Source organism: Corvus moneduloides, chromosome 3 (assembly GCF_009650955.1).
Source record: "Corvus moneduloides isolate bCorMon1 chromosome 3, bCorMon1.pri, whole genome shotgun sequence".
NCBI lineage: Eukaryota > Metazoa > Chordata > Aves > Passeriformes > Corvidae > Corvus > Corvus moneduloides.
In genome coordinates, this window is record NC_045478.1 from 42319628 (window position 1) to 42379067 (window position 59440).

General features: G+C 39.7%; 1 protein-coding gene and 1 long non-coding RNA gene across 9 annotated transcripts; one reads left to right on the top strand and one right to left on the bottom strand.

Moving 5' to 3' along the window:
- Positions 1–12272: 12272 nt before the first annotated feature.
- Positions 12273–41843, bottom strand: GPR63 (G protein-coupled receptor 63). 5 transcript variants are annotated; one of them, XM_032105104.1, is made up of 5 exons: positions 41469–41843; positions 25313–25398; positions 24125–24247; positions 20757–20834; positions 12273–17727 (listed from the first exon to the last, which is right to left on the bottom strand). In XM_032105104.1, exon 5 carries the CDS (start codon positions 17583–17585, stop codon positions 16326–16328), a length of 1260 nt encoding a protein of 419 aa, XP_031960995.1. In that variant the 5' UTR covers positions 17586–17727; positions 20757–20834; positions 24125–24247; positions 25313–25398; positions 41469–41843; the 3' UTR covers positions 12273–16325. The 5 variants fall into 5 exon arrangements, with proteins under 5 accessions (XP_031960995.1, XP_031960992.1, XP_031960994.1 ...); XM_032105101.1 differs by lacking the exon at positions 24125–24247; XM_032105103.1 differs by lacking the exons at positions 24125–24247; positions 41469–41843 and adding an exon at positions 40781–41008.
- Positions 41844–42853: 1010 nt separating this feature from the next.
- Positions 42854–55390, top strand: LOC116442279. Of its 4 annotated transcripts, none has more exons than XR_004239472.1 (6): positions 42854–43022; positions 43588–43649; positions 45490–45641; positions 47252–47466; positions 47694–47863; positions 47981–55390. It is a non-coding gene; the product is annotated as an uncharacterized LOC116442279 (long non-coding RNA). The 4 variants fall into 4 exon arrangements; XR_004239474.1 differs by having other exon boundaries at positions 47987–55390; XR_004239473.1 differs by having other exon boundaries at positions 43588–43723; positions 47694–55390.
- Positions 55391–59440: the final 4050 nt, after the last annotated feature.

Sequence of the window (59440 nt, forward strand, 5' to 3'; positions counted from 1 at the left end):
TTTAACTGCTGAGCAATCTGCTTTAAGGTATCATATTTTAGAAAAACATCATATAATGCCACAGTCTATTGAATATGTAGAAAAAGACCTCCAAACAACATTCTTTCTCTAATATCAGGTTCTCTAATTAGAAAATAAGGTATCTGTTGGATATTATAGGAAGTTTTGCATGTTTTTCTTCAAACATCCAGTTTCACCCTGCCTGGAGCAAAGCTACAGAGGGTTAAGGTTACAACAATCTTCAAATCAATCAACCCTGTGTCTCAGCTTCATAAGCATATGAAGACTCTGCACTCTCCTGCTCAGTGGACACCACAAGTGAAATAAATTTGATAGACCTTAAAGTATGGCTAAAGAATCTGTCATCATTCTCACTCTCCAGCAAAAGCCTGTGATAAGTATGTTTCTTAATAGAAAAATATTAAAGGGTGGAAACAGAATGAGTTGATCCTGTTGCCCATATCAAGGTCTGGGAAAAACCCTATGAAAATTCCATTTTAGGATTTTTCTCGTAAGAGTAGTTGGAATTTACAATCAATTTCTGAGAACGCTAGTGGTTGCTGAAAGTCCCCCTAATCTTGGTCTTTGATGCCTCTAATCTAAATTATTCATATGGGTTCAAATCTATAATCCTAATTAAAGTTTTGTTTCATTACTGCAACTTTCAAGCTCTCTCAAAGGCAATGGCATTTCTAAATGTTAAAAAATAAAATTATTGTGTTTGTAGAAAATAAGTGGAACTCAAGTTCACTGGTGTACTTTCTACTTGGCTACAGAAGCTATATATGAAATGAATATTAAAAATAAATTGATGTTAAGTTTGGAAGGACCACCTGTTACTTGATAGCTTCAGAAATCTACTTTGAAACCACGGAACATATCCAATCCAATTCATTAAAATTTTATTAAACTCTCTTCAGCCTAAGCATTAGAAGCACATTCACCATTTCCTGATGAAACTATGACCAATGAAAATGTATGCCATGACACAGTGTAACAAGTGAGCTTAAAATGGCAATGTCTGGAATTTAGAAACTTTCCTCACTGCGTTCTTGCAGTGGGGGTATGAATTCAGCTGTGTGACTTTGTTGGCTTTAGTGGGAGTCATGCAGCAATATCTGCCAAATGGGTTTGCCTACATATTCCCATGGCTGATGTTCACTAATAGGATTGTGCCCACAGAAATATCGATTATCCTATTCTATTATGATTCTCCCATAGAGCAGTGTAACCATAATATAACCTATATTTCTGTCCATTTTCACCTTTACCTTTGCTCAGACAGTAAAGCTACATTGACACATCAGAAACTGCCTCCTCATACACAAGTAGCTTTCCAAAAATTGATTTTTTTCAGCTCCCACAGTTTTCAAATAAATGTACCAGTTCTTGCAAGGGCTAAAACCAGTTAGCCCTTTAGCATCTCTAGCAAGGAAGAAGTTCCTGCCTGGTTACTGACCCCCATTTTGACCTCTAAACAACAGATGAAGAACTATTCACTGCCCTGGACAGACCTTCCAGAAAACCCTTCTGATGAGTCTGCAAACGTGTCGATGTCAGCTTGTTAAAGATTAGAAAGAGTTCTTGGAAGCCCATCTTGCTTACCCCACATGCTCACTGGGAATAACACTATCTGCTGTGACATTGGACAGGCTTTCTTCTTCCTATTTAAGACAGCACTAGGTTAAAACAACCTGGCCTGTGCACCACAATCCCAGAGTACATTACAGTAACTATTACAGTACTCTTGTGCCACAGTACATCACAAGCTGTGTTGTGTCTATATTTAGGTCCCACATTGTGAGGACAATTCTCTGTAGGTGGAATTGAAAGACTGATTTGCTGAAGGTATGAAAAGTATCATCAGAGAGGGTGGATGAAAGACAAAAATGCTGCTGGACACAGCTTGGAGCTAAGAGAGAAATGTTTAGACAAGTTTTCCTCTGTGCCATATCTTATATTAATAATTTAAAAAAATATTTAAAATAACATCATATACCTGTACCGTAACAGGGAGTGGTATAAAACAGTTCAACTAAATGTCACTAACAATACAAGTATTAGATACAGAATGTGATGGTAGCAACATCTCTGTGTAATTATTATTATGCTGGAATATTTGCCATAACAAAATATTTGACTTATTTTTTTAGCAAGTGAAAGTCAAAATCTTAAGGTGATGATGCAAAGACACAGTGAGTTAGCTACAGGTAAAATTTATGTATTGAGTTATGTAAGAAACTGAAATGTGATGAGACCTGAAAAAAGGGTGAGGGTGAGTGCCTGCAGGGCTTGTCATAAGCATCACACTGAAGAGTCTGAGAACTCTCACCTAAAAACTTGAAGGGTCATTTGCAAGCTTTAAGTAACATCTTACAGGAGAAAAACAAGGTGCTCATTATTTCTGCTGCTGACACAGAAGCAAGAGAAAACCAAGATGAGACAACACTGGCCAGTCAAAATTTGAACTAAAGCGATCTACTGCCTCTCTATACCTCTGACTAGAGGGGACCCTTGTACATATTCAAAAGACAGAGGGAATGCCATATCAGGTACCCCATTTGCCTGCTCACATAGGACTTGATTCAGTAAAACTACTAAATAAGTACCATGGGATAATCACGGTGTAATTCTGTGCTTCTCTCTTTTTGAAACAAACACAACCATGGTAATAAATAAGTCACAGATGAAAAGAGAAGCAAACTCTCAACTGCATCCTTCCACACTTTAGAGATGCAAAAGTTAACCCCCACATCTTAAGCTTACCCTCCTCAAGAGGCACTGGAAGCAGGTGGGCATTTCTGAATAATGACTCATCCCCCTAAAATAAGTTTCTTGGATAGAAAGGCTGATTCACCACCTGGAGATACCTAGAGAGCACATGGGAGTCGTTTAGACTAGGTGCCTAATTTTTTAGTGCTGAAAGTTAGGTAAAATTAATCCTTAATACAATAACTGATATTTCCCAGAACCCAGAAATTAAAAAAAAAAATACAAAAGAAGATCCATGAATTTGCCTCACTCTGCTAGACTTACATTGCCTTTCAAAGCTAATAAATAGTCACAGCTTATTCTTGAAAGAATTCAAAGCAAATGCCATTAAAAGACATGGACCGAGTAGGTAAATGCAGTAAAAAAGTAACATTTCACTGTTTCTTTTATTTCTCACATTGCTATTATAGAAAGGAGACACAAAGTGATGTTCAGGAAACCATAATGAGTCCCATTATCACCTTTCAAATACAAACCTGTTAAAGCAATGTGCATTTCACTGTAAGACATAAAAAACCAGCACAAAATCCTGCTGATCCAAGACACTGGCACCAAGAACTTTAAGAAACATCCAGCCTGTCTCCTTTAAAACCCACCCACCTATATTGACTGAAATAAAAAAAAAAGTCCAAGTTCAATTCACTGCCTTGTCAAAGGAATGCTTCAAAGAGGTAGAACTGGATATATACCCCCTGCAGGTTTAACAATGGTGGATGTTTCCCAGCTCCTAACCCCTACTGGAGCTAGAGTGCCTTTTTTAAATAAAATATCTCAGCATACAATATATAGAAACTGGAAGTAATAGGCCCTTATTCTCAAAATGAAGCATCCTCTGTTTTAGTTTCACACTAGAGTATTTCACAGAATGTATGTCTTCAATTATTTCTTCAGCTGGAAGAGGTTTCATTTCACGTGCAACTCTTTTCTTGGGACAGGAGTGAACTGGCACCGAGAGACTGCCACAGTCCTTGTGCTATACTAGTCCTGGTGGCAAGGACAGATCAGAGACGTAAAAAGTCATGCATTTGTTATTTTTAATATTCCCTTGAAAGAGAATAATCCCAATTTCTGGCAAACATATTTAAACTAATTCTTCAGATGCAGGGCAATATCAGGGAACAGCAGGGATCTCTGGGCAACAGCACATTCTGACAGGCATATCTAGAAAAAAGTTTATTTTTCCGGAAATTTAAGCACATTAGTGCCTAAGCCATATTTGCACTTCCTCTGCATCTGCCATGAATGGCTGCATTACTAGCATTGAATGACAGGGTCAGAATAGCAACAAAAATACAGATTTTACTATGCACATGCACACACTTGTTTTGAGTCAAGTAAACCAAAGTTTTCTATTGAGCTCTGAGCTCGGCAGGGTATTTTACTGTTTGAGGCACAGCTCATATGGAAGACTACGATTAAATATCCCTGACTGGAAGTAAGTTAAGTTAAAATACCACTGTCTGGATAAATTTATTGGGAAAAAAAGTCAAATTTTGATTCCTTGAGAATTGTTTGCTAAGAAATTTTTATGAAGTCTGGATAAGAAAAGCAATATATATAAATACATTACAAATACCAGGGTTTGTTGCTCTACAAGAGCCATTATACTTCCATGTCAGAAATATTTACTCAGGTTTATATTTTCAGCATGCTTGCTTTTAGCTCCTCTGTCTAGGGCAGCCCTCAATCAGAAGATTGGCTCTAGTGGCTCAAAGCATAGTGCCTGTACCATATAATGTGATAGTGATTGATATGATATGATGATTAAGACTCTTTATCTTCCACCCCAAAATAACTTGAGTTTGCAAACCAGGTCATTTGAAAACGGTACCATGTTCCTTGGGCAAGACATACATTTTCCATCACCAAGCTTTGTCATTTTCCACTCCAACAGGGAAGAAGGCCAGTACAAAGGACTATAGTAATCTCATTATTTTTACATATTCAAAATGCAGTAAGAAAAGTGTAGAAGTAGAGCCTTCTCTTTTCCACTGTGGTTCTATCTATCTTTGAAGACCAATCCCAACTTATAGGATTCATTTTTTGGAGCTTAGTGTGGGTAAGTGTGTAAACATAAATGACAGTGATGACATTGATGGCAACAATGCGTAAGTACACAAACACACATGATCACAGATCACAGAATAGTCTGATTTGAAAGGGATCCACAAGGATCATCAAGTCTAACTCTTAAGCGAATGGCTCATACAGGGATTGAGCCCACAACCACGGTTTTGTTAGCACCATGCTCTAAGTACACTCATCCAAAAAAGGATTTTGCTCTGGAGAGTGTCATACCTTTTATACTGGTGTCTGCCTAAGTTCAGAAAAGTAGGACCTACTGCAGAAACTTAACCTGAAATTGTCCACATCAAATTATTCTTGAGAATAATTACTCCAGCAGCTGCAGAACTAAGGAATTCTGATTTGCCAGTTTACAGATTATGTATATTTATGCACCTTCCCCCACATTAACTACATATTTCTCTTTGTTCTTTGTTCATATTTATCTTTGTTCCTTATAGTTTGGGATGTAACAAAATGTACTGAAGCCAGTACAAACAATAACTGCTCTATGTCAATCTAACACCAATTTTAACGTAGTGCTAGTATCAGATTTTAAAAAACCAGTAATTTTCTCAAGGTTCTTATAAAATGTAAGTATCATTCAGGATATACAATTGACCTGTGGCAACATGGCAAAATCTTTACTTCTGTAAGACTGAAAGCTATACTTACTGTAATTAATTTATCAGACTTCCTGCAACTTATTTATTCCAAAGCCTTGGTTAAATGATTTACAGCCTACAACATAAAATGAAGATGCAATTAAATAAGAGGACCTATTTCTAATAGCACGTTCATTTTTAAAAGCCATCCAGTCACTTGATACACAGAACGCAGAGACAGTGGTGATCTTTAAACTTTGAGCTGCAAAGTTTCTACACAAATCTGGGTGGGAGAGATATTATGGGTTCAGATTCCCAGGCATTTTGTCCCTGGTTATTTTTATTTTATATACTCTCACAGAGAAGTCATGGGGAAACAGATTGCCGTTCTTAAATCTCAATCCCTTTAAATTGGGTAAGGTTTAACTTTCAGAATCAGACATCCAGAAAAAAATCCATCATGCAGAAGTTATGTATTTACAAGATATAGAATGCTCTGGAAAAGGTGTGAGACTTTTCAGGTCTGAAAGGCGAATAGACCTGAAGTTGAACATAACCCTTATCTGCAGCTTCAGGTCAGTCCAATCCTATTTTCAATTTATTTATTGGGTATTGAGACAGTGCTTCATGGTGGCATCAACATTCTCATGTGCTAAGGCATCTCCCAGAACAGCCACCCAAACATGAGCTGCAGAGTATTCCTGGGACAATACTAGACTGTGTTGAGATACTCATTAAGCCCAAAATCAGTTATTGCTACAAGGTGTGATGGCTGCAGGGGCTTTCTGTAGAAGGAGAGAGACCTGAATTTAAATCCTTGTGTAATGAACACACGTCTTTTATTAAAGTCCTACGTTCTTGAGGAAAAAGAGTGGGCATGAGATAACTGTATCACCTCTGTAGGCAGGAGTTGCATTAAATGCCTGGACACTGGCAGGGCTTTGGTGTGACTTAAGCACCTCCATCACAGCCAGATAAGGACACAGCCACTCCTAGACATGTCCGAAGAACCTACTTCACATAGCTTGGAAGTGTAGACACCTGCTGACCCGCAATACCTCCAGGGACAAGGAAGCATCTAACTAGAGATTATGTTTACTTCATTTCTCTAAAATTAGTGTCTCTTGTGCCTCGCTGGTCACTTTGTAAAACTTTGAATAACAACAAATCTTTCTTTTATGATGTCAGAAGATATATTTAGAAAGAAACTGTGAATGTAATTATCAGAGCAGTTAGAAAATATTTGGATTCCTACGCTAACAACTGTTTTTTGTATATTCTGTTCTTACCTTTGGGACTTTGACATTCAAGAGATGTTTTTAACTCAAATATTTAGAATATTTTACTTATTTCCAGATTGTACATATCCTACACGTACCATGATTAGTGAGTTAAGTTGTATGATATTGATGTTTTTATTACAGTAGAATTTATGAATTCTTGAATAAATATTGAAATTGAGCTCACACAAATTCTATGCTAGAAAACTGCACCACTTCCAGAGTCACCCAAACTGAACACAAAAAAGAAAAGAACAAGACCAAGGAGCTTACTCAAACATTTAACAGGTTATTGGAAGTAATTGAGGGGTATGGGTGTTTTCCCCCCTTTATCATTTGTACCTTGTATTTAGCAAAGCCAGAGGATAAAGGCAAATTAAGAGGATAGAATGAAATCTCTATCCTCAAAAAGCTGAATATCCAGGTGTGCTTTTTTACTTAAGCAAGGTGCAAATACATATTCCTACTCTGACACAAAGCTGCACAGATGACACCATCTTTTGTGACTCAAGAAAGCACTCCTGTATTTAATTTCCCTCAGCTCTCACAACTGGAATAACCATTCTTCTTTTAATATTGCTAAAGTATATTACAGGTTATAGTTTTTTCAGAAGAATTACATATGCTGAAATATATTTGGGACTTTGTTTTTTTTCCCTTGGTCATGCTCTGATGTACCTCCTCTACATTTGAGTAGAGGCTGAACCTTTCTTGACACTCACCAATAGATGGTGATATGGTTTGTGCTGATCTTTTGCTCCAGCAGGAACCTTCCCATTGGTCAAAAAACAGCTTTCAAGGAAGGAGATTCCAAAACAGGCCCTGGACATGGTACTATTTGTGGCCTCTCTGTCTGGGGATAATATTTCATCATTTTTTGCACTGTGTTTTGCTTTACTCTTTATACATACTACAGTTTCAGCCCCCCAGGAGACATTCTGCAGAATCTGTTGCTTAGTAATAGTAACCTTCATGGAAATTAGCTTGAACTTCAAAAGAACAAAACATCTTTCATTAGTCACAGGTTTTCAGTTAATGAATTCCTCTGAGAAAGTTGACTAGAATAGCAAACTTTCCAGAATCAAGTGCCACCAAGGTTGACCTAGGATGAATTGCCCTCTTGAAAGTGCCATTTCTTTGTCCTTTTTAAATTATGTTTGATATTGTTTCTGTCAATAGTCAGGCTTACCTTGTACAACAGCACTAATAAAATTAAGGTTTGTGCAAGTGCAATCAAGATCTCATACAGAATACAGCCAGAAAAACTTAGTACAGTCATGTAGTCTGGGCTCTTGTGTAACATAAATCACATGAATTAATTATTGTGCTAACAAAAGCACCACTTAAAAAAAATTATCTCGATATAAAATACTTTTTTTTTTCCTAAAGATCTGCTTTAGTTAAGAAAAACTCCTACTGTGTCATAAAGATGACGCATTAAGGACCATAAGGGCACCAGAATTGCTGCAGACTCCTCATGAGAGGGTCAGAGGTAGGGACCTACATCTGCTGCCCTGTGAGTGAAGGAAGTCAGCCACCTCTGCGGCCTGCCTCAAGTCATCCAGGTGACAGAAAAGCATCTGCTCAGTAGAAATGCTTGGCAGGACTGACAGCTTGCTGCTGAAGTCCTGGTTTCCATCCCCCACAGCACCTACCTGAAATCCTACATTTCCAGTTGATGTGGAGGAAGGCAGGGATCTAACGATAAAGGACTCATCTCCTTTAAAACACGGCCACATGGAAAAGGACTTATCTCTCAGCAGGATGGTTCAGCACAGGCTGCTAAAGAGGCAAAGCAAGGTCTGAGTGCCTCTCCCACCACTTACCTGGGAGGCACAGCACAGTGCAACAGGCAACAAAACCTTTGTGGGGACAGAATGAGGGGAGCAGGAATGAATGAGATGCTGGTGCCTGGAGACCAGGACACGTAAAGCTTTAGGTCCCACCAACATTTCCAGGATTGCTCCTGCATTTCACATCAGGTAATCCCTGAACAAAAACTGAAATCAAATGGGCAGTTAGGGTTCTCTTCAAGGATTCTGACCTGCCCAAATTAGTAGGCTGAAAAGTCAGGTCCCCTCAGGAGAGTCCCTTAGCTTCCTTCTTACTTAAATTTAGTCTTACAAATCTTGCATTGCTCTCTCTATCTAGTCTAACAAAATAGATACGAGAGCAGCTCAACCTATGCAGTGATGTCTTCTGGATCTCTAAATTTGACATAATGAAATGGAGTAATTACTAAAACTTGAAAAACATCATGCTAGAAGGCTAGGTAATTTTAGAAGTAACTTCATAAAGTCTTGTCTACATTGAAACATGAGAAATCAAAGACCAAGTAATTAAAGGTACAAGGGCAATGTGTTCTAGTTTAACAGTCCTAACTCTCATTGTAGGTGTTCTCACATAGAAGCAAAATGCTCTAATTCCTTCAGACAAACTGGACCAAACTGAGCCCAATTTAACTTTGCAGGAGAAAATCCTAGTTAGAAGAAAATCATGATTAGAAGTGCGGGGATTTTGCATCTCATCTACAAAGAAGCACTAGAGGAAGTGAATCAAGTTCTACAATGCCCCGTCTTTTTTCCAGTGGAGCTATCACCAGAAATAAAAAAAAGTTGTTTAGGGCTTTTTCATGCTGCTTCTCTCACTCCTTTTGGAAGGTAAGCTTCCAAAGGAGCTCCTAAAAACTTGAAAGCATCTACTTGTCTCCACTGACTGCAAAGGAGCCTCATGTGATTAGTGGAGCTGTCTATGCTATAGATAGCTGAAGTATCAGAAATGTATCTCATCATATACATCTGCTTCTGCATATGCCCAGAAGCGCTGCAGCACTGATGGCAGTAAGCCATGCCCATCCCAAACTAGAATTTACAAAACAGGCTTTACATTATCTATGCCACAGAGAAGATCCAGTCATAGGCATTTTAAGAGCACAACCAACAGCTTAGGCGGCAAGAAAAAAACCCATAAATGAAACAGAAAATCTTGGCAGACCATTCCCTTAACCTAATAATTCAGTAGTGAAAATACTAGGAAGGAGATGTGGTTTCAGTTGTTCTCATGATCCCAGGGGATTTTAAACACTCTCTCCTCACCTCTTTAACTGGTGAATTATTACGTAATCTGAGTTAGGAACAGAAAGGGCACCCTCCCTCCCCTCTGTAAAAGCTGTTTCACTTTTAAAGACTAATTAAATATTCAGCAGAAGGAAGACACACGTGGGCTGGGGTAGTTACTGCACTGATGGAGAAAGCCTGGCTTCCACTGCTGCTCTCCCAACAGCCAAATTGTGAAACTCTACATCATCTGGTACCAAACAGTGCCTGGAGCACATCCTCCCACTTTCTTCCCACACTCACCCTTTGTATCCAGCCCAAGGAGCGTTAAGTGTGAAAGAGTTCACAGGAGGGGCTGGTGGTATTGCTCATCTCCTGTAGATCAGACCAAAGAACACAGGCTGAAAAATAACAGCTTCAATTCTCCTTCAGGAAGGGAAAGAAATCCAAGTCCAGAGAACCACATTCAGAATTACTATTCTCACAGGTAAAGTGTCAATAAAGAAGCAAGAGATGATGGAAGAGATGTCATTTCATCTCTCTTCCTTTGAAAGGAATTACTTTTACAGAAAAAGGCAGCACTGACACCTGAAAGAACAGCAGGGCTCAAACTATAGCACTGAGATTTTCATGGAGGCTTCAGTGGCTCCCTCTTGCTATCCTGGGTGTTCAGGCAATACCATCAGCCACCAAAAGCTCCCCTCTGACACAGAGCCCAAGCCCAGTAAATCAAAGGAAGATATTGTTAAATTTATTACAGCTGTGATTACATCCCCTTGGGAGATCAGATTAACTGACTCTTGGAGGAACTATCATTTATTTCACTAGACCTTCTCTTTCAACAGACAGGGCAGTGTTAGTGGAATTTCTACTCATGATGGTGAAGAGGATTGATTTTATTTCAGGTCAATCACAGAGGTTTGGATTGCAGTAACCAGTTTAAGGCAGAGCACTGATTAAACGAGGAGTATGTCTCCTTATTGCTATGTTCTGTGCCTGCACATTGGCAAAGCTGGTCGTGTAGACAGGATAATAATATAAACCAGGAACAAGTTCTACTTCGGTATTTATGAACACTGTGCCACTTATCAGCAGTACTGTTAATGATTTGGTATCAAGCTGCATCCACTGTCACACAGTTAGGCAGAACAACACAACCCAGAAGTCTGTGCATAAAGACCCATACATCAATTTTAAAAACAAACATTTGTCTCTGTAATGGGCACTTAAGAAGTCCCATTACAACTCACATTTTCCTCCACCACAGAGTGCAGTCACTGACTTATGGCTGTTTTACCTGGTACATCTAAGCAGAGTTTTCCATGAATGCCATTTTGTTTTGAGAGCAAGCTGTAGGAAATTTTATTATACTGGAAGCTCACTGGAAGATCCTGTGGCCAGAACACTCACAGAGACACACAAGTCAGCTCAGGGATTCTTATTCAGTCATGAATTGGCTGTAGATGGATAAAGCTCAGTTGCTGAAAGATGAGGTAGAATAAAAGTTGTAACACTACTGGGGATAAAAGAAGGATCCTGCACTAGCACTCGAGGAAAACAGAGGTGTTCCTGTAACACCTCTCCTATGATGCCACTAATGTTAAAACCAGAGGTGGTAAAACTTCCTCAGCCTGCCATTAATGGTCCAATCTGAACTCAAGACGGGAAAGAGAGGCACAGGGTGAGAGGCTTGCTGCCTCCACAGCTTGTCCAGGCACCTCCACCTCCTCCTTCCACCATTGTACCTGCTGCACGACATCGGTGCAGAAGGAGCTGCCTCGGGGAGGTGGAGGGGGACCAGGAGAGGATGAGGAAAAAGTGGCTGATGCAGAGGTATGGACTCTTCACAATGAGGTACTTCAGCAGCTGAGCATGGCCACTTCCAAGCAACCAGAAATACCCATCCCCTCTCAGGCACTCTTTAGGGACATGTCTTTATCACTTAGAGAAATGACTCCAGCAGCATTTCAGCTAAATCATCATCAAGCTGAAAGTTTTCCCCAAAACAGCCAAGATGCTGACCTTTTTTCACTCTACTAATATGGGGAATAATCCATCATACACAAACATGCAGCACTTGAATCATAAAGGTCACTGTCTTGTGTGGATATGAATCATGCCCTGCACTACCACTGTCTGCTTTATGTATTGCACAGTAAGATGATCTTAATTACTCAGTGCAAGCTAAAAGGTATTACACCCAGTTCAGGTAGTATTTTAGGAAAGTTACTTTCTTATTAGGCTCTCTCTCTGCTTGCTGGATACTATTTCAATTGTTTTAGATATCTTGACATACCCCAGAGTCTCAGAAAAGAGCATTCTGCAAAGGCTTTTTACAAAAAAACCATTTTGGCTTAAACAAAACCACCTAAATCAGGCAATCCTGGTTATTTAATAGACAGATAAAAGAAATGTTTGAAACTATGGAGGTGGACATTAAATACAAGAAATGAGTGTGCATACAAATGAGAGTCAATTCTAAAGACTTTTGCTACATTTCTGGAGAATGTTTATGTTTATTTTCTTTTTTTGTTGCTTCTCAGGTATTTTTATGGGTGTAATATGTACAGAAAAGACAATGCTATTTTACTAAACAGCTGGTCTTAAAACAATAATTCAAGGCTTCTCCACATCAGAAAATGACTAGTCCTCAAAAAAATTAAACAAAAAAAACCAACCAAAAAAAAAAATCAAACCGGTTCATACTGGCAAAGTAGTGGCTCCTGGAAAACTGGACTTAAGATATTCCTCACCATTCCAACCACAACAAACTTGTGCTCTGAATTTTTAGTCTCCACACAAAAATAAATTATAATCTCTTTCAAGGAGGGCATTGTTCAATGATTTAAGAATTAAATTGTTTCAGAAAGATCACTGGAATCTTACAGTTATTTATGCATATGCCCCCCCAAAAAATGAAAGCGTTAAGCATACAAGTGAAAAAAATAGTGACAGAAAGCAGTAAGAGGCAAAACAATTTTCTTTTCTATATACAGAAATATTTTTACATAAGTAACAAGAAATGTCAAAAATACACAATTTTGAGTACAAAAGAATCATTTCAGCAATAGATTTGTACAATTGAGAACTGTGTAAGCAGCATGCTTTGACTGAACAAATTAAACTGCAACATATTTCAAAATACATTCATTTAAATCCTCCATACTAAAGACGTCTGAAAATGGAACATGAGGGAATACAGATTAGTAATGACTATCATTTCTGGAGAGGAAGAAAATTATAATTCCCCAGTAAATTCAAGGAGGATCAGTCTGAGTTTTTAAAATCCTTGGTCTTGGTCAAGACCATTAAATTGCCTCAGGAGACCCAATTCTGCCAATATGTATATGTTTTAACATTACAAATCTCAGCAAGGTTGTGCAGGATTCTTGGCAGGATCACAGACAGCAAGACTGAGCAGTTTAGAGGTCTTCAACTTGGTCCTAAGACTTCAGCTGTAATTATCAAGGCACTGCTCTCAAGACAGTACATAGACACAATAGCTCAAATGATTCTGTAAACACATATTTACCCTGGGGATACTTCTACACCACTTTGTTTCTTTTTTTGAAAACCCTTTTGTTCACTATATGCTTTGATCACCTCAAAAAACCTGGTAAGTGTGAATACTGTATCACTATGGAAATCACCCCTGAATTTGGGCCATACAGATGGGTTTCTTTTCTCCAAGGATCAGCAGATGCAGCTTTGACCAGAAACCTTGTTACAGTCAGTGCAAACAAACAATTATCAAGACAAAGTCACTGTCTTTGATGTTTGCAATTTATACTTCACAGCCAGTACGTATCAGAGATCAAGAAAACCCCACAAAATGTTTTTCCTTCATCCTTCAGGAAAGCAATTTCACTAACTTTGCTCTATTACTCATCTTCTCTCCTTCTTGAATTACTGTGTTTTACAACATTCAAATCTCTTGCATCGTAGAGCTGGAAGACAGCAAAAATACCTGTTCCTGCCATTCAGACAATGTACACTCTCACTCTGTTACATTAACTCTAAACACAATTTTGCTGCTTTCAGAGATAAACAGGTATGACAGCTTTCAAACAGAAAATCCATACTAACCACATAATGAACTTGTGCTATCAATGTAAATGTAATTGAAAAATAAAACCCTTACTGCAAAGACACACTAAAATACTCTGTTTTATAGTGAAACTCCTTTAGATCAGAAAAATCTACACTGTCGTCAGTAAAACTGACAAGGAAGGGCATGGACATTGATAATGGCACCACTGCCAGGTTCCTTTACATGTAACCCACAGTCTCAGCTGGCAGCATTTTTTTAAAAAAATGAAATTAGTAAATGCAAAATTGTTCCTTTTATACTCCTAAAATTTAAATAATGACAACAGTTTTACCAATAGCTGTCAATGAGAAGAACACGATAACTTCAATTAGTTCTTTATTGAAGACCTTTAAAAAAAATCTGGGGTGTGAATGCTTTGTTGCCCTCAGGAAGCAAGTAGTCCCTAGACACCCACCTAGAACAAGGAATTTCCTTCATACACACATGTACTGTGTGGATAGACAGATAAAATTGCTATTTTTTTGCTCCTCTGGTACAAGAACAATGAAGAGGTCCCCATGCTTTGGGGCACTGAAAGACAGATGGAAGCAAGAGAAGCCCAAACCCTAGCTCTGGTTGTTGCTTGTTGTAAATCAATCCCTCTGCTCTTGGTCATTGCCCCAAAAAGCTGATTCTGCAGGCACTCTTCCCAGCCTCAGAGCAAGTGGGGATCTGGCCCCAAAGCCTAAACCTAAGTCTTGATTTTATTTGTCTCACAATAAATATTTATTTAGCTGATTTAACAAAAAAAAAGTATCTGAGTTTGGTTTGCTATCATCAAGGAAAATCTTTGTCTTTCTGTGTTCCAGGAGGATACCAACACAGCCTGACATTAATCAGCAAGGTAGTTTGGCATTTTAGGGAGAAGCTGATGCCTAATAGATGAGAACACAGAGTAAACCTTTGAGGCAGCAGCCATTACAGAGACAAAGGGGTAATGAAAAAAATCAATGTGAAGTATTATCAGAGGGAAATGGGGAACTTAACTTACATCCCCAGCAAACTCTGATGGCTGCTGTAAGGGGTAATGGCTGAAAGAAAGTGGATTTAGAAAAGATATAGGATGAAATTCTTCCATGTGAGGGTGGTGAGGCACTGGAACAGGTTGCCCGAAGAAGTTGCGGATGTTCCATCCCTGAAAGTGTTCAAGGCCAGGTTGGATGGGGCTCTGAGCAACCTGGTCTAGTGGAAGGTGTCCCTGCCCATGGTAGGAGGGTTGGAGCAGGATAATATTCATGGTTCCTTCCAAAGCAAGCCATTTTATGATTCTGTGACTGTTTATGGTTTTGATCCAATACTTAAATTGTAAAACAAGCAAGTTCAGGATTCTTTTTTTCCCTGTAATTACTACGTAGACTAAATCCTAACCTCAACTATGGTTCATTTGCTATCTGTTTGCTGGTTTACCCTACCATTTCTAATCCTATCTCAAAAAATGCCTGACAGCATGATTTCAGCAGTGTAGAGCACATCTAGCCTTATAAGAGCTCCAAGCAGAAACAACATTATACCAACACAATATAAATTGTAGGCCCAAAAAACACTATTTCAGATAGGTTTTCAGGCATAGCATCAGGTTTGGATAACTTGTAACAGCCTCAAGTAACAACTACTGTAACAATTTTAACATGAACACTATTCTTCTAAATCATGTGTTAGCCTAAATCTCAGGTCATGATATTTTTCTCTTTCATTCCTCTGCTTTCTCCTTCTAACTCTCCTGATAACTGAGCAGGTAATTTTGATCAATTGTTAGAAAAACAGAAAATCTATGACTGTACATGTAGCTATACCAACATAAATTGCCCTCCTAGAGCTTACATGGGTCTTTCATTGAAATTCACCAATATAACAAATAATAATAACAGCAATAATAATATGCCTTCGATACAGAACAAAATATTCAAATGAACAAACTATATAGTAAATTTTATAAAGTGCACAAAAATATTAATGGAAATATTAAAAAAAGTTTTTTAATGTTACCATGAAAACTTCTGAAATATCATTAAATTAGATAGAAATAATCTAATGAGATTTTTTGGCTCTAATATATTGGCAGACAGCAGCAACATTTTTCAAAAAAATTACACCAACTAAATACACCGTATCTTAGCAGCATAAAAAAAGTCCCTACAATTAGATAAAATTGCAGGGCTAGTAAGCATAAACCTGACAAAATGTTCCAAATGTAGTTTTCATTAAAAGAATGGATTTCCATGGAATCCTAGAGGTAACATTTGTTATTTCGTTTACATTGTATTCTGGTAGTAAACCCAACTATAGCCAATCACCTTCCTTCCCTCTGTCTTCCCAAAATTGGACAGAGTACTGAAAATTTAATCAAGTTATAAGATATGGCCACACTGAAAAAGCCATATGAAACAAAACAAAATTCAACCTAAAGCCAAAAAAACAAATAACCCAAGCAAACAATCACTGTCAAGCAACTGCAGTTTCAAACCACCGACCGATGCTCCCCACACACGTAGATGGCACTGGGCCGGATGCGCCGCCTTGTATGGCCAGGGAGCTGTGGCAAGAACTTGAAGAATTTGGGCATCAAGTCTAAGCATGCATCATGAAACTTCTTAATCCTCCAGTAGTAAATCAGCGGGTTCAGTGCAGACTTGAGGTAGCAGAGCCAGAGGAGCCAAGTGCTTATCTCAAAAAAGTTGTGCTTGTAGTAGAAGTGGCTGTTGAACGTGGCAATAAGGCTGTAAGTGGTGAATGGTGCCCAACAGACTATGAAGACAAGGAACAAAATCAAGATGGTTGTGAAGGCACGAGTTTTAAAGCTCATATCAATATTCATCTGAAAAGGTCTCTGTAAGCTCATGAGACCAAGTTTGCTGGCCTGGCTGAGACATATGCTATCAGGGTGGCTATGGATACGCACTGCGTTGTGGCGGACGGTGTTGAGTATGCCCATGAAAGAATACAGCATTACCAGGAATGGAATAAAAAAAGAAATCAGCAAGATAACTATCACGTAGGCTCGGTAACCTGGGCTTGTAGAGTAGCCAAAAACACACTGAGGTGCTCTCGAGGGTATCTGCAGATTAGGATTCCCTACTGATAATGGAAAAGCAACAACAAAGGATGCTGCCCAGGAAATCGCAATAAGAATCTTTGCACGGTAGGGATTCAGTTTATCTTGCCTCTGAACTATGATAAGAAATCGGTCAATACTAATAATAAGAAGAATGGCTACCCCCTCTATGACAAAAAGCCAGAAGAACATGGCAGAAACTCTGCAAAATATATCCCCAAAAATCCACTGAGTGGTAATGATCGTTATCAGAGCAAATGGCATGTTTAGCACTGCCAGCAGCAGGTCTGCAAAAGCCAGGCTTGCTAAGAGGATATTAATTGCAGATCGCATAGCTGCCTTCTGGTAGACCATCAGGCAGACAACAAAGTTTCCAAGGAAAGAAACCAATAGGATAAATATCATAGCAGCAGAAAGAATGATCTGGAGTGGCAAACTCAAGCTCCTGAAAACTTCTTGCGATGGCAGGATAGCTGTAGTGTTTACCAGGAAAGTACTTCTCTCAGTGGTGAGCACGGCACCTGAATTATATCTCAATGGCTGTGTTGTGCCACTGCGAAGCAAGAACTGGGGAGTGGTAAAATTCGTATAGGCATTTTCATAAACAATGAAAGTAGCATTTGAGGTCCCAGGGTGGGCCAGCGTCAACATTGCTGAGAAAACCATTGCTTCAGGAAAAATGAAAGCAGAACCAAAAGTCTTCAAGGCATTTCATCTTGTTCAGGCAGTATTTTTAACTGGTCATTTAACAATCAAAATTCGAGGTTTGAAAGCATCAAAGTTCTTAAGTTCATGTCAGTATTTCCATCTGAAAAAGAAGAAAGAAATGTAAATCAACAAAGTAAAACTCTCTGAAACCAATGGGAACCTAATGATTGCTCAGCTTTCCTTAACAACAATAGTAGCCTTAATATATGTTGAAACTTCAGGTTGACACAATTTACACAGGAGTCTCTTAATATTGGCCTTTTTCTCATAGATTCTGCTCCCATAGTCCTGCCAATACTGTACAATACTCTCAGCTCACCAGGCTTTTTTTCTACCATAACCAAAACTGGCAACTTTTGTGTTTGAAAACAAACTTTACTGATTAAGAGTGAATAAATCAAATAAGGATTTTTATTTAAATCTTGTAATTTTTGAACTAACTTTGTTATTTTGTTTTGAAATTGCTTACAGGTGGAAACTTTAATAACATTTCTAAATAGCTTAAATAGTATCAGTATATTGCATATCTGCTTGTTTGGTAAGCACTGAAAAGCCTATTTATCCAAGTTATTGTACATAATACAGAATTCTTGGTTCCATGTCAGCCATCCACATCAGATGTCTCAGGAAAAACATGCAAAACATCCTAACCTGTTATTATGAAATAACTTGTCCACAGGATAAAAGCACTTCTCAATTTGTTTCATTTAGGGACTGACTCATATTAAGGTACAGGAAACCATCACTTCTTTGGTCACTACAACTCTTCCCTTGGCAGTAAGTTTTCCTGCTTTCACTGGTCTAAGCATGTTTTTGTTAATTAATCTTGGTATTCCACATAATTTAACCATGTGCACCCTCTTTTTCCTTGTAAATCTAATCCTTAGACATCCTGCTGAACTCCCTCCCTTGTCATTATAGAGTCATAGAATGGGTTGGGCTGGAAGGCTGGGCAGGGACACCTCCCACTAGACCAGGTTGCTCAGAGCCCCATCCAACCTGGCCTTGAACACTTCCAGGGACAGGTCATCCACAACATCCCCAGGCAACCTGTATTGTGCCTCACCAGTCTCACAGTAAAGAATTTCTTCCTAATATCTAGTGTAAATCTCTCATCCTTCAGCTTAAGACCATTGCCCTGTCCTTGTAAAAAGTCCCTCTCCAGCCCTCCTGCAGGCCCCCTTTAGGTACTGACACAATGCGAGATTTTCTTTTATCGCTTACAAGCACCGTCTTGTTGTACTATTACTACTAGTATTGTACTGTTACATATACTTATATGTACATATTCTTAACAAAAAAAAATGCAAAAGAGTTGAGAGATCTCTCCCCTTTTCAGTGCTAGCTCCTGCCCTCTATCTTGGACTACTAAATTAAGCACTTTCAGAGCACACTGGCATCTGATCAAGCTGGAAACCAGAAGGATTCTATGCCCTTTTCAAAAAACGATCACTACAGCCAGAAACATAAAATGGGCTTCACCTCATTCATTCTGGATGACAGCAATAGTCCCTCTGGCTGTTCTCATGTTTATCATCAGAAGAGGGATAAAGGCATTTCAGAGGGCAATCTCTCTCCATGTCTGCACCTGATGACAAGCTATTGCCACTAACACAAGCAGCTTATGCTTGGTAGCACAAACACTGCCCACAGTATTTATACAGGTTCTGTTTAGTATCAATGTCAAGGAAAAATAAAGGGAGGAAGGAATGTTTTCTATGAATTTACACAAGGACCACATGCTTTGTGTAGGATCAAAAGTTTACCTTTTGCTGGATAATACTCCACCAACAAAGAAATGAACTGTAAGACAACAAAGTCTGATCTATGCCCACAGTTTGGACTTCTAGCAATCTGAAAGCAAGACTGCTCAGGCTGCTGTCAAGAATTCAAGTAACATCAGCACTGTGACCTGCTCCTTTCATTCCCTGACTATCCGTAAGCTCTATCACAAGATGATTTCCAGAGCCAGATTACCATCACCATTTTTAAGACAAATAATTAACCTCTCTGTGTCCTTTAATTTTCAATGGTATCATGAACAGGTATTATTATAAACATTCTAATTTAATTGACTCTTGTGATGGGCTGATGCTGGCTGGACACCAGGTGCTCACAAGACCTGCTCTTTCACCCCCCTCCTCAACTAGCCAGGGGAGAAGAAATATTACAAAGGGCTTGTGTGTTGAAATAAAAACAGGGAGAAATCACTCACCTGTTACCATCACAGGCAAAACCTCAACTTGAGGAAATTAGATTAAATTATTACCAATTAAATCAGAGTAGGGTAACGAGAAAATAAAGCAAAATCTTAAAAACACCTTCACCCCACCCCTCCCTTCTTCCTGAGTTTAACATTCTGACTAATTTTCTCTATCTCCTCCCCACCAGCAATGCAGAGAGACAGGGAACAGGGGTTGCAGTCAGTTCATCACATTTTGTCTCTGCTGCTCCTTCCTCGTCAGGTGGAAGACTCCTCAAACTCTTCCCCTCCTCCAGAGTAGGTTCCTCCCATGGGAGACAGTCCTTCATGAACTTCTCCAATATGAGTCCTTCCCATAGGCCACAGTTTTTCTTGAATACTCAAGCATGGGTCCCTTCCACTGACATCGCTCCTATTGGTCACAGAGGAAGCTTCTGGCAGCTTCTCATAGAAGCCACCCCTGCAGTCCCCCTGCTACCAAAACCTTGTCACACAAACCCAATAAAGAGTCATAAAAATTCCACTTTCTAGAGGTCTTACTGCTCAAATGAGAGTTACAATTTTCTATATTATCCTATTATAGTTCAAAGATTGTAAAACTCAGCAAAAGTATATAAAGCTATGTACGTGGACATTTTGCAAAAATGACCAATTCCATTAACTTTATTACAGTTTTTTCTTTCCCTCCATTGTTTCTCTTTAATTTTATTTTTACACTAACTCCTTTAGATAAAACCTCAATGTTAACTACAGGTTAAAGCATATATAATAGCCAAAGCTATTCTTTCTCTGATCTATATAAACTTTTCCTTTACTTGTCTTCTTTAACTGTTTTTAGAACAAAATATATAGCCAACAGGAAAAAGGTTAACAGAACTTTCCAGAATAAATAAGAAATAGTTTAGCAATGAACAAGAAAATCTCACCCAAAGTTCCACTGAGGTTTATGACTCCACCAGTTGAGAACACTATGAAGGAAAGGAAGCGGTAGCATTCTGCGGGGACTGCAAAAGAACATAAATTCAACAAATAATTCTAGATTTAAAATCTTGGAGCAAGAAAATTAGATCCCCAGGGCAGTATCTTTTAGAGCTAGGTAAGCAATACATCAGCAAAAGTAACTTCTGCGTTTCTGATCGGCTTTGAATAGATCTTTCCACCAAGGCTCTAAAAGAAACTAATCTGCCATTAGATAAATGTAAAACCCTCCTACAGACAATAATCAGTTTCAAATAGGAAACAAAAAAAAGGAATGGTTAGTTTTGCAGAGAAAAAAGGTCACCAGAATGATCCTACAAAGAAAATCTTTACTGGGGTTCTAGCTCTTTAATCTATAGAGGAGAAGAGGGAAATGCAAAACCATGACATTTGCTGATGATGAACATGAACTCTTTTTCAGGTCAATTTAATAAAAACAAAGGTCAACTATAAAAAAGTACAGAGGGATCTCTCGAGAGTTAGTGGCAAGCTAAAAGTCTGCCCTATAAAATTCTGTGCTAGAGATAAAGCTATGCCTGTACTGAAAAAAGCTTTCTTCACACTAACAGATGCTAAACCAATAATTACCATCCAGAAGAAAAGCAGATCTTCAAATTTTCAGTCTGCTCTATGAAAACATCAGCCAAGTGTTCAGAATTGTTAGCAAAGGAACTGAGAAGAAACCTTAGATACACTACCTGCTACAATACACATCTATGGTGCCTCCTCAGTGCTGTGTTCAGTTCTGCACCACCTGATCTCTATTCAAAAGAGACTGAAAAAAGGTATCATAGAGGTCTACCGAGTTTATAGTGGCACAGGTTAAGTGAATGATTGCTGTCTCTTATAACATAAGAATAGGAAAAGTTGAAAAGTCACAAAACACCTCTGGAGGCCATCTTCTCCAACCTCTCTGCTCAAGCAGGGCCACCTAGTAGAAGGCCACAGTACAGAAAAATTGTCTCCTGATGCTCAGGGGGAATTTCCTGTTTCAGTTTCTGCCCACTGCCTCTGTCACCTGGCACCACTGAAAAGATCCTGGCTCTGTCCTGTTTGCACCCTCCCTTCAGGTACTTATATACATTGATAAGATCCCCCTGAGCCTTCTCTGCTCCACGTTGAACAGTCCCACCTCTCTCAGCCTTTTCTCATGGAAGGGATGCTCTAGCCTCTTCATCTTTGTAACCCTTCACTCTACTCCCTTCAGTATGTCCATGTCTCTCTTGAACTGAGGAGCCCACATCTGGAAATTATTATTTCACATGTAATTATGAAAACACTTGCCACAGAATGTTTTGGATGCCATAGAGCTTCTGTGAATTCAGACAGCAATTTAGGACATATTTCATATCATTATACAGATGTCCCTGTCAGAAAGAGGTGAATCACCCATCTCTCTCTGCTGACTGCAAAGGATACCTGGCCATCTGATTTGAATACAGACATCTGAGCACATTCATGCAGTTACTTGACTAGCTTTAAATATACATAACAGAATTTGCTCGCTCAGGTTAAGTTTACATCCTTTATGCCACACAACCTCACACTCTGAAGTATGAAGTTCAGCAGAGGCTTAGATGATAATATGTATAATAAAAGCTTTAAAAAGGAAAAAAATCAAACAAACACCAGACAAACAACTGCTAATGTTCCATAGTCAACAATCAAAGTTTCAGAAAATACTGCTTTATCCTAAATTCTCCTTCTAAACAGAAGAAACCAGACAAGGGGAGAAGGAGCAAAAGTGTTCTGCACCCTTAATTTGGTTGAAAAGACTGTGCTACTCCACTCTTCTCAAGTATATAGTAAAGGACAAAGGACTCACAAGTGTCTATTCCTAACAAACCCAGAAGAAGTGCCTAAGCAAAATAATCTCACATATGTTCTCTCACCATCCCAACTCTCTATGCAAATAGCTACATCCTCTTTTGTGCTTTCTCCCCTCTGTGTGATGTTCGAATGTTCCTCTGTGCAGCATTAAGAGAAGAGGAGGAGAATGACCTCATCCAAGCTGCTGCCTGGACCTAGCCAAGTGTTTAAAGTGGAAAGAGAGAGATGGCCATCAGCCATATCTTTTCAAGAAGGACAACAGTGTGAGCAGCTGTTGCAAAGAAGACACCTAACCTAGTAAGAGAACTGCAGGCTTTGGATTGCATGCAGAAATTAATTCTTGAGTGTTGTTCCTGCGATCATTGCTTCCCAATGGTTTCCAGCTCTGTGCTCTGTTTATCACTCTGGGTATGAAATCTGTGTGCAATGCATACAGAATCTGCATGCTCAGATGTGGTTTGGATTTACACTTATCTAACCTGCAGGCAATGCTCTTTCTTGGCTATCATTCTTCATGAAAGTTACTGACAATTCAGCCAATAAATTCAAGAGGTTCCCTTCTGTTGCAGTCATATATAAATTTTTCTCCTTTTTTTTCCTCCCTACTTAAAGGCCTTCTTCCATGAGCATGCACATGATTATTAAACATGTGCCTCCCACCCTTCTTCCTACCTTCCTTTCCCACTTCCGCAAAATTATGTAAAGATAGAAATATAAGATGAAAGAAATGAGTAAGAAAATTTCACAGCAACGGCATTTCAGTCCTCACTTGCTCTTTGAGAAAGGCAGATCCTGTAATTGCAAAGCCCCAGTCCTCACTGAATGGTAATCACACAGCTTGTAAAAGAAAACCATGCTTTGATAATTTAAATGGGTAAGCCTACTGATGGTCAGGTACTCAAGCAAGAGACAGATAGGTACCTTTTTGTCACAGCATTCTCACTTCTGGAACATGTACTCTCACAGATTCTCTTCAGATGCAAAAAAGCTTCATACAATCACTTTTTTCAATTTCAGTGCTGAAATTTACTGTGTATGCACATTTTCTCTCAAGCAAGGTTCTCACTCATATGCAACCTTCTTTTTATGGAACATAATAGACAATTATTTCAATGAAGTACATACTTAAAGCTAAATAACACACAAATTCCATTCATCAAATATAATTATTGCTAGAACTATGGTGTCTGTTTTTAACAGCTTTAGAAGCTAAAAGGTTCCTGTTCAAAATCTGGATAGCATGCTCAACTGGAAATAAAAGATTATATCCTACATGCAAAGCTGACATCAGTCAAACCCAGGAACTCCAAAAAAGACAAAGGAAGGCACATAACAGTGCCATAACAACAGTTCACTCACATCAGAACACACTATGAAGAGCTGCCAAAATGTTCAATGATTTAATAAATTTGTCTGCTAAAAGCAAGCATATTTTCAATACTGACCAGTACCAAGATTTTATCCAGCATACAGAAATCATTCTTACTTAGAAATCTGTAGGTAGCACTGCCTGGTACAGTGATCCTATTTCTTGGGGATGTTTTAAGCGATCCCAGAAGCTTCTGGCATGCCGTATAGCTTCTATCGATGGTTTTATTTTACAGGCAAACTTCGGCAAAAAAAGATTTTTTGCAACATTAAAAACATTTTAAAAGCAAAATATTCTTAGGGGAAAAACAATAAAAAGAAGCATGAAGGCCTTGGGCTTATTTTATTTTCAAAAGAATTTATGTGCCACAAGGAAATACTCAAGTATGTGCTCTCTGACACCCCATTATTGCACAAAGCAGCCCAGGACATACACCCCTCTCAATACGCATCGAGCATTGTTTCCTATGCTATTAAGCAGAGGCAGGAACACGTTTCAGTGGAATCCTTCCTGCTAACACCAGTGAAAAGAATGAGTCAGAGCACAAAGCAGCATGGACAATATTCTTACTCACCTAAAAGGAACCAGCAGTTTTCAGTTTTAATACCTATTTACATATAACCTAAATTGAAACTAATCAACTACACTGCATGAGTAGATGACCCATAAGACTATTCACAAGAGGCATTACTTTAATTTAGGAAATTGTTCTTTTTTCCACTCTATAAACACTACTGTGGCAATTTTCCTAGGAAAGTACTGTGGGAAACAGTCACCTCTGCTTTGGGTCATTTAGTACAACTAATCACCCCCTTGATGATACTTCCTTATGACCTTAATTCAGAGAGCCATTAACTGTCAAGAAATGTCAGTCACAGTAGTCATTATTACTACTGTAAACCACAAATATTCAAAATGTAAAAAATAATTTTATTTTCTTAGCTCTTGGGAAAAATCATGCTCTCAATTTGCAGATCATGTAAAAGGACTTGGGCAGTTCTAGGTTCATTTCTAGTACTGCCATAGCTCCCCTGACTTCTAACTTTCCCTCTAGCTCAATGGTCACATTAACCATACTCATGATGAAGAGCTGAGTGAATATTGTAGTACATAGAACAAGAGTAAACACTGAACATTACTGAAAGCATACTATTTTAATTCATAGTCTCTGCCCAGCAACTAAAAAGTTGAAAGCTTCCTAAATGATTGGATTCCTAAATTTTAAGTGGACTTTTGGATTATACATGCAATCGCTATATGTCAGTGTGGCAACAAAAAAACCAACACACAAAACCCAAAGCATACCAATCCAGACAGGCTCCCATGAAGAGCAGGAATCATAAGTCATCTTGTGCTGTTTTGTTCAGCAAATTATGCTCTTCCCAAATAACCTGCCAAAAAAAAAAAGAAAAAGTAAAATGTGACATATTTACATTCAAGGCAAGACAAGAGAAGAATAGCAAAATTTTCCCTGTAATAAAACTTTATTTTTATTGGGAGACATAGAATATGCTGTGTCTCCTGACAGAAGGCAGATCGCATGCCCCTTTCTGGAAAAAGGTATGGAAAGGACTAAGGCATCAAAGTTTCACCAAACCAAAGAGAATCTCAGCTATGTCACCTGTAGATCATAAGAATCTCACCATTTAATACTATTATCTGCCAGGGTTGGAGTAACACATTGTTTCAGGTCTCATTCAGCTATGTTTATTTCACTTGCAGACAAGCACACAGCAGCCAGCTGCTGTAAGTCTTACTGGATCTATCAAAATAAATTCTTAGTCTTAACCATCAGGATACTGATCTTGATATCCCCAAAGACTCTCAAAACAATAACATTTAAATTTACAGGGTACTACTGAGCATCATAAAGAACATGAATAAATTTTCCCCAAACAGCAAAGGTAACAGCATAACACCATTGGAAAAACAAAGGACAAGAAAACAGGTCTAGAGAGGAAGAATATGTCATTAAAGTTTCAATGCAGGATCTCAGCACCTTCTTCACACACGCTTGTACCAATCAATCGTCATCACATTGATAATAACCTCAGATAGTTAAAATTATTTCTGCAAACTGGGCCTAACATAGCTAAAAAGCTGCATATTGTATCATGACCTGTTCTTAACCGAGAATATCAATTTTCAATGAAGCATTTCCTTATACTCTTGGAAGGAAGCCATAAAATTTCAGTGAGCCTTGAAAACTGTGTTTATGTCACACTAACAGATTTAAGTGACCTAATAAATTTGTGAATATTATTTATATAGATAAAGCAAGAGGGAAAATATGAGACACTTTACATGCTTGTTTTTAAAGGCTACATAACTTTTAATTTCTGCAAGAATAAGCTTTAGGAACATCTGTAAGTCACCTCCACACTGGAATAAAAGATGTCAGGATCCTTCAGGAACGGGTTTCTAAATAAATGATGTACACAGCAGTTGAAGGACAAACCAGTCAATGAGTTTACAGCAGCCTTCGGCAAGGGAAGCAGTAAGAACAAGCTGCACTCTAAGACCGCACAAAATGTACTGACCCCTCCAATCATTCAAGTGCTGAGCTTCTGTAGCTGCAGCCAACTTAACATGGACTTCAAACAGTCAAAGCAGAAGGCTTGATTTGCCAGACTGGTGTCTGCTGAGACATCTGCCTTCTGCAGAACACATTATCTAGCCACAACAGAAGTCGGTGTCTGAAGGATTTTTCTGATAGTGATACAAGTTGTTTCCCATTAGCACAAAAATTTGGTCTGTACATCTATTCCACAGAACATGGAGAGAAGGAAAACACAATTCTCAGATTTATCTATGAATAAAAGAGATAAAATGTAGCCACTGGATTATTATAGACTTTCTCCATTTGGTTTGTTCCCTCTTTAGTGAGGTAAGTAATATAAACTGTTAATCTTCCCTATTCTGCTCTCTGGAGTGCCAAAGAAGTGAAAAGGTTTGCAAGGAGGCAGAAAACTACCAGGAGCCTGGACAGATTAAATACCTCGATAACTTGTAAGATCTTCCCACCAGACAAGCACTTCCTCTGACACAAGGGCCATTTCCAATATCTCCTTACATGATCACAGAAAACATTCCCTACTCTCATTAAAATGAAAATATCTTTAAAATCAATTTACACAAGCATCCAAAACATCACGATGAAATATGAAATTCTTTCACTTCAAGCCTCCAAGAAGGAAAAAAAAAAAGTACTTTTTCAAAGTAAATCTGGAAAATTTTAATAAACTGGGAGTACCTTGCAGAGCTTGCTGGGCAAGATTGCTTTGGGTAGTTTTCTGTTGACAGTTTGGGGTTAACACTGTTTCACAATGAAACTCCTTTTTTCCACTCCATTATAAATGATTAGTCAGGCTTTTTTCTAAGAACAGAGGGGAAAAGCTCTGTAACTCTTCATGAAGTTTGAGTGCAAGAATTCCTGTTCATGCAAGGAACTCTAGTTGTGGAATTACAACCTTGATGATATCAGCATTTAGACCTGGCAGAGCTACTGAAAGGGTAGTCCTGACCTTTTCCTCCTTCATTCACTCATTCCTGAACCCAGCTCCCCCCTCCCAAAGCAGAAGGAATAACCTGGACTAAAAGAGACCCTGGCAAGCAAATTTAAAAGCTTCATATTTCTGGCCTGAAGCTGTGAGATGCTGGGGAACACACATCAAGGCTTAAGATGTAGATTTAGCTTCTACATACTAAGAGGTATTTTAATTCAAGACTGTCCTGTGCCACAAGGATGTGGCAAGTTTTTGCACAAGGATGGTGCAAAAACTTTACTTACTGATGATCATAGGGAAATTTGCATCTTATTAGGTCTGTTTTGATTCCCCAAAGCAGGAGCTGTCATTTCCACAGAACTAAAATCACAAATATCTTAATCATAATCAAACTTAGGTGTTTCCCACAAGTGTTCAGATTACATCAAAAACTTAGCAAGAGGCTAGAGAAGGTCAGAAATATTATGAAACTGCTTTTCAAATGAGTTGTAACTTTGTTACATGCTTTACTGACAATTCTCTATGTCTCCTTGTGCCTAGTCTATAGCTGTATTTTATCAAGTTTTCCTAACATTTTCTTGGGATACTAAGTCAAACCACAGGCAACAACAAAGTGAAATACTGAAAGCTTACTTCCTTCACAAAGAAGTCAGTCCATCAGAAGATAATAAGCAAGTAAAAAACCCAGCTTCAAGTCAGAAAGCTTTAAGAGAGTTGTCCTAAGGCTATCTTGGCTTTTCAGCTACAGAAATTTCTCCAGTATACTCTCTGAATGAAAGACAGAGATCTGTGGAAATGTTTCACCTTCATATACTGTGGGAACCCAGAGTGCAGAGAATATTTCTCTGCCTGTTTTGAGGGGTTTCACCCCCCTGAACAACACAGCTTTTGACCTCTGTCCGTGGAAAAAACTGCCTACTATTAGAAAAGAACTAGAAACTAAACTAGTGTAAATTAGGTGATAGACTACCATGTAAGATTGTCACAGGGTGAAAAATTTAGAGGTTTTGGGTTTGTTAATGTAGTAAATAGATAAAAGCAAAAAAACATCAAAATGGAGGATTGTTGTTGTTGTTCTCCAAACCTTCTCCTTCTCATTCTACTACTTACTCCATATTCTGCTGTAAAAGTAGTTTGGGATGATTGGACAAAGAATTCCACAGTTCCTGGCTGTGTTACTAAATAATTGGTAGAAAAGTAAAAATAATGTACGTTTTTAGTAACAATTGGTTAATTTATCTTTAAAAGGCTGTGTAAATCTTGATAGTTGGGCTTTTCTCCTGCATTCTCTGCTTAGTGCTGTGTCTGGATCACGCTAGCGACTCTTTTTATCTGGTAAGACTTAATAAACAGCTATCAAGAAGCAGCGAAGACTGAGAGTCCCCATTTGTCTCTCGAACTCCTGGCAAGGACTTTAAAAACTCTTTCCCATCAGGAGAGGTTTGATTACAGCACGAACAGTGTCAATATACCTTAAGGTAAAGATCTAAAGGCTCCTTGCATTACATCATACTTACTTCCTCTGTAGTGCTCCAGTACACCTAACACACAGTATTGCATGGCCTTCTGCTAAAAACAGGGGAAGATTAATTTTTTTATTTGCCAGTAGTTTCAACAACAGCTGTTAACATACTGTCTTCTTTTGTAAGAGAAAGCTTTCAAAATTCAGCTTGTAAAAATGGTCGCGCCAGCAGCAGTACTCTACACCGGTGGAATCGAAGCTCTCTATCCCACAAAACCAAACCTGTTTCTTGAAACAAAATTTATTTTAACAAAAAAGCATATTTTTTATAAAACGATGCAGGGATGCTAATGAAAAGGTGATTAGAATGACCAAATTTGTACTCTCTTCACACACTGTGCTGCCCACACGTTCCTGGGATTTGATTTAACTCCCAGAGCAAAGCAATCAGCCCTGCTCCTGCTTTTCCCACAGAGATTCAGGCGATGTTAGAGCCAAGTTCTGTGCCTGCCCAGGAGTCTTGCTGCTGCAATACAGGTGTTACGGATCCGGCTTCTTGGCGCTTGGCTCACATGGAAGAGCTGCTGGTAGCAAGCCAAAGGAGGTAACTCCTGCTCGCTGCATCCTGTTCTGAGAGTACTCAGGGGCTGCAATGGTAAGATTTAGCCGAGAACTAAGCAAAGGTTTACTTTATATGCCTATTTATATTATAATTTTTCTTCTCATACATATACACGTGTGCACATGTGCATATATTTCCAGTACTTATTATCATCATCATCATCTCTGTTCAGCCAAACATAAAATGCTTAACAAATAATCTACCAGTTAGTTATAAGTGTTTCTTTGATTTTTTTCCTCCAGATTTACCCAAGACTTTGCTTTTAGTCTGTATTAGTCTATTAAAAATCAGCTACATGTTACAAGAGTAACTTACCTTTCCTAATACAGAAACACAAAATAAATTATTTTTGGGTCATGCCAGCCAACTGGAATAACAATTTTAAGACAACAACTATTTTGGAGAAATAATCCTAGTCAGAAATCTATTCACACTAGAGATTTTAAAAGGCAGTTAAATTAAGAGTTCCCATCTAGACAACTCTCAGGGCAAGATGACGTATTACAGACACTCAGACCCTATGCAATACAGGCACTAACAATTTCTGTACAGACCCAACAAGCAGGGCTTGGAACATGCATCCCAAAGAGATAAAAAAACATTGATTACATTTGCAAGCCAAAAACATTTAAATGAGCCATGATGATTTTTAAAGCACACTTTTGTTTCCATGTAATACATGAGATCAGTACTTCAATGTTTTTTGGGGTTTTTAATTATAAAAACGCAAAGCACACAAATATGTGCATCAACTGAAGAATTCAAATCCTTTTTAAGAACAACCTTTGTAAGTACCTTGTAATTCCTTGTTATGAATAAATTAACAGTTAATCAAAGGGATTTTGTACTACTCATTAGTTCTGTGCTACTTGGGAACTGTTAAGCAAAGAGTAGACCAAATCAAATGCCTTGCATAGATAGTTAACAGCAGTTCTGAGTTCACAAACTTCATATTTAAGAAAGGCTTCTTTCCATGGAAAAGCTCCTTCAGTACTAAGTTAGGGATTTTCACACTATTTTTAAAAAGTAACGAATACAAAAAAGCCAAAAACCTGAAAAAACACACAACCCCAAAGAACAACCAACTGATACCACCAAAAAAATAAAAACATCCCAAATCCCTCAAACCTACAAAGAGAAGTATTACCTTACCAGAAAGGTGTAATCCATTAATTCCTGTTGTCTTCACTTTGGTAGCTAAAGATCATATTTCCCTACTCAAGCAAAGGCTGTTTAAGTACACCCAACTAATGAACTCTGCAAATAATAACAGTGTTTCTTCAGTAACAGAGAAGTTTATTTAGTCTCAATTTATAGATGAAATTGATCCTGAGAAAATACTGTATGGAATTTATCATCCTGCACCCAGAATAACACTAAATAGCATAATAAATGTAACATATCACTTCTAATTCAATTACGGCTACTCAGTAACAGCTGAAAAATTCAGACTAAGAGACTCATATCAACTTTTTAAAAGACCAAAACCCACAAAAGTTAGAAACAACTCAAAGTTATGGGCATGATTTATAGGAAAACAAGTACAATGATATCCACCACGAGATCAGAAAATTAAACCCTTGCCTCTATGTTCTGTCTAAATCTCTTTATAAACCTTAATAATACTGCTGAAATTAACATTATTCAGCACAACACATCAAAACCCAATACATGTAAAAATCAGAAGTGATGCTTCTGCTCTATTTCCAACTCAGGAGAAAAAAAGAAAAAAGCTCTTTATTGACAGCTTTCTCATGGGTCCTACTGCTTCTTCCACCACACAATGAGCGACTTATAGGAGAAATTCAAGACACCAGCAGCAAACAGCCAGCAGGACAATTGAACATGCTCAGTTCCAAAGCCCCTCAGCAAAGGAGCAATTAAAGAGGACAAGTCAAGTTTTACATGCTATGAAGTTCTAGTCTGTGCCTAGTTACTGTTCCAATAAAAAGACTGTGGCAGATCCTGATCCATATGCAAACTGACAGTACCCATATAAATACAATAAATCCAGTCATTTGACAATCATGGAGGGAAAAGTTATGGTGCACTTAAGGCCATCTCCACAGAGACCTCTGTTGCCTACCTGCCTGAAAAGACCAGAAACAGTTCTCTCAAACGTACTCTAAATAACAGTTCAAACGCTCCATGTTGGGAAGGTTTAACACTGCTGGAACAATGACACATTTTCCAGAATGTGTTTTACTGAACACAGTTTAATTTCAATTCACAACACATAGAATGGAAATTCTACCAACAACCTGTACATACTTGAAAACCTTCCTTAGCCTTCCACTTTATATTTAGCTCACAAACTACATTTGCTTGGCAAGTTCTTACCATTTTCAGTCTTACCAAGTGCTCTCCAGAGCTCCTTCTTGTTACAGAATTAGCTAAGGCAAGTTTCTGAAGCTCCACACACTGAACCATTACCTGTCCTCCCAGTCCACCTTGCCAACAGGAGAGGTTGCTGTCTGTCCTGCAGGCTCAGCTTACTTAAGTCTCTATCCCTATTAGCTGCATGCTTAGCTAGAATGGCTCAGGTATGCTTGCCCTTCTCACTGGTAAGAAAAAAAACCACCTCTGCTCTATCAGTCAATAACCCTGGTCCGGAAACTTGATACACTTTCAGCAAAAGCACCAGGAAAAAAGAGCCAAGTATCTTCTTGGGCAGAGCAAGTATCAAAATCACAATGCCCTTGCTCCGAGCAGCTTCATGTATGTATATCAAAAAGCTATAATACAGATGTTTATATATGAAGTTCAAAACCTGTAACTTCACCAGGTCTGTAGAAGCTCTATTCTTTCCCAAGTACTACAAGGCAACTCAGATTACTTCCTCATCTCAGTTTCTCAGTCAGACCATACTGCTGCCAGGTCTTTATACATTGTTATCTATCCACTGGTCAGTAGTTTCAATGATTATTTTAGAACCTGTTTCACTGTACAGCTTCTGCCCATTTTCTAATTTCCATAGCATATTTTTGTTCAGTGACCCATATGCCAGGTAGTTTGAGTGGGAAGTTACGGTACCTTTTATAAATACTAATAAAGCAATGAAAATTAACGAACCATAAAACACAGGAAATTAACTCCTCATCACATCATCTAGCTACCCACCCAAATGAGTTTAAAATACCAGCTTCAAGCAGTATGATATTCTAGGGACACCCAGTTGCCACTTCATTTATAGTCGGTTTCCTTAGCAACACTATAATCCATCTGGCTGCAGAAAGCTAAATTCTCAAACCATATCCTCCCGTACACCGGAAATAGGCTCAAAACCATTTATATTTTAAATGGCATACAGTCATCGTGATTACTGAGCATATAAATGAATCTGGAAAGGCAATAATGTCCTTAAAACACACGCAAATTCTCACTGCTCTACTTTGAAAAACTGGTTCCCATACTGAGAATATCTTCCACCAAGAGTTTCAGAAATAAAAACACTTCATCTTTGTTCCACCATGGCCAGCTGAAGAGGCCTTCAGAACTGCACATGGTCAATCAATTCTCTGAAGATTTTTCTAAGAGAAGTAATTTGCAAGACCTAGGATGCAATGCCATTAATGACAGCCAAAAAAACCCTGATAAAAGTTGATCATATTACAAAGTAGAGCCATTTGTCTTAAAAAATGTTCAACTTTTTACATCTAAAACTATAAAGATCATCTATACAAACTAAACTAAAAATCCAGTCCACAACAGTAACGTTTAAACATTAAGAGTGTAAAAATCACAGGTTCAAATATTCATGAAATCCAGGTGAAGAACTGGAGGGTGACTAGCAATTTCCCAATGAAACTGGATAACATCAGACCTTTTATGACCAGGATGAATGAATACAACTTAAAATCACAGAATGCATCTTAAGCATACACCGTTTTGCATGAATTCAGCAACTTCAACCTTGCAAAGGATATTCTACATATCTGCTTAAGTAGAATAAAACCACCACTGCCTGTATCTCAAAGACTCATCAACAGCAAGCCAGTCTTTAGTCTACAGAAAAAATAACTCTGGCATGCAATGAACTATTTCAGTTCGGCATAACTTTGCGTGACTCTGCTGCACAGTGGTGGCACACAAGTCCACACTGCCTGACCTGCTGACAGCAACTGCAGAGAGATTTGAGCAGGCTGAGCAGTGAACTGGGTAGGCCTTTTGCAATGTCTGGCAACTTTGGTAAGTGCTTATCAACATGAAATCCCAACCTCAGACTTTAGGGAAGTATGTTTCCTTACCAGCATCTGGTTTTAGACACACCACCCCCCTTCTCATTTTCCTCCTACTAGGGCTGAGACTGATCTCACCTAATTTCAACACAGCTTTGAGGTAACCACATAAGCTTACTCAGCAGTCAGACAGAACATGCATTTCTGGAAAGTGAATTCACCTAAATAATTTCATGTATCTATTTTATTTCTCTTGTTTCGTAACAGTACTGTATATGAACACCTCTAGCTATCTGCAATGGTCTGCATATGTCTGCCTGAAAATCTGACTCATGCTTCTATGTAAGAGTTACATTATGCTTAATAGGTACATTCCACAATTCTGTAGTTTCAGCAAACTACAGAAACTGTCTTGTCAACAGCTGACACCAGCCCCCCCCCAAGAAGTGATTCACCAGGGCCCCTCTTCCTGGAGTTAAGATGCTGGGATCCTAAGTGTGCTCTGGAGCTTGCCAGGATCCCATGAAACATCATAACAGAATCAACATAACCCATCTTTCCCATCTTTTCAGAAGTGTGGAATCTTGGAAGATCACCAAAGCGACTGGTCAGTCTCTGACCCAATGCCTAATTCACACTCATTTATACCAGCATCAAGAAACAAAGCATCTGATTATTTATTCAAATAGCTGCATATCCAAGAACAGAGACAGACTTTGCAAACAGTGAAAAAAACAGAGGGAATATTCCAGGGCTATTACATTTTTGGCCTTGCTGATAATAGCCTGAAGTATATCACTGTATTGTCAGTGTACCATGAAGATGCTTTTTCAAGTCTATCATTTGTGGTGGCTTTGAAAACACACATTTAATCCAGGTTCATTTGGATCTAGGAGTTTAACAGCGTAAGTGCTATTACCTGGCATTTCATGCTTTGATTTGGTATTTCCAGAAAAGATGAATGCAGTTGGAAATTGCCTTCTTATCAAAATGAAGGGAATGGGGAGGGAAAACACTCCTAACTTCAGTCAGCAAATGCACTCAACCCCATCCCCGTAATAAACACAATGGAAATTTCTAACGGCAGATGCAGATGTCCCAGTATCAGTAGTGCATAATACAACTTCTCCCTGTTAGAAATACTCTCAACATGCCTTTATGAGTCATTATTAAATACTGCCAAATTTCTTTTAAATGTCACCTCCTTATCATAAGTGACACACTTGGAGCTTGAGCAGACATGCTGAATGAATTCAGTCATGTAAAGGATGGAATTAGCTTTTCTCAGCTCTACCAACTCATGAACCCTTCAAACCAGAAATAAAGCATGTGGTGGGAGGCCTCACTGCAAGTCAGTTGATTCTGCTTCAAAAATAACGAGGTAGTTCCTTTCCAGGCCACATAATTTTTCCAGAGTACTCAATGCAAGCATACGAAGGTCTGAGGTACTAGTGGTCATGTGTGCACTGTTGAGAGAATGGAAGCACAGATACAGCACACACATTTCTTCAGCGTTTCATAACGCGTCTTTGGCTAGACGTGGGAAGTTTGGATTTTTGTTTGGAGATTTACTTTGGTTCTTAAAGCCATTTTGGCAATAGGACAAAGCACTGGAAATTTGGATATGAATACAATTTATAATCATTATCTGCACTTCGGAGTTTACATATGCAAAAGCATACACACACACAGTAATATCAAAATATCATGTGCATTATATGTTCAATGCTTTTAAACACATCCACAAGTCTCTTGTAAGACTCAAGAAAACGGTCTAGAAAAAATTCAGAAGTGACAACTGACAGAAGAGTCAAAATCAAAATGATCAAGTAATAAAAGGCTTGTTGGAATACTATCTACTGAAAATAAGAACTTAATCAACATATATAATGTGTTTTCAAATTACATTTAAAGTCTTTGGCAAAAAGAAAGTCATCTCTATTCTTCACAAGATATCAGTCTCTTTCTATCATTACACACAATGAACCTTGTACAATCCTTTGAAAAGGATAATTTTATGAATTACACTACTGATGTGGAAAACTTGTAGCAATAACCACTTCTAAGTATCAGGTTTTGAAGTTCTAAGACAGCTTTAGAAAGACAGGGTTATTTTACAATCTGCATTAAAAACACAAGCTTTTTCTTCTGCTTTGCTGCACAGTTTTCCTCTTGTGCCCAAAGCAACCAAAACTGAACACCTCTTGTTTGTGAAATTTTTCTTATCGCTTTTTTCTGCCCCCGCCCCATCACTTTTTTGCCTTTTTAAAAGGGGAGATAACTTGCACAATACAGCAGGGTAATGAAGATCATTTAATTTTCCTGAAGAACTGAGATACAGAGATGAACATCACCACAAAAGAAACACGCATTGAAATTAATTATTAAGCATTCAGAATAGGCTGCAATTAAGACACGTGATCATATATGGAGCAATGACAAGAAAATAAAGGACTGGAAAAGTGCTCACTAAGGATTAACCTTGCCTAAATGTAGCTGTCCTGAAAGCTGGATAGAATGGCTAAAAGACCCATTGAGACTAACGATACAAAGCAGAGAGACACTGAGCAAATAACACAGCCATAGGTAGAATAAACTACCTTCTGAACACGCTTATTTTTCTCTCCACTGACTGTGCCTGAAAGGCTAGTTGAGACTACCTCACTGTCAGTGTAGTACTCTGCAGATCATTTCTAACAGAGCCCTCAAAAGTAGCCGGTAGTCAGTGGGTTTAAATTTGCCATGTGGGGGGTCCACACACCTAATAAGGTGGAAAAAAAAAAAAAAAAATCACAGGATGACATAGCTGGCTTTCAGAAGCCAAGCTTGAAGACTTATATTTATCTCCTAAACCACCAGCATCTATTCACTACACACAATGAGGCAGTCATCTGATTTAAAATATAATGCATGATCATGTGTGAGAAAGGAGAAATTTCAAACATCTAATCTGTTTCAAAAAGCAAGGCTAGCAGAAGACTTTTATTTTGCCCCCATAAACAAAAAAGTAATTCAACTGATTTGATCAGCCTGTTATTGAATAAAGTGTGTAACCATGGCTGGAACAGAACTGTTTTTTATGTGCTTAGCAAAAGTTAGCCATATTCCTAGCAGAAAGTGTATTATTAAGCATCAGAAAAATATCTGTTGCTTTTAAGAGCTCAAGAACCTCATTCTTCTTGGAGGTTCACAGCAAAGGACAAGGACAATGAACACAAAGATACAGTATGGTAACTTCAATTAGGCTTTATGAAAAAAACTTCAAAGTGACAGTGGTCAAACACTGGAACAGGTTACTCAAAGAGGCTTTGGAATCTCCATCCTTCGTGATATTCAAAACTCAAGTGCACATGACGCTGAGCAGTCTCATCTAACTTTCAACCAGACTCAGCACTGAGCAGAGTGGTGGCCTGTGTGACCTCCTGAGGTCTCTCCCAATCTCAATTATTCTGTTGTTCTGTGCCCCAGCCTCAGTTCACTCAGGTTATAACAGCAATTACTTCCTCACTACAGCCTGTAAAACCCAAGCACTGGATCTGAAAGCCAGTTTCCCTTTTGCTTTCTAGGCCTGATCTCCTTGGCCAGCTGACCTGACCCATGCAACTATAGGGCTGCACACTAGATTAGGATAAATGAAGTGACTAGCAACTACAAATTATGTAATAAATCAAAAAAGAAAAGTATGTGGCAGAAAAATGTAGAAAGCAGCTGGGCAACAAGACAGCCCAGAAAGAAACAGGTAAGTAGAATACTGCAGGGAAAACAACAGTGAAATCACCAAAGAGCATCTCATTGTGGCCAACAGAACAGAAACTGTGCTTCAAAGCTTCACCATCCTCTTCAAGTCAGTTATATTATATTACATAAAAATTAGGAGGCAATGTGGGTTATTTCAGCATATTTTATACATCTGTTATATCTCCCTTCATTGTCAATCCACCTATGGATTATGACCTACCGCTACATTTTAGACAGTTACAGCCTGAGTTGGCATTTACAGGTTCTCATTCTACTAATGACATCAGAATGATCAAAGATACCCTGGGAAAAAATAAACCTTTTGCTTCTATTTCTTTTAGGAGTAAAAAAAAAAAGCACTGGGAAAATTACACACCCACAAACTATGTTAAAAATCTAAGGTTTGAAAGTCAAGCTCTGAAGACTTGAGAAGTAGCAGTTAAACCCTGTGACTTCAATTAAACCCTGTGACATTGGCTTTAACTACGTGACTAAATACTACCTATCCACAGAGAATCCATCTCTGGATTCTTTCAGAAGGTGCATTGCTCATCAACATGAACAAGTGTTCAAAACCTTGCTTTCTCCACAATTATTGTATGACACCATGTCATATCTAATCAACACAGTTCAAGCCTTGTTTTAGTAACTCCAAGTAGGAGAAAATCCAGGAAGAGATGCAGAAGTCATAACCAGTCACTAATTTTCGTTGCCTGATTTGAGATGCAAAGCGTTCTGAAAAAAATTGGGTCCTAGATAGTATAAAGCACAGTTCCCAAAGGCTACATCATCACTACTTAAAAGCTTTAAATTTCCAAACACTTCTGTGCTTATGTGGTCTTGATAATATTCTTTTAAACACAGCTTGTGTATAATAAACATCTAGATCGACGTAAATTAGGTTACAGTTATGCAAGAGATTTCTCAAAGTGCCATTTAAACCAGTGGGACTCCTCAGATACCTCCAACATGCATTTAAGTGTAAATACACCTTACCGAACCACTCCTTTTTCACAGGCAGAGGAAAATAAAAAAAGGACAGCTCACCTTTCTCCTAAACTACACATAGCAATAGCTCAATATTAAGTATTATATTTTATGAGGTTTCATTCAAATGAAATCAACAGGAATTTCACTGAGCCAAGTTGCCTGTTTAGGAAAGTACTTTAGAGCATTAACCCTATGCTCTGAAGTCACATTAAGTCCCACCACATACTTCAGGTTTACCTAAGTATCTAAGTATTATCCTCAGCTGGAAATGAGATAGTTAAACAATTTTCCTACTCAAGTTCAAACTGTGCTACTAGGTAGGTTAGAAAAAAAAGGTTGCCAGCAAATTACAGAGATAAAAAGTACACCATTCTATTAAAGTATTTTATATGTCTATGAGAAGCAGCACAACCCGACAATTTTCAACCTGAAGCTCTACTTCTGGATACTACAAGTAGGATTCCTTAGATAATAGTTACACTTCCTCTTGCCTCACTTCCTTCATTTTTAACAACTAAGTCTGACATCCTTTAGAGCATTAAAAAAAAACCCCAAACCCAACTTGCTACCTGTAACAAAATAATTATGGAAATTCCATGTGACTGCAGGCCATGGACTGTCACATCTAGCCATGAGGACTGCTTATGGACATGCATTGCCCTGGGAGCACATTCCCAGGCAACCAGAACAAGTCACATAAGCCTTTTCCTGATCCTCTTCACCTCTCCCCTATGGGCAAGTGGGAGAACCATCAAGCCTTCACCTACTCCCTCTTCACATACATGCACAAGCAGAGAAAAAAGGAAGAAAGCAGCCGTGGTACTTCTAAGCAGCTGACTATGAAAAGCAGCATTTAATAGTGCCAGAGATCCTCAATGCAGGAAAATTAGAACACTATGATTGAGTACAGAGTTAAGGGAGGCTACCTGCAGATAGACTACATTACGGATAAACTGTGTCCACACTAGTAAGCCAAGCAATGCCAGGAATCATCCCCTGGAAATGGAATTCACTGTCACACAGACTGCTGAGCTGCCACACACCAGCACAGCATCCTTCTAACACAGGCCAGCTACAGGTCTCCCATGAAAATTTCCTGTTCTGGAAGGCAAGAGAGTTAAGCAGCATTGACAAGGGCTAACCCACAGCACTCGGCTTCAGAACCAGAAAATGGTCTTGGGTGCATTTAACTAACCACAGGGAAGTGATCACAGCCTCTCTAAGCTTTATCTGCTGTTATTCCTAGAGAAATATTTTAAAAGTGGCAAATGCAATGATGAAGCACACAAGCAATGCCTGATCAGCAGCACCTGACAAAAGTCACCTACGCATTGTAGCACACAAGAACAAAATTAGAAACTCGTAGAGTTCATCTTGCCTTGTTCCTGTTTCCTCTGAGTAGGCAGATGTTGCATATGAACTACTAATTTTCAGAGTCTCACTTATTTTCTCACTTAAAAAAAAAAAGTTTTATACATTTAGAACACATTCTTACAGTAAGGCTAATCTCTAATAAAAAAATAATGTAGAACAGCTAAGAGACTGTACTTTTGAGTGCTGATGAACTGGCAGTAAATACTTCAAAGCAAAGTTATTTAAAAATTATTCTTCTTTTAATTACTAGTCATTACCAAATTTACTTCTGTAGACTAAGAACATAATTACTAGTGAGTCTATTTTGTTATGCTGGAGCTACAGCAATGTTGGCAAATACATTTTCACAATAGATAACTGCAAAACCAACAAAAAACCACATTTGACAACTGACAATATGCAGCTATTCTTTGTTACCAGTCTTGAAACAAATCTCCCTGACATTTCTTTACGTTTTCAGTTATCTAGAAATGGTCTATTTAAAAGTGCCCTTTTCATAATCTGATGCCTCTGACACCTTTGCTCTAATGTTAGAATGTGCAATATATCCCACAAAAAATGCATTATGCAAAACCCATTTCCCACTGCTTAAACATTCATTACCCATTTCAGTAAGGACAAACAATTTTGTTTAACAACCCTCTTGGGCACAGATCTAACTTTCCAGCCGTGCCTAGCTCTGACCACTGAAAATTCCTATGTTACCTATATCTTTCAAGTACAGCTCATCAGTAAATGAACTGTTTTCTTAGAAAAGTGTTTTTGTTGATTTACAAGAAAAACTTTATCGTATGCTTTGTTATATATACACTTTTAAAAATATATTAAGCTGTGTTGTATTACTTGACTTTTACAAAGCAAGTGACGAAAACTATGTGGAACAACCAAATAAAAATTACACACTCTTTTAAGTAGATGAAAAACAATCAAAACTAAGCGAGACGTTTCTATTTCTTTTTTCCAGGAGCGACACGCACACACCATACCGACACCAGCAGGCTCAAGAGTTGAGCACAAGCAGCAGCCTGATGAGCAGGTGACAGCAAGCAGACAGCTCCCCCGTGCCTCTGAGCAGCGTCCCGGAGCGCCCGTCCTGGGGAGGCGGTGGGAGCCAGGCCACCTCTCGGGATGGAACCCCGGCCGGAAGCTCGGCCCCCGCCCGCCGCCCCCGCTCCCGGCCCCGCCGCAGGAGGAGGAAGCCCCCCACAGGCGGCTCCGCGGGCCCCGGGACGCGGCCGAGCGCGCCCACCCGGCTCCAACAGCGCTCCCGCCCCCGCTCTGCCCCCGCTGCTCGCCGACGGCTCCGGCAGCCCCTCCGGGAGAAGGGGAGCCCGGCTGCCACTGCCCACGCAGACTCCTCGGGGCGCCGACCCCCGAGAAGTCCTGGCTCACGGGGACGGATCCCCGGGGCTGGAACGCCTTCCTGGTGGTGGGACCGCGGCCGGGGAAAGCGGCACAGCCGTGGGCGCTCCCCGCGGTCCCCAGCGCGACTCTCTCCCCGCTCCCGCCACCCGCTCGGCCGGGCAGAGCGGAGCCGGTCCCGCGGAACTGCCGCGCCCGCAGCGCGACCCCGCCGCTCGGCTCGCCTCACCTCACGGCGTGGCCGGAGCCCTGCGGAGCCCGGCGCAGCACAAGCCCGGCCTGAGCCCATCCCTCCGGGAAGTTTCCTGCCATCGCAGCGGCCGGGGAAAACAAAAGCTTCAGAGCCGGGAGCGGGAGGAGGAGGAGGAAGGGCAGCGCAAGCAAAGAAGTGAGGGGCATTGCTCGCCCGCCGCGCCGCTGCCCTCGGCTGCCGACTCCCGCAGAGGGCAGCCCGCTCAGCGCCGCCTCCCCATTTGCTTTGGCGGCGGCTCCGCTTCCCGGCCAGAGCCGCGGAACCGGCGGACCGAGGAGCCGGCAGGCGAGCCAGCGCCTGCCTCCCTCCTTCCTTCCCTCCGTCCGTCCCCGCCTGTCCGCCCGCCGGCAGCACTCCGCGCGCCACCCGTCCCGCCCGCCGCCGCCACCGCAGAGCCCCGCCCGCGCCGCGGCTCCGCCTCCCGGGGGCGCGCGCACGCTCCGGCCGAGCGGCTCCCGCCGCCCCCGGTGGCCGTGGGCTCTTCCTGGCGGAGCGGCCGCGCCACCCCCGTGCCCCGCTCCCGCGGGCGGCGCAGGCTGGGCTCAGCAGATCCGCGACGGCCCCCCTGTGCCATTTCTCACCACCCAGCGCCGAGCAGGCTGTTTCTGTAGAGTTGGAGGCGTCTGCTTAAAAATCCAGGTAAAAGATGCTGAAGAGCAGGACTAACAAATGCAAAGGAGCGCCAAGCCTCCTGCTAGGCAGAGACATAAATATGGTATGCTCTTGGTACTGCAGTCCTTGTGTACTGTACATAAAGGGAAAATTAATATATCTCTAAGAGTTACTTTATTATATAGCGTTCCGCCAGGTGATTTTTAAGGACTAAGACAAACCTTTATGTCGCCTCACTGCCTATACAGCTAACTTTATAAGGAGGATCTTCCAAACCGGATATAGTTGCAATGCTAAGGTTGCATAGTGTATGGCATTGGCAGCTATATCGCTTCCTAACTGGGATAGGGTGACTACTGATGCTGAGAAGTGCAAGGCTATAGATCATAATTTCAGGCCAAAATCTACATGGTTCAGGGTAGCTAATGTAGTTTTAAGTAATTGTTTTAATATATAAGTATGTAGTATTGCCAAGACTCACTATATCATATTAAATGGCTATAAAAGAATGTAAACTGAAAAAAACCTACTTTCCCTTACAAAGCTTGGTGTCTGAAGGAAGGGTCTTTCATGATCCCTACTCCTATTCAAAGTGCATTTACCTGATTGCCAGCTAACAAGTCTCTCTCTACATCAGATCACAACTGCACAAAGTGAACTCAGACCATTAAAGAAGAGAATAAGGAAGCCTCTCGTTCTCCCAAATGGACCTCTTAAGCCGACAGCTGATGGCATGCCAACAGAATGCTAGCAGCTATATCCAATCAAAGCACTGACACTGCTTTGATTTTTGAGAAGTTCAACTCAATCTTGATTGAGTTCGACAGGCCTGCACCCACTAGGCTGTGGCTGGGAACTGCAAGGCGGATACAGAGAAAAATAAATTCTTTCTGTCTGCTTTAAAAACTTCTTGACTGGGTAAAATTATTTCTTTATTTTTAAGTTTTCTTTTACTAGTGGGTGTGAGCACTATTTTTTGGTTGCAATTTCCTGTCAGAGTTAAGTTCAGTTCTCATCACTGTTAAGTTCTGCTGCTCATTTTGAATGCAAAAGAAAAGACCTAAAAGAACCTGTGGACTTTGTTTTTTGGGATGCACTCTGAACTCCTCCCATCTGAAATAGGCACAACTAACCATCCCCACAAGGGGCTTCTGATTTGTCTTGCTGTGGTTGGATAACGTATTTAAAGGGTTTTTTTAGCATAGGGGAGACATGATATATTGATTCAATTTGAAAATCCTCAGATATTATCACTGCACTCCATCTTGTGGAAGAGACAACAACATGTTTTAAAATGATCCTGTAGTGGTTTGAGTAATTAAATCTAACAATGTTTGGTTCTTACTGCCAAAGCAAAGAACTACATTTAGCAATGGATACAAGAAATTGCTTAAGTCTTAATTTGCCTAATTGTACTCAGTGGATTTGTGTAAATGTCCTTTGGTTTTACATAGGAGCTTCACATCTTCTTTGTTTTGGATAGGAGCTTTCTGAAGAGCTTAATTGGAAAAGCGAAACTAAAGAAGAAAAGAATCTGCTTTTTAGGTGAGGTTGCCAATGAGCACTCCAGATTTGAGAGAGATTTGGGCATGGTGATCTGTTGGAAATATGTGGCTGGGGTAAAGACTCTGCTAAGCAAGATTGCTCTGTAGGGAACTTACTGGGTCTGGGGTTTGGTCTGTGTGGTTTTGGTGGTTTTTTGTTACCACCAAATTAAGTACAGTAATCTAGTTGATAGCTGGACAGTGTATTGAGGATCTCTATCTTACAAAAAAGAAAAGAAAAGAAATGATGAGATTCTCTCATGTCTTTCTGAAACTGCCTTTCATGGCTTGTGACCTTTTTCCCCTTAATGTTCAGTGCTGCTTTGGGAAATCAAAATAGGTATTGAGGCTACAACTGTAAACCATAGCAAGTCATAGTCATACATATTTGTGTCTGGCCAAATTCAGAGAAAATTGAGAAACGTATCTGGATTCACTGCTATAAAAAGGTTAACCTTATAATAGTTGCCCTAGGACAAGCTTGAAGATAAAGCCATTTAACTTTAATGAATAACTTAAAATACAAAGGGCTAGTTATTCTAACTGTTCCTTGGGCGGAAGCAAAAGGGTTTTATTGAAAAAAGACTGTGGAAAAGCTTAGTCATTCAGACCCAAAGAAGCAGGAATAAACAGGTCTTGCATGGGAAGGAGTTAGGAGAAAATTCTGTTGTACAAATGAGGATCCTCTGAATTACCTCACCCCAGAAGTAGGTTCCACAAGAAGATTGAACTTAATTAGCAGCCGTGAACTATGCTTTTCTTTTTCCTTTTTTTTTTTTTTTAAGTTTTTCCCCCATAACTCCCCCCTCTCTTGCAGTAGCAGTAATGTCTGTGCATCTCCCTGTGATGTGGCATGGAACAGCAGTGCTGAATGAAGCACTGGCCTTTTCTGTTTCATTTACCAGGGAGGGGGTTAGACAACAACTTGCTGATGACTGTTGTGCTTTACTGCTCCAAACAGAGCTGTCTGGTGAGGTAAAATTGATCTAACTAATGCCTCAGTGCAAAAAGGCCCTGGAGGTGGAGTATCTCTGTCTACTATTCTAATAGTGGAGACAGATCTCATTAATTCCTGATGTATACTTAAGGCAGGCAATCTTCATTGACTACAGTGTTTGTTAGCCTTTTCCAGACTCCTTGGTCATTTTCCTAAAGCAATTACTCATTACTCCATCACTGCACTGATTACATTAAATTGTTACTATTATTACAATGAAAGTAACATCATGTTTATGTTAATTCACTTCATGCACAACTGTCAGAATTCTTGAAACAGTCCTCAATTGAAAGAAACCTACACGAGCATTTTGGCATTATTTAGACTCTTTCTGATTATGCTTTTTGATATTGTATGTAAAAACTTGGAGCAAATGACCAGACCATTTTGTGAAACCATTAGTATTGTGTGATGGGAAATCAGGACATTACTGCTCTTGAGTATTTACTCCCGTTCAGCCTCACAGATTTTTTTTTTTCTTACAGAACAGTCCAAAAAGTAATGTTGGGGCAGGGGTAACAGGGAAGATTCCCCAAAATGAAGTCTGCTTTTTCAAAGCATTGAACATGGATGATAAAATAATGCAGTTAGGTTTGGGGTTTTTTCTAAGAGTAGCAAGAAACATGCAGATGAACAGAACAAAAGTCAGATGTTAAGAGAATTTATATTTGCATTTACTTTATTAAGAAGTGAGTTGTATACAATCCCAATAGAGTCTTGAGTTTCAAGGCTGCCTCTGAACTCTGTGCCCTGGAGAAAAGAGACTTCAAAATGTAGTTTCTGCTATATGCAACATAAAAAAAACCCTTATCATCCTTTTTGCCTGCTTTTTTCTTTGTAATAGAATGAATTTGAAGACATGAAAAAACACGGTATAGTGTAACAACGAAGGGACAGTACCAAGGTCTGACCTTGGTGTATTATTCATGTGCTTGAAGTTACACAGGTATTTTGTTCTGCTTACCACAGTAACTGGAGTGAGGGAAGAAAGACTGGGTAAGGATTACAGTGGAAAAACAGGCTGCTATTTTGAAATGGAAATTTATGACATTGACCTGAGAATTGGTGCAGAAGGCTGGTGAATTTGAGCTGAGTTTGAAATGTAGCATTTCACACCTTTTCTCTAGAAAAATGAAATGCTCTGGAGCTGTGTTTGCAGTGGAACAAATATCAACTAATCATTTCATTACAGCTTCATTACTTTGTTTTCTATCCTGTTTTCCTTCTGAGAGGAAGAGAGAAAGAGAAAGCATGTCAGCAAATTTTTTCTCTTTGCCAAGCAAATATGAGATAGTTTAGTATACAGTTTCAGGTATTGGCACTCATTCAGTGTCTGTTGTCCTCTTTTGGCCCTCTGACTTCTATTGAAGTAATTCCTCTTTTATTTCTTATAGCAGAGATGAAAAGATGGTCAACAAACCTCACAAATTCACCTGCCTCTCAAAGGCCATTTGCTGCTTCAGTTGCTACTGTTTGCCTTTGAAGCAAGATAAACCAAAGCTCTATTGCATCTGTGCACCATCCACATCAGCATGAAAAAAAAAGTTTTGGGAAAATTCAGTGTTCAATTTCCAGTCTACAAGACTCTGTAGTGTCTGGGCTGTAACTTAAATCCTTCAGCAATTATAATAATTTTGGCAGCTTGTGGAAGTGGAGGACATGGCACGGAATAGTCTCCAATGTGATATTTTGTTCTTAAAGCTCAATTCTGAGGACATGTATCTTCATCCCATGTCCCAGTTTTAAGAAAGGAATGAGTCTTACAACACTTCTCTTCATTTGGACACTCCCATAATAGAACCAGCCAACCTCTCCTTGTAGTTAATGTGCTGGACACTTCCTGGTAATTCTGATCTTGGCAGGGAGGCTATGTCCAGTATTACTGAAACTGATAAACTCTTTTTAATATGACATTTGTTTCATTTTGTTCTGTAATCCAGGAACTGGGGCAAAAAATATTTTCCTAGATTTCCTAGAGAGAAACTATAGACTTCTTTCCCCACTCTCTGCCCTCCCCTCTTCCCAGTTCAGTGTTTCCCATGCTTCCATGCATAGGGTGTAATAAAAGAAGTGTACTCTTTCCCCCATTCCAGTCCCATCTGTGACTATTTTTGGAAATTTGCTATTGTGTCATGTTCAGCCTAGATTTATATCCACTTCAGTTACTTGATACAATTTTCAGTAGGATCTCTATGATACGTGTTGGTATCTCTGTTTCAAAACAGTTATTTTTGCTGATAACATAGGAATTAAAATTAGCAGTCTTTGTTTTCAGCAAATCCTTGGGGATCCTTATGTTACAGTCTAGTGAAACTGGCTGGAATGACTTTCCAATGTCTTAGTGCAGGAAACTATCTACAGTGTAGTGTCTGAATGTGTCCAATGTTTTGTTCAACTACACTCTAAGAAAAGAGTAAAAAAATAGGACTTCTGTCACAAGCACCTTTCTTTTGTGATACCACAAATTTGGTAATCTAATGCTGTGCATCATGTTAGAATTGTTGCCATTCATTCATCAGCAAATTTAACTTTTAGAAGATGCTTGAAGTGAAGATGGACAACATAGATGATATTTATTAGCAACATTTTCATTTCTTTTTATTCAGAACTGAAAGCAATGCCCCAAGAACTTAATTTTATGAAGTTACCTCTATAATAAAAGAAGTTTCTGAACTGCTAAGCAATGAAAAATGCTTCACAGATCCTCCAGTTAAATACAAATAATGGTGAAAAACTCATTTATCATTGAAAGAGAGCATTACTTTAAGTATACCACTTACCATTGGGAAATACCTGTGTTGGAATCCTCTTCTCTGAACTGGTAAGTAACTTCAGCAAAGAATGAATGAAATAGTACTTTAAAACAAAATTTTCTATTCAGTTAGTTTAATGAAAATATTAGAATTTTACTGATATGTTGCACATAATTTTTAGTTCTCTCTTTAAAATAGTTACTACTCTATTTTGATTGTACCTGGAATTAGCTAAGTTTTCAAATTCTCTGTAAGTTCCCTTTGTTCTAAATATGTCATACCATTTTTGGAACAGCACTAGTAACTCAAGAGTGACTTTCACCTGTGGAGGCCTTTACAATTCACACCCCTCAGAGGGGAAAAAGATGTCCTAAGAACCTACATGAATGGGGAAGATGCCCCCCTGAGTTGGACTGTGGATCTTTTTTTTCTCAGATGGTGGCAAGAGATCCTAGCACACATCAGGTACTTTGAGTGTACGTGAAATGCCATCTCTCCTCCAGAAGTGCTCATTGAAGTTCCAGCTGTGCTTTTCCCTCTGAACTTTTTATTTATACACTCCCTAACTAAGACCCTTTCAAGTTGCAGGATCTCCTCATGAACAGTTCCCAGGCCCTGTTGGTTGTTCATGTCACCAGAAGAAGGAAGCTGGATGGGGGAATCCTGATGACAGTGGAACCTGTGTCCATTCAATTTCATCATCCTCCCACCATCTCCCAAGCAGAGCATCACTGGGCAGCATCCACCTGTTCCTTGGTTAACCTTCAAGAAGTGACGGGTGATGTCAGAGTGTCTCTGCTTCATGCCCTCCTCCAGTTCCCCTAGCTCTGTGTTTTCAGTCCTGTAAACTATTCCCCTTTGTATCATTTGTTGTTTGTTGTTGTCCATTTTTTGTCCTTTTTTCACTACCTATAGCCTTCTCCCTCCCTTGGGGGTCTTTGAGGTTTTGCTAATACAAAAATTCTGTTTTTCTAAACAGAAAAAGCAAATAGAAAACAGTAGCAGTAGGAAAAACTGTTTACAGAGTGCCATATAAGCTTGGCTACCTTCTTGAAACTGCTTTCTTTGTATTCCCCTAGCTTCTGTGGCTCTTACAAAGGTAAATCCTTGACTAGTCCTTGTCACTGTCCTTTTTTGGATTTGTTGTACATGAACTTACCCAAATTCCTGTCTGAACCTATTGGTTTGGATCTGCTTCCCCAACCTCTTTTGGCAGCAAGTCCACAAATACACTAGCCAACTGTAAAGTAATGTGTTCTTTTTATCTGTTTTTAATTTAATTCTACTGAGTGAGCCAAACTGCAATTTGATGAAAAATGGCTCTATATTCATCCTTTCAGCCACCTTCATGATTTCATAAAGCGTTGGGACAAGTCTCACACACTGCATTTTCCCAGTTGAAAATTTTTAGTCTGGTCTCTTAAGACAGCCTTTCCCTTTAATCCCTTTATTAATTTCAGTTATCTTGTATGTATCTTCCCTAAATTTTCATGTCCTATTCCAGATATTAAGACCAATTTCATTTTGAGTCCCATGAACAATTACTTTTACCATTTTTTGTATAATGCTTGAATATGTCTATTGGTCCCAGTGCTGTAGGTCTTCCAAAGGAACAGCTCTACTTGAAGTGGAATTCTTATTTAAATAAGCTCAAACATATCTTTGTTATAAGTTAGATGAGATTGAAAGCACTCTAGATCCTAGCTAGGAAGACAACAGAGACAACAATTGTAGAGTTGCCTTTGATCAGTACCTGAGACTTGAGATTGAAAAAGCCAGCTGCTTCTTTGGGGGCTGGGATCTCCATGCTGAGTGTGGAAAGAGGATGAGGACAGGGTGCTCCTTAAGCATCATTGAAATCTTCATAGGTTTTGGTTCCTTTTTTAAATCTGTTTTCTAATTTTTAGATGCATAAATGCCAAAAGTGAGCAATTAGGAGGTTTTTATCAGAGACTGCATGACATTGAGCTGTTTGTGTGTGTATGTGTGGGGATACCCCTCATATGATGCACTCTTTGACTTGAAGGCTTTGCATTAGAGTTCAAACAAACAGATACAGGCTCAGGAAAGAAATTTTTTTTAAATCTATTTTCCTTAAAGGAGTAATGGCTTTTCTAAAAATCAGACATTTTTCCTATTACATTTTTCTTGGCACATTAGTTCTTGTCTATTCAGTATTCAAATGAAATAATAATGTAGGACACCTGTAGAGGCAATAGCACAGAGAGCAGACTATTCTTTTATAAGGTTCTTTGCTGTTTTAGTTTTGTATTTTAAAAATCAAGATATTTTAAATCCCATTTTGTAGCAAATTAAAGAAGGTGCTAGCTTTTGGGGTTTTTTAGGGGGTGTTGTAAAATATTCAAAGAATACGTAAAATACCTATTTAAAAATTAATATTTTCACACTGTTCTATTCTTATGAATGCTGATTAATAGGGAGGAAAGGATTGTTAATGTGAAAGCCCTGTGTCCTTTTAAAGCAACTCTGTGTTACTAAAACTAAACAAGTTTGTAGAATGAACTTTTTACTAGTGATGAGCGTAGTCTTTCCATTTTTGTCTTCAAATAGACCAGCTGACACCAGATCTGATTTTTTTTTTTTTCATGCAGGGAGGAGGTGATTACAGGAAAGTTGTGTTTTAACCAAAAAAAAACTTGATAAGGCCACCCTTTTTTCAATTTCAGATCATGTTTACTGAAGCATACTTCTCCTGATTGCTCTACATGAAGTCCTTTCTAATTTTATGATTGATGTCCGTAAATACACGGGCAGTGAGATGGCAATCACCAAAGAGGGAGAAGAGCTATGAATAAATTTAGGGTTGAAATAGAGAATGTTTCTAATAATCAGAAGAATCGGGTTCTGGAATAGTTTTTCAACAGAAGTCCTGGTGAGATGATCTTTCAGTACAAAGATGACATCTGTGATTTCTAGCTCTGCCAATTTGGTCACAAGACTGTAACACAGCCTGCTGTCTTTATTTCTTGTGCAGCACTGAAAAATAAAAAACCCAGTCCTGAATTCCAGTCTAAGCATCCTACTTTCTATGTGTGTCATAGCTACATTTCGAATTTAGGGATTAAAAGGAAAAAAATCCACATTCTTCTCCACTACACCTTGCCTGTGCAGGCATTGAGCTCTTACTGAGCTGTGGAGTTATTTAACATAACTTTTGTGAAAGCATCTGTGGATGTTTTAGACATGACTGTTGTTCTGCTGGAGGGCACTGCCATCAGAGCAGAGCTGGCAGAAAGGCTCATACAAGTGTTTCTTATTTTCTTCAGCTAAAGGTCAGCCAAGATTAGCTCAAAATACATTAAGCAATAGGTTAAACGACGCCAGCTGACTTTGTGCAGAAGTAGATTAGGAGTGCCCACAAAGGCCATTCCACAACTGAGCTCCACAGGCAAGTGAACTCGGAAAGAAAGGACAGCAACAGCTTCTGCCATTTCTGTGGTGACTGACACAGCTCAGTAGCTGTATCTATGCAACCAGTTATTTCTGCTTCAATCTGAGTTACAGTCTCCTCGCAGAGAAGACCATTGAAATATTAGGCTTGTAACAATTCTGGACAGGTTGAAAACACTGTGCTTCCAGATATATGCATTCTCAGATGCTTTCCTGTGGTGCACTGAGAAATGCCTGATAGATGGAAGGAAAAATCAATGGGCAATACAGACTTGTGCTTGCTTTCATGCTGCCCTGATGCCCATTTCTTCTTGGCCTGTTTGGATGGCTCTGTACCACACTGCTGGTCCTTGCAAGTGCTGAAATGCTGGTGAATGGGTGTTTGACACCTTGACCAATAAACATCAGTCGATGTTTACAGGAGCAAGAAGTAAGAAACATGTACTAAATGATTACATCCGCTTTCCAGCAGTGAGTGACTTGTGACCTTCCTAAACCACTTGTTCTTCCTAGGAGTTACATCCCAACTGCTGTGTTTATTAACTACACATGAACTTTTACTTCAGCCTGATTTTTGGGATGTTCTTCTACTTTGTTTTAAATCTACTTCTGCTTTTGACCTCCATAACATCTCATGGCAATGAGTTCCACAATTATACATTAAAAGAAGGACTGGTTTGCAGGACTTGCAGTGCACTGTAGCTACACATTCCTCAAAGCCCGTTTGCCATTTTAGTGCCCTCGTTGCGAAGTTCCAGCCTACAGGGACACATGCAGAAGCTAGAAATGGAAAAGATCTATTGTATCATAGTGTTAGCTCCAGCCTTAATAGAAAATGTTTCAGTCACAGCTTGACATGATAACATCAGTGTACTTAAAAGATAGAGCAGGTCTCAGAACAGTCTGCAGGGTGCAAAAACAAAGACTTTGACAGCCCCCAGGGTGTTTTTCCTCAACAGAATGAACAGGGCAGGACTCATGCTAGAGCTACTGTGAACATCTCTATTGGAATAGTTGATAATTTGAGTAGGCTTGTCGTTTTCCTGACAATTGTAGTTCTAGAGATATTTCCTGTCCTTCTTCAACAGTTGCTAACACTGTGTGCATTTCCCTGCATAGGTATTACAGAGATTAAATTGTTTTATTAATGGACCACAGTTTGTAAGTATCTTCATGGGGAATACAGCTGGTTTTCCATACCATAAACACTGGTTAAAGAAGAGGCAATAAACTGGTGGCAGTTTACCAGAAACAGTCAGTCTAGAAGTAGAGCTCAGTCTTGAAACATTAAGGTAGTAACTCACTGTGGTAATTTTCTAAGGATTATGCAGGATTGTTTCTCACTGGAAATTACTTGATCAATAGTGGGTTCCTTATTTTTCCCCTAAGCTCATCTGTATTTCAAAGAAATAGGAATTAAGGAAGCATTGCATCACTTTATTTTAGATCACATTAAAGCATCACAGTAGTCATGTCTACGATTATATAAACTAAGAACAAAAGAAGAACCGTAAACCATTGAAAACCACAATTTCCTCTGGAATAATTCAGAATAAATAAAGGTCAGTTATTTTAAACAAAAACTCCTGTAGTAACCTACTGAGGGCTTTCCCTAACAAACAACAGATTTGCAGATTTATATAATACATTTATTTAGTGGCAATCCAAAGTGGTATACAGATGGTTTATGGGAATATTTCATGCATCTCTAAAAAGCAATCTCTTCTTGAGTAGAAAAATTGTAATTATCAACAATAATACACAGTATTCTGGATCAGCAGTGTGATTTCTGGATATCTGGATTATTCCATCTATAGGCAAAACATATAAGCTGCTGTCCATTTTCCTCTTCTCAGAAAATAATAAGAAACAAGTGCTGAAGAAAATGCCTAACTATGCACTGAAAACCATTCCTCCAAATCAATCCTCAATTTGATTAAGATATCATAAATTTTACATTAACCCAGATACTTTTTTTCTCAAAGACAAAAACTATATTATGGGGGTTTTTTTACTCAGGAAGTTTTAAATCTTTCAGACCTGTTATTGGATGAAAAGTTTTATTTCCATCCTTTTTTAAATGGAAGCTTCTAAGCCTTATGATTATGGAGAAAATATTACAAATCTGCAGCAAAAGTTCAGTAATTGTAAACTAAATAAACCCTAGGAACCCCATACTTCTTTTAAAATTCTTTGATGCTCGAGGGCAGTAATACAATTCTTGACAACTGGGACAAAAGACTTTACCATGTTTGGGACTGAATAATATTGTAATTCCTACCTCTTTTTAGCCATTTGTTGTAATGAGAAATGACTTAGATGGTTTTATCTTTGCATTATCTTTTGCATTATCTTTTGCATTCCAACAAACTCATCCAGATTAGGTGACTCCAAAGTGAAGGTGTTACTTATTTTCAAATGTATGTCCTTTGTTCCAAAGTGCCTTCAGTTAATGGGAACATGTAGTAGCACGCTGAACAAGGACACCAAGCTTTTGTAACAGATAAAATTTTGAAAAACGCAGTAATTCATCACATCACCTGACTGAGTTTATTTTACCTAGATAGACTTTAAATGTCATATACACCTTTTAATTAGCACAGTATATACTATTGCTAGGTTTTAAACCAGGTACAGGTTTTAAATATAATATATGTAGCAAGAAGAATAAATTGCCAGTTTGGAGTTAGCTGAACACAAAACCGGCAAAATTTGGTACAGGGCAGTTATGTAAAAAGTTCAATTCTGTTGACCCAGATCTCAAAGCTCATCTTAGGCTTTTTATAGACTTTTAACCATTATAAGTGGCTCTGATTTACATACATTTCTAACTGAAGCAAGCCTTCCAGACTGCACATGCATGAAATCCACCTACCAGGCATATGGGGACTGTGGAGCAAATAAGATACAAGCAGCTCCGCAACTGTGCACTGACTTTGAGGAAAAAATGGATGCCTACTGAACCATTAGCATCACTGCAGTAAGTTTTGGAAGTCTGTTCAAAGCTGCCCTTCTCCATCCCCACTGAGAATTCGCATAGTTAAAAATAGTATAATGGTTTTATTCAATATCCTATTCCACTTTTTTTTTGGATACTCAACATTAATTTTCAGTGTAATCCTGTTCCAGGTGTTTGTGCTCTACAAAAGAGTTTTGTTTCTAAGTACATGTTCTGCTCTGGTAATTATCCTTCCTGCACTGTAATTCAAGCCTGAAAGTGATTTATTCTCCATGTGTTCTTTGTAGAATTAAATGTGTCGCCTTTGTGACTGACTTACGTCTGACAAAGCTGATCTAAACAGTTGCAGAAATGTCTCATTGCCTTCGCAGTTATGAGCCCAATTAACTTGTCAACATTTTCCAATGGTTATTTACTACAGATTCACCACAGCTCTCATCAGCTACAGAGGCAGGAGAAAGAAGGACAATTGGAGTAGGGAATGTCTTTCCTTGCAGTTTTCTAGTAACAAGTGGAGCCTCGTTATGCAAGTATTTTAGGATTTGTAGGAAACAGAAATGGTGATGGGTCAGAAAATCACAGAGGTTTGTTCAGTGGTTTTGATCTGACTCTGAAGCCTACTGAAATTAGTTTTTATATGAATAATTACTTCATTCTTGGTTGTTTCTACAGCCACATTTAAAAATGAGATTATCCCATCTGTCTTAGCATACTTCATATATCATTGGCATGCAATTTTCTACATTAAGACCAGCTTCTGCTATCTTTGTTCATCATATGCTGAGAACACCGTAGCTGCATGGAAAAGGTGAAAGCAGGACAAAATGAGAACATAAGCTATTGTTCTGATAGCATTATTTGCTTTTTGCATGTATGCTGTATCACCCAAACTAAATTACTGTAGATACTCCTAGGGAAATATCACAATGAAAGTTGTGTGAATTAAATATAGCTAGAGACAGCAAGGCACCTTGCTAGAGAGCAGGTCAGTGCACATTGCACTTTCTGGAGCTGTTGAAAACAGTAAAGATCAGAAGCTGTTGATCTAGCTAGACACCTTTATAATAAATACTGTGTTCAAAACACCTTCATTCTTTTATGGGACAACAAGTGACTACTCCCTTTGAGAGGGCGCTGCTGTCACACTGCAGATCTGTTTTCTTCACCTCAACCATTGGAGCAGCAGAGCATTCCCTCCTGGCAGGGGGGCAGGAGCAGCAGCAGCACTGGCGCTGCCAGAGGTTCCCAGCAGCCTCTTCCAACTCTTAGGTCTGTCACTGCCTGCTAGTGATGTGATGGTACCATGGTGTTGGTGGTGCCAGGTGGATTGGAAAACCCATTTGCTGTCAGGGTTCATCAAAACCTGTGATGTTCATAAGGTTTGGCACTCTTTGACAAAAGGCATCTCTGTGAGTGTGTTTATTTTCAAACCGTGCTGGGGTGAGAGAAGATGCTTTGTATCTGGGAAAGTATGTATTGTGTTCAAACACGAAATCATGATCTGTCCATAGATAGGTCAAGTTGTAATTCTGGTTTTATTATAATTCAAGTTGCAATTTTGGTTTTAAAATACCTAAGGGTTATATGTAATGAATATAAAAGTAAAGTTGTTTCTTTTCCAAGAGGGTGCTGTGGCTGAATGGAAAGCATGGTAACTAGGGTGGCATAATGCTGCTACCTTGCTCCTGAGTGATAAAAATGCATGTAGAGTAGGTTTTGTGCTTAGCAACAAAAAAGTTGGGTTTTCAAATAGCTCCCTCTAGCCCTCCATTACAGCTGCTACCCTTGTCCTATGCAGTATGTATCCCAGGCTTCATACTTCATTAATCCTTTAGACATTCAATAAGCAGCAGAAAATACATTTCACACAAAAGAAAGTAATTTAATTTTTTTGGCCATTGCTTTAGAAGAATACACAACTCGTATCTCTTCCCTGTAGAGCTGTTGTGAAGTGTGACTCATCCTTGCCCAACATGTTGGATGTTCACTTTAATTAGAATATGTGCATCTAAAGATTGTTGTAAACACTTGCTGTTAATAGCATATTATTCCCTGTTTTACAATGGGAAGTATAAGCAATCTGAACACATTTAACACATTAAGCTGTACATCTTAAGTCATGTTAGGGCAGCACACTGACAGAAATTCATTAGGAAAATTCTCTAATCAGCACGTTGGCTGCCTTACAAATCACGCTGGCATGAAAAATTGGATAATGCAAATTTTATTCTACAGTAATGTTTAAATATTTTCCAAACACAAATATTATTATACAAATCTTTGATATCTACCTATGTGGTAAATGTGGATTGAGATCCAGTTTATTTATAATAATAAGTGAAAAGAGATAAAGTATTGCTACTTTCTTGTTGGGGATGGTACATGTGAAATAGGCTAACCTTTATAGAATCACAGAAGAGTTTGGTTTGGAAGGGACTGTTGGGGTCCCTCCCCCTGCCATGGAGAGCCCTAGGAGATGGGCCCTGGAGGGCAGACATGGGGTTTCCCTGCCCCTGGTCAGCCTCATTCCCCATTGGTTGTTTTGTGTTCCCGTGTGGTCAAGGACCCTCGGGTCCCGTGACTGGAGCGTTCCTGAGCAGAGCCCCGGCCATGCGGCTGGAGAAATAAACATCTCTGAAACATCTACCACGAATCTGTCCATATATATTTCTTTTCCACGGGACTCCTGGTTTGATATATGCTTGTTACAGTAATCCCCGCTGTAACAAACTGGTGGAGGAATGCGGGCAAGATTCCGATCCCTGAGGAAGATTCGTGAGTAAAATAACCACTCTAGACCTCTCTCTTCTCATCTTGGATATTCTCTCTGGACTATGGAAGAATCATGGGAAATGGGGCTCTCTGAGCCACACAAAAAAAATGTATCTAGAAGTAAAAGGAATCCTTGAACAACAAAACAAAAAAGTAATGCAACCGGGAGATCTAGAACATTTCTTTATCTGGTTTTTCAAAAGGTTCTCCGATATTTCTCGAGACTTACTTTTTGATATCGAACCTCCTGGATCTTGTGAGGGGTGTTTCTGGGACGAGATCTGGGATAAAGTAAGGTATCAAAGAGAAGCTTTCCGTGCATACCTTATAATCAGGGAAGCTCTTGAGGAGCATTTGTACGGTCCCGTTACCCCTAAAGCAGAGGATCATACTAATCCCGCAGCCGAGCCCGCACGGCCGCCATCCCGGGAGCGCATGACTGCAGCCGTGCCGGCGGAGGTGCCTGCGCTGGATGCGCCCGGCCCCCTCGGGAGCGCACGCCTTATCGCGGACCCCATCCCTGTCTCGGGGTCCCCGGCCACGCGGCTGCGAGTGAGGGAGCGACGCCGCAGGCGCCATGGGTGCCGTGGGCCACGAGCAGCCAGGAACCGGAGGTTGGTGTGGAAGCCCGCTCTGAGCACACGGCTCGGAGAGCCCTGTGGAGGGAGAAGCGGCGGTTTCCACAGCGACACGAGAAGCCGCGCAGCGCTGAGCCGGAACGGGGCCGCACTCAAAGCAGCGTGGAGTTTGCGGAGCAGAACCGCTCACAGGGCACGGAGCCAGCGGCGATGGCAACGCGGGGCTGCGCAGAGCCCAGACACGCGCTGGAGCAGCGCCGCTCGGAGAGCGCGGAGCAGCCGCAACGCGGGGGCCCGGCCGAGACGTCGGAGTTGGTGAGGCGGCGGCCACGTGGGACCAGCAGCCACGACGAACACGCAAGCACGTGATAGGAGGAGTCGTAGCCACGAAAGTCACAGGAACTGTGAAACGGTACAATGTAAAAAACAACTAAGGATTTATAACACGAGATGGTACAGGGGAAGATCTATTCATCCATAGAACTGCCATTAAAAGGAATAACCCTAAAAATTACCTGCAAAGTGTAGGAGATGGGGAAGTTGTACAATTTGATGTAGTGCAAGGAAAGAAGGGTTTACAAGCAGCAAATGTTACTGGGCCTGGGGGTATTCCAGTCAAAGGCAGCCGTTATGCACAAAATTATAAACAATATCCATCCCAGCAATTTCCCTACCCACAGCCTACTTCCCCCTTTTACCCTATACCCAATATGAACCCCTTCCTAAGTTTACCCTATCCCCAGTTTATTCCGAATCTGTTTTTCACCCCATGGCTTCCCTATACAATTCCATTTCCCTGCAATTCCTCTCCGATGCCGAGGGGGGGATGAAAAGCAGGAGGGAAGAAATTAAACCCTCTCCTGCCTCAGTTTCCCCACAAAGCATGCCTGGAGAGTCCTGTCTCCCTTCTGTCAGCGTTAAGATGTTCCACAGAATCTGTTTGGACATTTAAAGACTCAGGAGGGTGGCTTGTTTTGTCTTGAAACTGTTCTTGTTATGTTTATCCAGTTGTTTTCATTCTCCTTTTATTAAAATAAAACGGGTGAGATGTTGGGGTCTCCCGCCCTGCCGTGTAGCCCTGGGAGAGGGGCCCTGGGGGGAGGCACGGGGTTTCCCTGCCCCTGGTCACCTTTGTTTCCCATTGGTTGGTTTGTGTTCCCCTGTGTGGTCAAGGACCCTGGGGTCCCGTGACTGGAGCGTTCCTGAGCAGAGCCCCGGCCATGCGGCTGGAGAAATAAACATCTCTGAAACATCTACCACGAATCTGTCCATATATACTTTCTTTCCACAGGACTCTTGGTTTGATATATGCTTGTTGCAGTAATCCCCGCTGCAACAAGGGACCTTTAAAGGTCATTTAGTCCAACCCCTCTGCAATGAGCAGGACGTCTTCAACTAGATCAGGTTGCTCAGAGCCCCATCCAACCTGACCTTCAATGTTTCCAGGGATGGGGCAGCCACCACCTCTCTGAGCAACCTGTTCCAGGGTTTTACCACCCATGTCATAAAAAAAAATATTCCTTATATCTAGTCTACATTGACCCTCTTTTACTTTAAAGCCGCTCCCTCTTGTTTTATCACTATCTGCTTGTGTAAAAAGTCTGTCCCTTTCTTTCTTATAGGCCCTTGTTAAGTACTGAAAGGCACCTATAAGGTTTGCTCAGAGCCCTCTCCAGGCTGAACAACCCCAACTCTCTCAGTGCTTACTCATTAGGAGAGGTACTCCAGCTCTCTGATCATCTTCATGGCCCTCCTCTGGACCCATTCTAACAGGTCCATGTCCTTCCTCTGCTGAGGGCCCCAGGCTGGGTGCAGCACTCCAGGTGGGGTCTCACTAGATTGGAGTAGAGGACCAGAATCTCCTCCCTTAACTTTCTGGCCACACTTCTTTTTCATTTCACATACACGTATTTTCCTCAGTACAAGCAGGTGAAATGCCTTTATACTTATCCAGGATCTAAACAACCTACACACCAGTGCCAGCATATGACACAGAACAAATTGATGATCCAGAGGTTTTACAATCTCTCTCTTGGGAGATCATAAAAAAGAACAGGATTATTATGTCTTTCCAAATGTGGCTTAGCATACTTGAGTAAGCTTAGACTGCTCTCATAATCTAATACAAGAACGATAATACCATGTGTTTGTATGTACATGTCTTTCTCTGTTGTGCAGAAATGAATCATAATTGTCTGTAAGCAACATATCTTTTTTCTCTTTTTAAAGTTCACTGACATTTACTGACTCAGGATGCCCAGTATTTCGTAACTCAAATGCTGTATCACCATGTTTTAAAAGGAAGGCTCTAGGATGTTAGTC

Coding starts and splice junctions, on each gene's coding strand:
- GPR63 (XM_032105101.1), bottom strand. CDS start 17,585: ATGGTTTTCTCAGCAATGTTGACGCTGGCCCACCCTGGGACCTCAAAT.